This window comes from Cynocephalus volans, chromosome 9, assembly GCF_027409185.1.
Source record: "Cynocephalus volans isolate mCynVol1 chromosome 9, mCynVol1.pri, whole genome shotgun sequence".
Lineage (NCBI taxonomy): Eukaryota > Metazoa > Chordata > Mammalia > Dermoptera > Cynocephalidae > Cynocephalus > Cynocephalus volans.
This window is the reverse complement of record NC_084468.1, coordinates 115,558,828-115,630,916: the sequence shown is the minus strand read 5'-3', so window position 1 is coordinate 115,630,916 and position 72,089 is coordinate 115,558,828.

The following is a 72,089-nucleotide window of genomic DNA, read 5'->3' as shown; positions in this document are numbered from 1 at the left end:
AAAAATAAAGTTGCATGTGACTTCTGAGAAAATGGAGTAGATAAACTTTAATCTATTCTTTTATTCTAGTACAACTGAAAACCCTGGGCATTATACATAAAACAAACATAAAGAAAAAAACATAAAAGGTGAAGTGAAGAAAGCAAACTGGCTAGGCTCTTTGGGAAACAATGAATAAAACATTGGGGAGCTATGTGCATGTGCTTTTGCCTTATATATTACAGACTTTGAGCTAAAAACACCAACAAACCATAAAAGCCAATGAATCCTATCAAACAACAACAACAAGCCACCCAAAATGTGTGTTTTCTCTGTCCAAAGCATCAGGAAAGTATCATTCCAGCAAGGCAAAAACTTTTAAACAACTGCACTACTACAGGCAAACATCACATAAAAAATTATGTTGTAATGAGTAACACACCTGCTGGGGTAGTGTCCTACAATGCAGAGGAGAGAGCTGGGCACTAACAAGGTCCCATCTCTGTATGCTGTCATGGTGACAACATGGTGAAGAGCTCATACTTCCAATCCTACCTCAAAATAATGAAGCAACCCTCTCCCTGACTGCTGGAGTAGTGTCAAAAAGGCCCAGTGAGAGAATCAGGACTTTCACTACCATCACCCTCAACTCTACTGGTGTTAGTAGAGGCCACATGAAGTGTAGTTAAGAGGCATTCTAACCCTCCCAACCAAGAGGTAACAATATAGGCCCAAACAGGAGTGCTAAACCGACCCTTGATGAGCAGTGATCATAAACTGCCCCCTCAGATGTCAACACAGGCTGAGAGTGGAATCAGGACCTCTTCCCCGACCTAGCAATAAGGAATCTGCCAGAGCTGTGTCAGAGAAAGACAGCTAAAACAGTAGGTTTAAAACTAAGATTCAGAGCTTCATACCATAATACCCATAATACCCAGAATGTCAGGTGTCAGTTGAAAATCACTTGCTATACAAAGCCAGAAAAATACAAAGTTTTTGTGTTTTAGGTAGTATTTTGTGTTTTAGGTAGTCTCAGCAAAGAAATAAAAGATATAGAAGTCCAAATAGAAATTTTAGTTCTAAAAAATGCAGTGACCAAAATAGATAAAAATTCAATGGATGGGTTTAATAACAGAATGGAAGAGAGAAAGGAAAGTAACCTGGAACATAGAATAGTACAAATTACCCAATAAGAAAAACAGAGAAAAAATAGACTGAAAAAAGAAAAAGTAAAACAGAGACTCAAGGACCTGTAAGACTATTTATATAATATTTGTGTCATTAGGGTTAAAGAAGGAAAGGAAAAAGAAAGGGGAAGCTGAAAAATAGACTCCAAGAGAGAGTGGCTGAAAACTCCCCAAATTTGGTAAAAGATATATAACACAGTCAAGAAGCCGAGTGAAACATAAACATAATAAATCCAAAGAACACCATGTCAAGACATAGTCAAAGTTCTGAAAAATAAAGAAAAAGAAAAAAATCTCAAAAGCAGTGAGATAAAAATGACAAATTACCCATAAAGGAAAAATGATTTAGATGATGGATTTCTCATCAGAAACTAGGAGGCTAGAAGGAAGTCATGTGACATTTTTCAAGCACTGAAAGGAAAGAACAGTCAACCACTTAAAAGAACGGCTGAAGGAAGTTCTCTAAGCAGAAAGAAGATGATAGAAGAAGGAATCTTGGAACATACAAGGAAAAAAACAAAAAGAAAGAGTGAAAATATAAGTAAAGACAATACATTTTCCTTCTGCTCTTCTCAGCTTTCTAAGTTATGTTTGACATTTGAAGCAAACTGTTATTACACTATCTGATGTGCTTCTAAATGTATGTAGGTATTTAAAACAATTACATTATAAAATAGGAAAGGTAATGAATGGGACATAGAGTATAAATCTAAGGTCTCTACTCTTCATTCAAACTGGTAAAATGCCAACATCAGTAGACTGTGACAAGTTATACATATATAATTTAATACCTAGACAAAACACTAATACTGCTATATAAAGGTATATACTGTGCATGTATTAATTTGATTCATGTAAAACATTAATCCAAAGAAAGCTGAAGTGGCTATATTAATATGAGATAAAGTAGGCTTCAAAGCAAAATAAATGACCAGTCAGAGAGGGACATTGTATAAAGTCATAAAGGGATCATTCTGCTCACAAGACAGTAGTCCTAACGTTTATGCATCAAACAATAGCACAGGAAAGTACGTAAAGCCAAAACTAATAGAACCGATAAAAAGGAATTGACAAATCCACGATTATGGTTGGAAACTACAACACTCTGCTCACAGCATTTGATAGAATAATTAGAAAAAATCAAGAACACCATCGACCAACAAGATTTAATTCACATGTATAGGATACTCCATCCCATAATGGCATATTGAACGTTTTTTAATGCACCTGCAAAATATACCAAGAGATACCATATCATACAGAATATACAGTCGATCCTCCATATCTGTGGGTTCCACATTCATGGATTCAACCAACTATGGTTGGAAAATATTCAGAAAAAAAAAAAAATCCACAAAGTTCTGAAAAGCAAAATTTGAATTTTCTACAAAGGGTACTCCATTGATTTATGTGAATGAAGTGATGTGTAACTGTTGTATTAGTTATTATAAGTAATCTAGAGATAATTTAAAATATGTTTAGGATATGTGTAGGTTATATGCAAATACTATACTATTTTATATAATGGACTTGAACATCCAAGGATTTTGGAATCCTTAAAGAGATCCTGAAACCAGTCTCCCATGGATACTGAGGAATGACTGTATTATATGACCACATTGGAATCAAAGTAAAAATCAATAATGGAAAGATGAGAGGAAGTCTCCAAGCTCTTAAAAACTATTGTTCATGAATAATCCATTTGTCAAAGATGAAGCTTCTAGGGAATTTTTTTAAAAAGTAGTGTGAATTAAATGAAAATGAAAATACATGTATCAAAATATGTGGGAGAGTGCTAAATCAGTGCTGAGAGAAAAATTTATAGCATTAACATTAGAAAAGAAGGATGTGTCTGAGCTTAATAATCTAAACTCCCCTTTCAAGAACCTAGAAGAATAAGAGCAAAATAAGCCCAAAGCAAGCAGAGGAAAGAAAACAATAAGAGTAGAACACAATAAAATTAAAAACAGAAAAATAATTTTAAAAAATCAATCAGACAAGTAGCTAGTTCTTGGAAAAGATTACTACAATAGACAAACATCTAGCAAGACTTACAAACAAAAAGAGTCAAAGCAAATTATCAGTATCAGGAACTGGCCATCGCTAGAGTTGTTGGAAGAATAATAAGGGAGTTCTGCAAACAATTTGACACGCATAAATTTGACATTTCAGATGAACTGGACTAATTCAAAAAAGAAACACTATCACAGTTTATCTAATATGAAATAGATAATTAAATAGCACTGTGACTACTAAAGATATCAACTTTGTAATTTTAAAATTCTGAAAAAAAATCCCCAGGCCCGGATGGTTTCAGAGAAGAGTTGAACTAAATGTTTCAGGAAGAAATAACAAATTCTATACAATCTCTTCCAGAAACAAAAGTGAAGGAGATACCTCACAACTGAAGCTAATATTACCCTAATTCCAAAAGCAAGCATAGAGAGTACAAATGACAACAACAATCTACAGACCAAAGTTTCTCATCGATATAGATGCAAAAATTTGTATAAAGAAAGAGTTATAAACCATCACCAAGTGGGATTTATTCCTTGGATGCAAGGCTGAATCAAAATTTGAACATCAATAAATGTAATCTACCATATCAGCAGTCTAAGAAAGAAAAATCACATTATATCAACTGGTACCAAAAAACATTTAACAAAATTCAACATTCATTCATGATAAAATAAATCTCAAAAAAATAAAAGTAAAATTTTCTCAACTTTATAAAGAGGATATACAAAAAAACTACCAGTAACATACTTACCCATGAAAAACTGAATGCTTTCACCCAATAAGAAATGTGCACAGGATGCCCATAATTATCACTCTTAATATAGTACTTAGAATTCTAGTCAGCAAAATAAGGCAAGAAAGCCCAAAAAGCAGCATGCAGATCAGAAAGAAAAACAAAGGGCCGAGCCCGTGGCGCACTCGGGAGAGTGCGGAGCTGGGAGCGCTGCGACAATCCCGCCAGCCGCGGGTTCAGATCCTATACGGGAATGGCTGGTGCACTCACTGGCTGAGTGCCGGTCACGAAAAAGATAAAAAAAGAAAGAAAGAAAAACACAAAACAGTCTCTATTTGCAGAAGACATGATTACCTACAAAGAAACGCCAAGAATCCTATTTTAAAAAAAGCTCCTAGAACTAACAGGTAAGTTCAGGAAGTTGACAGAATACAAGACAAATATACGAAAATCAACTGCATTTCCATGTACTAGCAATGAACAGACAGACATGACAATTCAAAATTTAGTGCCATTTACAATTTCTAAAAAAAAAAAAAAAAAAAAAGGATTCTTAAACAAAATATTTGGGTGTAAAACTAACAATACATTTATAGGACTTTTATGTTGAAACTATACAAACTATACATCATTAATAAAAGAAATCAAGCAAGATTTACATGAATAGAGAGGCATACCTGTTTCATGGGTTGGAAGACTCAACATAGCAAAGGTTTCAATTCTTCCCATATTGATATACAGGTTTAACAAAATTTCTTATTCAGGAATTAGGATGGCCTCTAAATTTTGTTTTAATTAAGCTGTTATCACATCTTGACATCAAGGCTTCACTACCTTGATAAAGAAGAATAGGGGTTTCCCTTCTATGTTAATTAAACATTGTAGGAATCATCATTTATTTGAATTAAAACCTACCTCCCTATAAAAATGTTTGAGCCCAATTATTTGAGAAAGAAAGAACAACTTTTTTCTATTCCTTTGTTGGTTACTAGTCTAATCTATGTTTCTTTTTGCTTTTATCTTTATTTTCCTTTTCCTCCCACTTTTGTTTTTTGGATTAAATTCTTAGATCATTTATTTTTATTCTTTATAATTTAATAATGAAGTAATTTAAATGGTACATTTTCTTCTGATTATAGCTTTCACTACGTAAGTTTCTGAATACAGTATTTTGTGATTTCTAAAAAGTTTTTGCCATTTAAATTTCCTCACAATCCAATAATTGCTTAGGAAAATTCTTTTTAAAAAATTCTAAGTGGTAGTTTTTGTTGTAGTTGAACCTTTTTAACAAATACATTTTCATTTTCATTTCACTGTACTAAAAAATGTGGACTATACTTTTTCTGCTTTGGAATTTAATACAATTTTCTTTCTAGGCTAAGAGTTTTAAAACTTTCTAAAGACACTGAAAAATAAGATGCATTCTTTGTGGTAAAAGTCCAGTGTAGATCTTTTAAATCTACTCTATTAATTGCACTGTTCTGATTCTATAGCTCTTAAATTCTTTTTTTGTTATGTTAATTAGCCAAAGATAAAGGGAAATGTTAAAAGCTCTCCAGTTTTACATTTTGTGAATGTTTCCTTTTAATTAGTAGTTTTTTTTTTTTCTTTGTGTATCTCAATGTTATACATTTAGGTCATTAATGTTTATTAAAATTATATCTACATAGAAAAAATAAACACTATGCTATTCCAAGAAACAAATTTCCATCAAAATCCAGAAATAAGTTTTAGATATTGACAGCATTATTCTAAAATATATATGGAAAAACAAAGAAGTAGAATAGCTAAAACAATTTTGAAAAAAAATAATAAAGTGGGAGGAATTGATTTGCTCAATTTGAAGACATTATTTAACTACGGGATTCAAGAATGCATGGTATTGGCAGAGATATAGTGTTTTGATGTTATCCTCTTCATCCCCTTGATGGAGAAGGGATTGGCACCCTAGAGGTATGCGGATAGCCAAACATCCAACATCTATCTCTGGACAGGCAAGATCTGCAGTAGTTTATCAGTTACCTATACTCACAGCCTAAGGGAAGGGGACATCACATGCCAGGCAAGGCCACAGTAAGTTGTACTCTAGAAAAGAGGGCCTCAATGTACACATATATTAAACCTTAATTTTAGGTCTTACACAACAGATAGTTGTACAGGTAACAGAATAGAAATCCCAGAAACAGACCCACACAGATATGTCAAACTAACTTTGACAGAGATGCAAATGCAATTCAGTGCAATGGAGAAAGATTAGCCTTTTCAGGAAATCATGCAGAAACCATTTGATACCCATAGGCCAAAAAAGAACCTTAATCTAAACTTCACACCTTGCATTATCATTAACCAAAATGGATCACAGACTTCAATGTAAATTATAAAACATAAAATTTTAGAAGGGAAAAAAACCCACAAAATTTTCAGGAAGCAGCACTAGGTAAAGAGTTTTTCCTCTTGACACTGAAAGTATGATTTCTAAAAAGAAAAACTAATGAATTGGACTTCATCAAAATTAAAAATTTCTGCTCTGTAAGTGATGCTGCTAAAATAATGAGAAGACAAGCTACAGAATTGATTAAGAACTCTGCACAGAGTTTACATGAAAAATAATGCAAGGTAAAAATTCATCTGTTTTGCAATAAAAACTGCAATAAAGTCCAGCTTTTAATTTATTAATGTGCATATACATTTTGCTATAAGTAAGAATTTATCTTTTGAAGCAATTTTTAAAATTATTGATAAATGACTATGAAAGAACTAAAAAGAACTCAAATTAGATGCAAGGAATTGAAAGTAAATGATGCAAAATAATTCATTTTACAATTTTATTTTAAACAGAAAAATGGCAGAAAATGTTATTATAAAAGAGCTCTTATAGTTTCTGATTAATTTAGAACCTTAACTTACATGGTAATTTTTTTCTCTACATTATCATTATTTGGATGCATTTCCCCCATAACTGAAGAAATATTCAGGGTGGCCTCCTTATAAAAATATAAAAATAGCATGATATCTTCAACTTTCTAGACAGGACCTAAAAAACTAATGCATTTTTGATATATTGCATCCTGATATATAAGCACAAATACTGTATCTTCAGTGATGAGTCTAGAAATATGATTTAATTTTTGGATACACTTTGACCTACGTTGACCAAATTAATATTACAAAATTATCCTTTAATGTATTCATGATTAGATAATATTCATATTGTTTTGTAGAATTAAACAAAAGGAAAAATGACTTAGCAACAAAAAAGATAAAAAGGAAATTTATTTAAAAGCTTTTTAATCTGGCTGTCTCTCTAAGAAATACTACCAAGAAACATTACATGAACTTATAAATTAAGCTAAATTATGCTTCCAAGTTAAAAATACATTAATACAGAGCCATTTAAAATTTAATATGTATTTATTGACATATTAAGTACATAGGTTTTATTTAGAAATAATTGGCTAATGATAATAGTCACAATGTTTTGTGCCAATAATTTGGGGTTCATTCATTCATTTTTTGCATATCTACATTTGTTTTATTTCATTCATCATCACACATGTAAGATATTTTCTGTCTTGTAAGCCATTTATTTAAAAATGATATATTTTAATTATATTCTAATTATAAAAGGTTTTATAATTATTTTTAGAAAAATTCAGAGAAAGTTCATAAGGATAAAGAAAGATTAAATATTCACTTGTAGTCTTCTTAGAAAAATAACAATTGTTAACACGTAAAATAATTTTCCAGACATTTGATGCCTCCATTTATTTCTCTAGTTTTGCATATTTATAGAAATACATCTATATTCACTTATGAGTATACATATATTATTACTTGAATACTTGAAGAAGATCTTCTCAGTTCCTTGGACCTCTACTTTTGTTTGTACTTCTCTTTTAAACATTGAATATTATATTGATTTGATTCTCTTAGTTACTCTTGTTACTGTAACATTATTTTAATCTGTTCTTCCTGTAGTCTTATTTCTCTGTGCTCATATCTTTTCAGACCTCACTAATCCACCTTCAGTTACTATGTCTGTGAGTGTATTCATTGTGACTTTATTTTTACCTATTTCACATGCGTAACCACTGCAGGTGATCTGAACTTCATCAGTAGCTGGCATTTGAGTTAAAAGTACTATTTTACATTCAGTCGTAAAAATGTATAAAATAAATGTCTTCAAACATTATCCCTGATTTACTAACTCATTTAAATTTTATATTTTTAGTGTCATTTAATTTTGACAGTGATTCACTGATTTCAGTTGAATTTTGAGATTCCCTCTTTCAGGCATTGTTTCACGTGATCTCCATAAAGAGACATGACACAGAATATCACTAAAGATATTGTTTCTTAGTTTAGAGAGTCAGCTTTAAGAGCTCATTTTATAACTTGTAACTTAAGATGAATAATATTTTAAATGAAACCAATAATGTAAAATGAGCAAAAATATGTTACACTAAATATAGTAATGAATATTTCAAATTTACTTTTAAGATACTTTCTTCACATGCATAGATTTGCATTTTCAAAAGATGTGTATGGAGCAAATAATAAAAAAATGTCTATGAGTTGTAGAGTTTTCTAAAATTAATTCATCACCATACTTTCACATGATGTCTTATGAGAACCTACCTTATCTGGAGGATACAATTGTGCCAGCATGTGATGGGTAATCTCTAACTCTTGTCTGAAATGTTTCCATATGAAATCGGATTGTCTAGCCATCTATTTGTCTGTTAATTCCTTCATTCATTCATCCACCTATTGATTGAACAAACACTTATTTAGTGTTGGTATTTTGTATAGATATTGATGCACATTATAAAAATTGAATAAGACATAACTGTCTTCACAGTGCTTCAAACCTACATTTTCTAAGTAATTCTGGGCTCACATTTGTCTCCAATGTACATTACAATTAAATATTCATTGGTATTCAATACAAAAATAATGTCATAACTTGAACTTTACATCCTGAAGTCTGCCCACCACACTGAGAAAGCATTGGAAAATTTAGGTACATAAAATGAATCTTTCCCCTTACATTTAATATAATATTTTGAACATACAAACAAATACCTACATACTCAACAGAGCTAAAGAAATAATACATAATAATGTTTGCAGATATTTTAGAGTGTAACTTTAATAACTATCCGACCATTCTCAAGTGTTAACAAAAATGTAATCATTATTTTACTCACATTTTTTGGACAATATCTCTGTGTTAATTATTGTTCCAATCTCTGAATAAATAGTAATGAATAAATGAAAAAATAGCTTTGCCCTCACTAAGTTTATAATTTATTGCAGTAGAAAGTCACTAAAATTGAACACATTGATAAATACCAAAATCAAACGGTGATAACTGTCATGACAGAAAAGAGATGGCTTCTGTGAAAGAGACTATGAAGTGAAGGTAGGAGGACAGAAGAGGGTGATTTTAAAAGGCTTATCAGAGGAATACTTTCTTAGAAGTAATCTTTCCGTCAAGTTAATCGGGTAGATATAAGGAAAAATTATAAAAGGCAAAGGAATAGCTGATGTAAGATTTGGTGAAACTGGATGGAAACAGAACAAAAAGGGCCTTTCATGAAAAGCACATGCTAAAGAGCAAAGCATCCCCTGGTCATTTTTTAAGCAGTGGCCTTATATTATCTGATTCATATTTTTAAAAGAACAGTTCATCTGACTACCAGAATATATTGGAAAAAGGCCATGCATGCAAGAATAGAGATCATTAAGGAAACAAATGCATAAGACCGAGTGAGGCATAATTATCATGGTTTAGACTGGTGTGTTGGGAATAAAAATAAGTTGTGAGATGTTATTTAGAACAGAAATAGTTAGCAGATTGGCTGTGGACTTAAAGAAGGAGTGTTCCAGGTGAATGGGTAGGAATTTGTATTTATGATAAGGAGGTCTCAGTGATTGTGAAGAGATGGTGAAATTGGTTATGAGGTAGAAGATCCAGTGATCAGGTATATTTGTCCAGATATGAAAACAAAAAAGGTTGATGTTAGGTCTCATTATAAAGCACAATCTGGTAGCTGGGAGATGTAAGAAGTAAACTGTGGGCAGGTACAAATTTTGTCCTTCAATTAAGGAAGAGAAATTCAGCAATTTCTATAGAACCTGAACAGTAAAGTTTCAAGGAGTGTGGAAGAAAAAGCTTTGGGGATGCTGCAGAATTAACTTACAGTAAGGTAGGCATAGATCGCCCAAGAGGCTGAATTTTCACTCTCTGTAAACACCAGGAATTATCTGTTTAAGTACTGCAAATACTTTGTACCTATAGACAAATTCTGCAAGCATTTATTGTGGAAAACCTTACTCAAGAATTCTCTCTCTAAGGAGAGAGCAATAGAAAGGACTGCCCAACAGGTACTGTCAATTCATTTAACTGTCAAGCCTTAATTTGCCTGCTGTGTCTCTCCCAGAATAGACAGTCGTCTTTGCACTTGATACACAGCTGAGACTGGTTTCTTACCTACCCATTTGTTCTGCATCAATTTCTAGCTTTAGTTCTAGGTCTGATTCTGGGTTCCTTCTTTCTGGCCGAAGTATGCTTCTGTTAATAATGATTAATCACTTATTATTCAGCAAATATGTACTGAGCATCTTCAGTGTTCTAAGCACTATATTAGGAATTGAGGTACCCCCACAAGTAAAGGTTATCAGTACCTCTTTATGTTGTGATTGCTCCAATTTCCTAGGCTTCAGGCATTTTCATTTTGTTTTGTTTCTCACCATGTGTAAATTTCTTGTAACATTTTAATACCAAATTTTGAGTGCATCAATTGACAGAACACTTATTCTCCTAAACATGCAAACATCACACGAAAAATAATATTATATCTAAGCACATTAATACAACAGCTAATATGATGCAAGGAACATAGATGCAAATTCTCAATAAATAAGTACTTATCCATTTATAAATTATTCATAATGGTGAAATTTAAGGGGAAAAATAGGCTTCGAAATAATTTTTTTAAGGGTAGCCTTTACAAAAAATGTGTAAATTTGAAGCTTCTCTGGAAAAACAACTTTGAAACTACGGTATAAAGTATAAATGCATTTCACTAAGTCTGGTCATATTTGCTAGTAAAATTAGAGGGAAAAAATGTGAATCTTGCCTGTTCTATGTTACTAACTTCACAAGATCTTACTTTTCTATTTTTGTATTCTAACTTGAAGCATATCACTTTTGGATGGCTTATCTTCCTCCTGAAGTCAAAGATTCAGAGTGTGAGAAAGATTATCCTGTTGGTCTCAATGAATCAAGCTGCCATGCTGTGAAAGGGTCAAGTGGGTAGCACCTGAGGGTGGGTAATAGGAGCTGATTTTGATCCCTAGCCAACAGCCTGCAGGGAAGTAAGGACCTTAGCCCTCCAACTGTAAGAAACTGACTTCTGCCAACAACCACATGATCTAGGGGGAGAGTCAAGCCTTTGAAGAGAACAAAGCCCTGGTAAAGACCTAGATTTCAGCCTTGTGAGATGCTGAGCACAAACCCCATTTATGTTTCACCCAGACTGCAGACCTACAGAACGGGGAGATAATACATGAATAAAGTTTTAAGCCACTAACTTTGCAGTATTGTATTATGAAGCTACTATAAGAAACTAATAGAGCAATTATAATTTGTATTGTGAGAACCACATTCTTTTACAGTATTATAATGTACCGTTTTTGTTTACTATAGTGGCAGAAGCAATGAAATTGGAATGACATTTATAACCATTCCTCCTTGCCAATCTCAGAATTTATCATCTTTTTCTAGGCTGGATTGTGTTTCAAAAAATTGATATGTTGAATTCTTAACTCTTAGTAGCTCAGAATGTGACTGTATTTGGAGACAGCATCTTTATAAAGGTCATTTAGTTAAAATTAGGTCAATAAGGTGGGCCCTAATGCAATATAATTTGTCTTTATAATAGAAGATTTCGACACAGACGTGCACAGAGGAGAGATAATGTGAAGCCACAGGGAGAGGACAGCCATCTAAAAGCTGAGAAGAGAGGTCTCAGAGGAAACCAGCTGTGCTGACAACATGGTCTTGAATTTCTAGCCTCAAGGACTAGGAAATAAATTAATTTCTGTAGTTGGAGCCACCCAGTATATGGTAACTTTGTTATAGCAGCCCTTGCAAACTTAAGTACATCCCATATAGTGCATAAATTTAACCACATCAAACTTGATATTTTCCTTTCCATCTCTGAAAGTTTTTACTCTTAAAAATCATGTCATGTTCTACCTTCATGGTAATTACAGTTATTTTAAATAAAGTGTTGAGAAATCAAACACAGAAGCAGAGAGCAGAATAGTGTTTAAGCAGAATGGGCTGAAGAGCTGGGGGAAAGGGAAGAGGTTAGTCAAAAGGTGCAATGTTTCAGATAGGAGACATAAAAGGTAAGTGTTTGGAAAAATAATAAAAAAAACTTGACAGATTCAATGAAAGTAATGAATAAATAAATACAATACAATAGAATAAGCCGTGTTATTGGTCTACAATTAGATTTCACTATATATTAGTTTTCATCAATACAAGAGTATTGAAAGGATTAAGTAGAAAGTTCTACTGCTTAATTTTCAACCATATTTACATAACAGAACACATCAAGTTGTTTCTCAAATCGTGAATTATATTCAGTAGGCATAATATATAATTACTGGATAATGTGCTGTACTGGAGACTACTAAAAAAAAATACACAAATTTTCTTTCTTGAGGGAACTTAGAATTAAGTATTGGGTCAGAATAAACATAAGAACCACCATTTTCTTTGTTTAGTACCTAAGTACTCTGACTTTATCCTTAACCTATTTCTTCAACTTGAGAAATAAAGAGAGAAAAGCAATTAAAAAAAATAAATATAAACAATTATCCTACTCAGTGGCCTAACAAACTTCTGTACAGAACTGTAGTCTTTCCAGAGGTAAGAAGTGAACTGTACCAGTTTTAGGTTGAACAGCCCACACAGAAAAATGAGCGTATTTCTGAATCGAAAGCTGAGAGCTACATATTTTATACTAACCCTATGTTCGTACAAATGAAGTTATTTCAATTAGAGTTTGTAAAAAATGATTCAAGATAACCTGTATAAAAATTTCATTTCAACACAGCACTGAACTAACATCCTAATTTGCATGTCCAAGGGAGGCAATTCTTATTTTATACAATTGATGATAAGTTTGGATCATTAAAAAGAAACTCCACAGATTTTTCAAACAGTGATTTGGTTCCTGTCTTAGTGTAGTTTTGCTGCTATAACAAAATACCTGAGAATGAGTAATTTATAAAGAACAGAAATTTATTGCTCACAGTTCTGGAGTCTGAGAAGTCCAATATCAAGGCACTGGCAGGTTTCATGTCTGGTGAGGGCTCCATTTCCTGCTTCCAGGATGGTTCCTTATTGCTGCACCCCCTGGAGGGGACAAACACTGTGCCCTCACAAAGAGGAAGGCAGAAGGACCAAAAAAGACCTAAGCTGGTTCTTTCTAGCCCTTTGAAATGGCACTAATCCCCTTCATGAGGACTGAGCCCTTATGACTTAACCACTTCCCAAAAGGCCACACTTCTTAATACCACTACAATGGAGACTAATTTTCAACATGAATTTTGGAGGGAGCAAATTTAAACCATACTAGTTTCATTTTTTTAGTATTCACCTGAAGTTTTATATTTCATATTCTTAAATAATGAACTTTAATTTTATGTTGAAATTTGTGCTCAAAAATATATACATATACATGTACCCTTAAAGTTTACAGATGTTAGAAAAAGATTGTAGTTAGATAACATTTGTTTGAAATTTGTTGACTTGTGTGTAATTAAGATCTCAATCGTTATGTATTATTAATGTTGTTTCTTGGATATAGTTGTACTTATGTTGAAATAACATTATTTAATTATTACTTCACACAAGACCTATACACCTGCTGTTTGTTTTTATACAATAAATCTGAGGTGAGTTGGTGTTAAGGTTGATATTATAAATCTGCATTTATAAATATAATGAAAGTCTGATACTTTCCCAAATACACAAGAATAATCCTCAAAACCAAAACCCTATCAGCTGAAAAAAAAGTGCTTTGCTATCAAAAATATTCTGAGAAACATGCCATAAAATGTGAATTATACCCAAATTACCTTAGGGAAATATGAATGTAAGTTTCTTTACTTGAAAATAAAAGAGAAGAAAAAAACAAACTCAATAAATTACAGCTTAAGGTCTTAAAATAATCCAAGCAGGTAAATAAAGAATATGCACACACACACACACACACACACACACATACATATATACAATATATATATGTGTGTCTATATATATACAATACATACATATGTATATATATATACACGAGTTCAAAAAGTTTATGAAAATATTTATATTACCTTTTTAACTTTTAATTCTATTTTTCCATGAACTATTTGAAGTATCTTGATATATCTTCATAGAATTTATAATGCCATTTGCACTTAATGTGTAAATATTCTATGATTATAAAGCAAATGCATGGCAAGAAAAGGCATTTCAAGGTTAAAATGTATTCACAGGTACAATAAGGATGTAACTCATTACATTTAATAGAATGGCAATTTGAGTTTATTTTATCATTCTCCAAAGTGTTACAATAATTTATTCCTTATTCCTCAAAGATTTATAATATATATCAAATGAAATTAAATAAACAGTAAGAAATTGCAACAGCATATTTTAGTAATTTGATAAATGTATATGGTCTTAGTAGCAAATTTAAAAAAACAGGTGACAAAAACATTCATTGTTTTTTGTAATATAAAATGGCATGCATCTTGTAGAGAGAATATTGCTCCTTTTGCCACTTGCCAAAATATTTCTTCTTCTTGATAAGTATAACTTAATATCTCATCATAAAGCAATTATAATCTGTTATATCATTATGCACTAAAATAATAGAACATACTTTCAAAGAAATTTTCTAAGGTGATAATTATACTGCTGTGAGAGGACTATAAAATTTCAAACTGTGAACTGTTAAGGTATACAAAGATGCCAATCCCTGTGCCTTTTCTTTTTAAATCAAGTGCTGCAGATTACTTTACCTTTTTAACATAATCCTTAATAGAAGCCAGTTAGCATTGATACTAAACAGGACACATTTTATCATCACTGAAGGCTTATCTGAGCTCCATACATCCTAGTGCTTCACCTGATGTCAAATCTCAAATGCTACATATTTTATTGACCACGGTATGGTTTAAAGAGCAGTTGTGAGATGACTATGTATTAGGTATGTGGGTAGCATAAAAAAAAATATAGAACACAATAGCTTGGTCATAAAATATTGCTGTTTATACTTATGGCATCCAGAGGCACGCAGATGAAATTGTGTTTTGAAGAAAGGTTAAGGTTTTAAATTGCATCTTTCTTCTGACATAACATTCTCTAGCCACTATTTCTCATAATCTCCTAAATTTAATTGTTTCATTGTAGAATTTAAGGTCATGTGAATGAATATATGGTTGAAGAATTAAATACCAATATAAACTTCATTTTCTTATATTAAGCTATATTTAAGGATTTTATTAAGTAGAGTGAATACAATTAAAATGGCAGGTCAATTCCTTTTTGGTTATTAAAAATAGCTGCCTGATTGAAATCAACTATGTAGCCTTCTGGAGGGATTTTCTTGTGTGGGTACAGCCTACATGAGGAAAGAATGTAAAGGATTTTAAAGACTCTTTTTAGAAATAAACTTTTGCCTTTGGGAAAATTCTGTAAACCTTGAGAGCAAAACATATTTTAGATATTAATTTCAAAAATTTAATACTAATTTATACAGTAAGATTATTTGCATTACATGTGTATATAATGAAATATTATAGCTCATCTCTCATAGCTCCTCTATTTCCTTTATCTTAAAACATATCACTTCTTAATAATTAGTTATATTTTTAATTATCTCTCTTTTAGGACAGACCACAAATTTTCTGAAAACTATAAATATGTTTGTCTTTCTCACTCTCTAATGTCTGAACTTCAGTACAGTGCCTAGTGTGGAGTATGCACTCAATACATACTCCTTGATTGACACACCACTGAGTCTTAGATGAATTTCCTAAAAAAATCAGTTAATTTTTGAAGAATATATAGAAGGATGTACCAATTACTTAAAAATACATAAAGATAAATAAAAGGGCTGTCATTACAATCATTTTATTTGAAACATATGATCAAAGTAAGGTAGGTATTTAAAAGTGATCAGATACTCAGGTCTAAATATAACTAAGGAAGTGAAAGATTTGTATACTGAAAACTACAAAATATTGATAAAATAAATAAATTAAACAAGACACAAACCAGTGGAGAGTCATCCCATGTTCATGGATTGGAAGTCTCAATATAGTAAGATGTCCATACTACCCTAAAAAGATCTATAGATTTAATGTAATCTCCATTAAAATCTCAATAGCATATCTTACAGAAACAGAAAAAAAAATTATAAAATTCATGTGGTACTATGAAAAATCTTGAATAGCAAAATCAATATTAAAAAAGAACAAAGCTGGAGGCATCACACTTCCTTGTTTCAAAATATATCACAAAGCTACAGTAATTAAAATTGTATGGTACTGGCATAAAGACAGACATATTGACCAGTGGAACAAAATACAGAGCAAAGAAATAAATACACACATAGATGGTCTATTGATTTGGGGCAAAGATCCCAGGAATTCACAATGGGGAAAGGATAATTTCTTCAACAAATAGTTCTGGATAAACTGGTTATCCACATACAACAGAATGAAACTGGACTCTTCCTTTACACCATACATAAAAATTAACTCAAAGTGGATTAAAAATTTAAATGTAAGATCTGAAACTGTAAAACTACTAGAAGAAAACACAAAGGAAAACCTTAATATCATTGGTCTTGGTAATGATTTCTTGAATATGACAATAAAAGCACAGGCAAAAAAAGCAAAATTAGACAAGTGGGACTACATCAAAATAAGAAGCATCTGCAAAGCAAAGGAAACAATCAATAGAGTGAAAAGGCAACCTGTGGAATGGGAGAAAATATTTGCAAAAGATATACCTGATAAGTTGTTAATATCCAAAATATGTAATTAATTCTGACAACTTAATGTGATATCAAAGACTAATAACTCAATTTTTAAAAATGAACAAATAACCTGAGCAAACATTTCTCAAAAGGAGACATACAAATGGCCAACAGGTATAAGGTAAAGCTGCTCAACATCACTAATCATCAAGGAAATGCAAATTAAAACTACAATTAGGCATCACTTTGCACTTGTTAGGATGACTATTATCAAAAAAGCAAAAGACAAGTATGGGTGAGGATGTGGAGAAATTGGAATTCTGGTACACTGTTGGTGAGAATGAAAAATAGTGCAGCCATCATGGAAAACAGTGTAAAGGATCTTCAAAACAAACAAACAAACAAACAAACAAATAAATAAAAAGAATTAGTATACGATGTAGTAATCCTACTTCTGAGTATTTATCTAAAATAACTGACATTGGGATCTCAAAGAGATATTGCCACTCTCATGTTCACTGCAATTCTATTCACAATAGCCAAGATGTGGAAACATCCTAAATACTAATTGACAGATGAATGGGTTAGAAAATGTGACATACACATACAAGGGAATATTCCACCTCAATAAAGATGGAAATCTTTCAGTCTACAACAACATGGATGAACCTGGAAGGCATTATAATAAGCGGAATAAGCCAGTCACAGAAGGACAAATATTGCCTAATTCCACTTATATGAAGTTTATCTAAAATATTTAAGCCCACAGAAACAATTGTCATAGAAGCTATTACCAGTGCAGAATAAAGAGATAGTCAAGAATGGCAAAAGCAGTTACTGTAGTAAGGTGGTCAGGGAAGGTATATAAGCAGAGTCCTAGAAATAGTTGATGAGAACATAAGTAGTAAGCCTGACTGTAAACTAAACAAAGATCTACCATACAGGGTAGGAAGCATAGCAAACACAAAGGCCATATTATTTAAAAACAACGACAACAACAACAACAACAAAAATATTTCAAAAACTATTTAAAAGTACCTATTACCAATATTAATATTAAATGGTGTACAATTATTAGGTGTTTTCCTTTTTATCTAAATTTTGTCAGAAATCAAGGTTCTTGATCCTCTTATGTGCAACTTTGCTTCTTAACAATTTTTGATAGACCCGCAAAAATCCTGTTTTCTCTGTGGCCTCTCTTCTGTAGAGTGTTCATGTGTATGCTTATGCATTATTCCTCTGGGATGTAGTCAGACCTCTGACTGCCAGCTGTGGTCCCCAAGTCAGAAACTTCTCTTACTAAATTGAAGCAAAAATTTTGCAGGATTTTATTTGTTTTGGGGAGAGGGGGACATTTAATTTGAGAATTTTACAAATAGGTAACAATGCAATTCATATAATCTAAGGGAAAATTGCCTTTTCATTTTACAAGTATCTTCAAATATTCTTGTATTTTATTAATACTACTACCATATTAATTCACTCAGGAACTATGTGCAGGCCTCTTTGTGATGTGCCGAGAAAATAAAGACAGAGGATAAAGGAGATTTCCTCACATTAGAAATTATTATATTTCAGTGTGTTTAGCCTCAAATTTTCTAGAAGGGTTTTTTTTTTTCCTCCCAAATGGAATCATCACCTAATGATATGAACTTATAAAATATCAATAGAGAAAAGTTCCTTGTGATCTATCATATCACAGATCTTTCTTTCACAAATCTGCAAATTTTACTGATTACTAGATTTATATCCTTCTGTTAGTTTGTAAATGAGTCCAGAGGGAAATACGTCAAAGCAATATCTTTTACAGTTTCTCATTATTCTTTTATCACACATAAGAACCTAAATTAATTAGATGCATGTTAGTGTGTAGTATATTTAATGCCTCACTATTTAAAAAAGATTCAAAAACCATTTAAAAGTATAAATTACCAATATTAAATAATATTAATTATTAATATTAAGCACCAATTATTAATATTAAGCACCTACCCAGACAACTACAAAATGTTGTTTGCAGACCATTGCTTTCGTCACACTATACCTACCTCCTAGACTGATGGACAGGTAACTCAATTGCCTGGAGAATTTTTCACATTTTTAGTCAAAATTTTAAACATATTACATGTACCCAGCTTTGTGCTAGATAATGGGAATATAAAGATAAAAATAAAATAAAATAAATAGTTCACTGCCCTTTGGAAACCACAGTATATCTGTGAAGGAAATATATGACAAGAACTTGAATATTACTATGCAAAGTATAATTGAAATAACAAGGATAGGTATCATAATTACACCTTTCACTGTACATTCAATCAAGAGTGCTTTATTTACTGAGACTGCACTTTGGAATTCTAAATAAAAGGTAATTTCTTGGCCAATCTTAACTCTCTGGCTCTCTCATTGGCCAGTGAGTCCTAAATCTCTCTCCTCTTCAAATCTTGTACGGAATCAGGTTTATATAATTTGGAATCAGGATTATAATCTAAATAGTTGAATATTAATTGCAACCCCTTTATGTAATGTCCAATGAAGCATAGCCAGTCTATATATATGGAGAAGCAGGCAGACACTAAATCCATTTTTAATGGTGGCATTCTCTAAACTCTTTCGAGGTGGCTGGCTGTTTTGGCTCACCTTTCTGAAAACTATTTTAGGAACTAATGAGGATCTTCTTGTCTTCACATTTTGGTAGAGAATATCACATGAATGAAAGCATGGAATCAAATGCAACATTCACATGAGGGAGTTTGAATTCTCATTTCTTTCTTTAGTAAAGACATTCCCTTTCATAGAAAAAGAAGCTGAGACTATCAGAAGGGGGATTTATCCACTTAATATTAGTTGTAACATGAACTGGGGATGCAATAAACAGGAAAACTGAAGATGTAAGTCAGGGGTGTTTTTTGACCACGGCTAGACAGTGCTCATTTAATTATCCTGCTTACTACCTCTAGGTTAGGGCAACTGTAGGAAGATCAATAAATAAGACTTTCCTTATTAAACCAAAATAACTCACAAGTATGAATACTGGAAAAATAATCTTAATGTGGTAAGGGGCAGCTGACGCTGATATTTTCCTCTTGAGTTCTGTATTCTCTACAAGTTTCCTCACTATCTGTGCTTCTGCCATTATCACTGTTGTCCCTTGGGATTTCACACTACGACAGCAGAGTTGTGTAATTGTGACAGAAACCATATGTATCTCCCACCAAGTAGAAAATATTTACCATCTCACTCCTTACAGAAAAAGTTGGCCGACCCCTGTACTAAGGGGTGCTACTGGTAAGACCCTGGAAATAAAATAATCACTGAATTTACCTTGAAGATAAGACATCACATTTACAAGTTCATAGTATGTTAGTATCTTAGAAATTCTACACCCATCACACTTACAGGAGAGGTCAGCAAGCATGCAGTAATAGACGTTAGCTCTTTTATGAAATTGTATTCAAAATGGATTTTTATATCTACTTTAAATTACACAGATTTCCACCAAAATCTAGATGACAGTATTTAGATATCAAATTACACATGTTCTCCAAAAGGAAAATCCTTCACCATTTTTTATTATTAAGCACAATTATAAACTGTATATTAAAATCAGTAATGAAATCCAAATAGATGTATAATATATATATACCTCTCTTATGGGATTAATGCCCAGTTAACCTGATTACCCTGTACATATGGAAAAGCAGAATGTGAAATTGATATAATGAATCATTAGGAAATTTATAAAGATAATTGAATATTTATTTTGAAAAACAGAAAACATCACATGTACTTGATCACCATGGTAAAACAAGAGATTTCACTAACACTTACAAGTTTTTATTTTTCTACAACTATTTGGGTGAGAAATTCTAATTACCCCCAATAATACATTAGCTTATAAAAAAAAAAGCTTTTTTTTCATTAAGAAGTTAATTTGAATGTATGTTTAGTCTTCTAAATTTGGTTCCTACCTGCCCCTTGGACTTACTACTACAATCTTAAAAAAACCACGAGTTTCAAACAAACCATGTTATAAGTGATCAACCTTAGTTCTGATTCTATGTCTTTTTCTCTAATAACCAACAACAATCACCTTCTTCCTAAGCTGGATTAATTTTCCTTGAAATTTTTTTCAATCACAAATCTCAGACCCACTCTCAAACACAATCTGATGATGATAACACTTTATCATTCAGGAACTTCTTTGGACATTACAATATTATCGTTTATATTTCCCATGCAAAGATAGTGAATAGAGAGAGGCGACAAAGAAATGTTCATGTTGACAAATGGCGATGAACAGGTGCATCAATGAATAAGTAGATCAGTAGACAACAGATGATAGACAAATAGAGCCACTAGACAACTTAATTGTAAGTTACTTGTGGACCAAGGATACAAATTAAACCCTAAACTAACATACAATTCTATTATATTTTAGGCCACTTTTTACAAGTAAAAAATTATCTCAAAGAACTCCAGGTAAAAAGGATGGTTGTTATAATCATATAACACAATACGTGTATCTCGTTCTTATTTAGTTTTCTACTCCCTGAAATGCCTGTCCCTCTTCATTATACCTTGAAAACCTAATGTTAAGTGCTCACATTAAAACTATGAATGCTTTCGAAATTCCCCAATTTGATTTTTTTTCTTCTGTTTTTATCTGTATTGTACCCTCAACCCCAATAGAATACTTGTCATGGGCCTACCCTGTAGCTCACTCAGGAGAGTGCGGCACTGGTAGCGCTGAGGCCGCGGGTTTGGATCCTGTATAGGGATGGCCGGTGCGCTCACTGGCTGAGCGTGGTGCGGACCACACCGTGGCGAGGGTTGCGATCCCTTTACCAGTCAAAATAAATAAATAAATAAATAAATAAACTTGTCATTTGTTGCCTTTTACTATATTTTGTATTATTATTTTCTTTATTAGAGCACATGTAGTCAATAAATGTCTGTTGAATTGAAGGCACATCAAAGTTTAAAGAAATAAATGCACCTTTCTTCATAAGGGGAATCAAACTATTTTCATATGTTTCTCTTGTGGTCTACAACAGGGGCACATGTTCTTCATTGGTCATCATAACCACTTGTCTTCACAATCTTGTGGTCTACTACAAATTGTCTATCTTTCTACATGGCATGCTTTAGGCAACCATGGCAACATTCAATTTGTATTTGTAGGGGCCAAGGGAAGACATCCCATTCAACTCCATGAAAGTTCCCTAAAAAATCACTGGATAAATACAGATTAATAAAAAGAATATGCATAACACATTTTACTATATCATAGTTTTACATGACACTGGAGCCTTCAGGATGTAGACCCAATGATATAGAGAAAAATGTCCATGTGTATGCTTAGATTCCGTGAAGAAGGCACAGCCATGCAGAAATGTGATTGGACAAGAAAGGTATGATCTAATGTCAACATACTGAGTGGGGAAACCCAGCAAGGCCTGTCTGTTCAGATTCTTCCTGGCCTGTCTGTGTAGCAGTTTTTCCTCCAGGGTATGGGGGCAGTCCGCTTCCTGGAATGGGGGTCTTATAACTTAGAATTGGACAAGGTAGATCAAAGAATTTCTTTATTGCCAGCTCCAATACAGGAAAGCGAAAGGAAATAGAGCGAGTATATCTATGACTCACCTTGGGGAAGATGAATTCTAGTTTCTGTGGCTTGCCTCAAGGGAGAATGCAGCTGAGAGATGGGAGGGCAAGAAAAGGTCAGAGGAAAGTTTTGTTTCTGAAGCTGCCTCTGAGGCCTTCATTTTGTGGTATCACTTTCTGGGCCTCAACAAATTGAGCATAGGTACTGTTAAATTAATCATAAGGAAAAATAAATTTATTTGGTACTCTAGGTATGCATAAAATTGTTGAGATATTTTGCAGAAGGTTTACTTGAGAGCTCTTAGGGATGCCAAACAATGGAACAAAAATACTGCTCACTAAATTCTGTTTTCCTATGTGTCATGTTTTTTTCTGTTTCTTGCTCGTTGAGTAAAACATACCTACAGTATTTCATCTCCACCAACTGACAGGAAGTTAGGAGACTTTTCTTTTCTTCTGGCAAAGGGTTGTTACATATTTTTGACAAAATGCAAACAAAACTGATAACATTTAGAAGGAATGGAAGTAACTATTTTATGACAGGAGAAAAGTGGAAAGAAAGAAATAAGAAGGCCAGTTGAAGGTAGGGAGAGAAAGAAGAATCTTTATTAATTGTTTTCATCTTGTGCTTCTGGGGAGAGAGTTTTTATTTTTATTTTTATTTTTCCTCCAAATAGAAGTTAAAGCAAAAAGAAAAAAAAAAAAGATATCCAAACACAAATATTAATCAAGGTTTTTTTTTTCTGCCAAAGACCCTGTAGTACCTGAAAAACTTATAAATAAAATAGGTAATAAATGCTCTTATAAGTTGTAGTAAACATTTATAGTTAAAAAAATAAAATTAGAAATCCCGTTATTATATAGAATAGTTCTTGTCTTTAAACTATCTGCTGATTACAATAACTATAAGTCCTTTGAGCCAAACAAATTTTGATATATACGCATGCGTATGTGTTATATAACAAAAATTAGGAAATGTTATATACTCATACATATATATGTGTAAACATACAAGGTTACTTCAAAATGTCTATGTAATGATCCCTATTATCTTTTAATTTCATTTGTCCACAAACTTTTTGAAGTACTCTTGTATATGTAGTTATATAATATAAATTAGGAAATATTATACATGCATGCATATACACTCAAATACAGGCATATATGCATATATATTTCCATTTTGATTACGTTTATAACTGAGTCAGCCTCACTTTCTAAGATTTCTCTTTACTGACCCTAAAATGATCTATATTATTTGAAATTAAATAAAATAAGTAATGTAGGGTTGTTAATATGTGTGCCAAGCCCTTCTATGATAATGGCAATAATAATTGCTGTCTCATTCGTGAATGAGGCATGAAGGAATCCTGACATCAGCACTATGGGCCACTGTTTTGATTCACTTCCATTTAACTCTACATATTTAAAGTATATAATAACGCTATATAAAATATATTGATTTCAAAAATGGATTATAAAGGTTTATAAAGAACTATATTAGGCATATAAAAAAGAAAACAGAATTGCACTGTAAGCTGGATTCTAGTTGAGTATCCTAAACCTGTCATTAATCAGGTTTTGACCTTTGTTATGTTATCTGTACTGTTTCCTCATATATTACTGAAGGGATGGAATTAAATAGTTTCTAAAGTACAGCAACTTTCTAAAACATTTAGCATCTTTCTATAAAAGGTTTAAAGTTAAATGCATTCCTATATCACAATAATTTGTACCTGCAATATTTTCTTATTTGTGCTGAAATAAGATTGTGTACAAAAATTTGAGTTTTATTAGACTAGAAAGGAAGAATAAAAATTGATTGATTGCAAAATCAATTTTTGATGCCATTGGGGAGAAACCCTCCATTTTTTTGCTATCAGAAATACAATTCAAGATTTTTGATGGACTACAAGGCAAAGTATTCTTGGATGTGGTATCATGTTTTTACTATATTTGAGGGCTTTTGCATGGAAGTCATTATGACTAGGATAGGAATAAACACATTACAGGCAATACCTGACATCAGTAAAAGTTATTTGGGCTACTTCACAGATCTCTTTCATTCCATGAAATCTCATATTATTATTACTTTTTAAAATTTTAAAATAAATTTTATTGCATATATTTAAATTATGCAATATGGTGTTATAATATATATATATATAGTAAAATGGTTGTTATAGTAGAACAAATTAACATATCCATCATTTCACACACTTACTCATTTCCCCCCCCATAGCAAGAGTAGCTATAATCTACTCATTTAGCAAAAACTGTGAATGCAATTCACTATTATTAACTATAGTGCTTATGTTGTACATTAGATGTTTCCACTTGTTCATCTTATTTGCTACTTTGTATCCTTTGACCTACATCTCCCCATTTCCCTCCCGGCCAACCCTGACCCTAGTAACCACTGTTTTATTCTCTATATCCATGTATTTGACTTTCCTTTTAGATTTCACATTTATTACGGTAAAATTATTTACTTTGTGATTCTCAGAAGGTAGCAGTTTTTAAGAGCCTGGGTAGTGGGGATGTTACATCACTTGTGTTTGCTAATTGGCTTTACTCAAAGAAAAAGTAAACTTTCTGGTATATTCATGTTGGGAGGTTGTTCTACAACTGGAGCAAGGCACCGTCCAAAGTTAGATTTCTCCCCTCCCACAGAAATTGGGAGATAAGGTCATTATCTTGCTTGATGATTACAGTTCAAAGAGATGACTCCCAGATCATTGAGAAAGATATTCCAGGGTTGTAAATCTTACAAGAGGCTATTAAAAATTTGATATCTTAAAGCTTCAGAGAAAGAATTTATAATTACAAATTTTCTAAAGCAAATTTTCTAAGAAAAGGGAGTTCAGAGGCCTCAAGTCAGGAAGAAGCCTGTCTAAAGTTTAGGCAAGCTGAGGGGAACTTTTACCACCCTCTTGGTCAATGTCCAAAAACTCAGTTACATAAGCTTAGTTTTCTCTAAATCTTTCTCTAAATTTGCCATGTTAATATGGCAGCTTAATAATATATTTGTTGATAAACTTATTTCTAACTTACAGCATCAAGATAAATATGAATGGCCAGGCTGTTTGATGACACTCATTGACTTGTTTTTCTCCCACTATAATAATGAATAGCCTTCTAATGGCTATTTTTATTACTAAATGATCCCTTGTCATTGCAAAAACATATCCTAGGATAGTAGTAACTGAAAAATAATCAAAGTGGCATAATTCTTCACATACCTCTTGGAACTATCAGGTTCGTAGGGAGTAATTATATTCAGAAATGTAACAAATACAAAATGAGTTTAAAAACACTGATCCATTGTGACTAAAAATAATTCAGAATTTACGCAGTGAGTTAGAACAAATTCTCTTATTTAGCAATATTCACAGTTATTCAAAATTAACAGATAGGTGGCTTTCAATTACAACTCCTCAAAGCAAACATTATTCATGGTCATTCACTATTTTGCTATTTTGAGAATATGTTTGGAAATTTTAGAAGCTATATTTTATTTCTAGACCAAACATTTTTTTCTCAAAATGTAGAATATAATGAACTAAGGCCAGAGACATCTAACATAATATGTTGCTGAATATAATCTTGATATACATGTTATAATCCTTAAACATTATTTCATATGCCATAATATGAATAAAGCCAGTAACTTCATGAATTATCTTGTAATTACAAAAAAAAAAAAAATCACAGAATCACATATGCTATTCTTTCCTCCCTTAGAGTTCAGTCCTTAGAATCTCTAAATTTCACCTCACTAACATCTCAGAATGTGCAGATGCTAAAAGGTCAAATCTCAGTACTCCTTTTGATTCATTAATAAATCATGATCATTTCAAGTAAGAAAGACAAGATATCCTACTGATTTATTACCTCAATAGAATATACATATTCAGATAGTTGGGGGAAGGACAGGGAAATATTTTTTAAGAGAAATTAATTTTTAAGCTTCACACTGATTTTGAAAATACTGTGTAATTTAATCACATATGTGATTAATATATATTAATTCTATACATATGTGATTAATTTATCACATAATATATAATATATAATCCTATACACAGTATAAAAATATATTCCACTTCTGAAGCTTTAGTCTTCATATATCTGTTCTGTAAAAACTACTACATGGACTTACTATTTGATACCTTATGTTAGAAAAGCCTATATATTTGCCTGTTGTGGAGGCTTTTGGGACACTACATAGCAAAGAAAAGGAATGAACTACTGATAGATGGAACACTATGGATGCATCTCCACAGAATCATGCTAAGTGAAAGAATCAAGACAAATATTTCAGCAAACTACAGTGATGGAAAGTAGATTAGTGGTTGCCAGTGTCCAGGGCATATGGGAAAGGATTGAGTGCAAAGTGTCCAAAGGAGCATTTTGGGTGATAGAAGATTTTATATTTTCATTGTTGTGTTAGGAAGAATATGGATTTTTAAATACTGATTTTTTTTCCCTGGTTTCAGTTCCTTGGCCAATGCCTTTGTCCTTTGGCTCACAGGATGTCTAAATTACTATCATGAGAGTTTGTGTTACAATTCTTTGGACCAAGACACCCACACTACTTTAAAGATGTTAGTCAGTGTGGACTGGTCCAGACATACACTACTCACCCAGAAGCTGATAAAATGTTGAAACAGTCTATATAACTAAAGAAACACATTAGCAACAGCAATACCCTGCATAGTTTGGGCATTGCCTTTCCAGATGAGATACATATTTTGAAATAATGGCCATTACATAGCTATGACCCTGAGTAAAAACCAAGTGTCCAAGTTTCTGCCTCGTAAAATTAAATAATTTAGTACAAACCAACATGGAATTGGGAATAATAATAATGGTAAATAAATACTAACAGTGTGCTATAGAAGTACAAAATAATAATATATATTATATTATTATTTTATGTATATATATATAATGCTTACACACTAAAGAGGCAGATAATAGGTGCTTAAGATTAAAACTGAGCATGTACTTCAATGAAAATAATTCTTTAACCATGTTTAACCATATTTCTTTCACCACCACTGCCATTTTAATGGTTATTTTGTGTTGCTCCAGACCTTCTTTCCTTTGTATTTACCAGTCATAAAGCACTTGTTCCTATAGGTTGTGAAAACTTTTCTTTCTTTGAGTTCTTCTTTAAAATCCCCAAATCAGAACAATACATTTTGTGATCCACTCCTCTTTTCCACAACACAAGCCCATAGTACATAAGCCATTCATTTTATTAATTAGATTATTGAACTAGAGAGTATTGAGAAGACTTAGGAGTGTCCCATATATTGGTGCTATTTTCACTTTCAGTTTCTTTTCAGAGCATGCCATAAACCTAGAAATTGGTATTTTTCCCCAGGTTAAAAGAGATCAAAATATGTAGGCAAACTAACACACACACACACACACACACACACACACACACACACACACACACACAATGACTGTATCTACCAGTCAGATTTTGATTTCTAATATTAGTCTTCAATAAAAGTAGCCAAGGCTCCTTGGAGAAATGTCTGGTTGTAGCACTGAGGCAGAAAATATGCATGATTCTATAGCATCTTGTGGTGCCAGAAGTAGGGCAGAGCTAAACACACACACACACACACACACACACACACGTACATGCACACACACATTGATGGATGTAGGTCAAAGGAGCACAGAAGCCAGCCCACTGAAAGAGCTCCCAATGTCCAAAGCTGGAATAATTTGAGCAACAATATTAGCATAGTTGTATGTGATCATATCCCATAATGTAAAATAAAATAAATGTCTATGATTCCATACTCATGTAAATAAATTATTAAATAAATTCACAAATGGGGGAGAAGAGATAAATTACCCCTGCAAAATATTTCTAAATAATCTATGAAGATATTTACCCTAAAGGAGAGGGAGCTACACATTAAGTATGGGAGTACAGAGTAAAATAGGGAGAGGCAGGAAAAAAGAGCAAATATAGAGAAACTTGTACAGAAGCTTTTTAGTTTGATATCATCCCATTTGTTTATTTATTAATTAATCTATTTTTCTTTTGTTGCTTGTGCTGTTAGGGCCTTAGTCAAAAAGTTTTTGCCCAGTCCTACATCCTGAAGTGTTCCTCCTATGTTTTCTTCCAGGAGTTTTATGGTTTCAGGTTTTATACTTAAGTTTTTAATCAATTTTGAGTTGATTTGGGTACATGGCAGGAGGTATCAGTCTAGTTTCTTTCTTCTACACATGGATATCCAGTTTTCCTAGGACAATTTACTGAAGAGGCAATCTTTTCCCCAATGTATGTTCTTGGTGCTTTTGTTGAAGATCAGTTGTCTGGAAGTATATTGTTTGATTTCTGGGTTCTTTATTCTGTTCCATTGGTCCATGTGTCTGTTTTTATTCCAGTACCATACTGTTTTGTTATTATAGCTTTGGAGTGTAGTTTGAAATCAGATAGTATAATGTCTCCAGTTTTATTTTATTTATTTTTTTGCTCAGGATTGCTTTGGCTATTCAGGGTCTTTGTTATTCCATATGAATATTATGATTATTTTTTCTAGTTCTGTGAAGATTGTCATTGGTATTTTGATTGGGATTGCATTGAATCTGTAGATTGCTTTGGACATTATTGACATTTTCACCAAGTTAATTCCTCCAATCCATGAACGAGAAATGCCTTTCCTTTCCTTTTTTTTTTTTTTTTTTTTGGTGTCCTCTTTAATTTCTTTCAGCACTTTTGTAGTTCTCAGTGTAGAGATCTTTCACCTCTTTTATTAAATTTATTCCTAGGTATTTTATTCTTTTAGTAGTTATTATAAATAGGTTTGCTATCTTGATTTCTTTTTCTGCTTGTTTGTTGTTGGTATATAACAATGATACTGATTTTTCTGCACAACAAAGGAAATAATCAACAGAGTGAAAAGACAACCTACAGAATGGAAGAAAATATTTGCAAACTATACATTCAACAAGGGATTAATATTCAGAATATACAAGGAACCCAAGCAACTTAACAGTAAAAAAAAAAAAAAAATCCACTCAAAAAATGGACAAAGGAGCTGAATAAACATTTCTCAAAGGAAAATATGGGTAAAAGACACATGAAAAAATTCTCCACATCACTAATTATCAGGAAAACTCAAACCAAGACCACATTGATATTTCATCTCACCCCAGTTAGACTGTCTATTACAAAAAAAAAAAAAAAAACAGAGGATAACAGATGCTGGTGAGAAAAAGAGAAATGCTGGTGAGAGAAAGAGGAACTCTTCTGTACTCTTGATGGGACTATAAATTAGTACAGCCATTAGAGAAAACAGTATGGAGGTTTCTTGAACAACTACAGATAGAACTACCATACAAACCAGCAACCCTACTTCTGGGTATATACCAAAGGAATGGAAATCATCATGTTGAAGGGATACATGCACTCCCATGTTTATGGCAGCTCTATTTGCAATAGCCAAGATATGGAACCAAACTAAATGTCCATCAATGGGTGACTAGATAAGAAAAATGTGGTTTATACACACAGTGGAATACTACTCCACCCTAAAAAAGAGTGAAATTCTCCTACTTGCAGCAACATAGATGAGCTTGAAGAAAATTATTTTAAGAGAAATAAGCCAGACACAGAAATAGAGATACTGCATATCTTCACTCATAAGTGGGAGCTAAGAAAGAAAGAGAGAAAGAAAGACCACAATATGTAGAACCTTCAGAAGGAGAAAACAAACCCATGGTTACTAGAAGTGGGAAAGGCGGGAGGGGGAGGGGGGTTAGGGATTAATTGGGTAAGGGACACGGTGAATGATTATGATTCATAATGATGAATGTGCTAATAGCACTGATTTGATAGTCACATATTATACAGAAATACTGGTAATCAACTTTGTATCTCATAAATATCTGTAATCAATTATGTTTCAATTAAAAAATAAATTTAAAAATATTGGAGAAAACTTACAAACACTACCTTAGGCAGTTGTCAGGATCAATAATCTTAAATTGTGTTTATGGTATGTATCCTTAATATTATGTAATAAAAATGGTGTATTTCTTCTGTGATCTTTCTTTCAAAAATATATAATCTCAGTCTAATTGTAAGAAAAACCATCAGATACATTCCAATATAATTGGAATTAGGAATTTGGGGATCATAGTTTAAGACAGAGGCACTGGATGAACTAAATATATAAATCTTGAAATTCCATAAGACATGGAAAGAACATTCATCTTTTGAGTATGGTATATGACATTTTCTCATGTAAGAATAAAAGTGATTTTGTTGTTGTTGTTGTATTGTTTTGTTTTGCTGTTTCCAGTTAGAATTCTCCCTGATTTTTGAAACCTACACCATTTACATTTACAAAACTGTTTGTCAGAGATAGAAAATACTTGTTATCATTCCATAAATCCTCTTACTGTGACAGAATTTTCCAATTTTATGTAAATAAAGAGAAAGTTAAAAGTAAAGAGAAAGTTAAAAAAAAGTCAACTGAAGTAGAATTTGATCCAAGTCATGACTGTGATGAGTTTCCGTAATGCGAGAGTTTGCAAATGAGAGTTTCCACATTTTATAAAGCTGTTATTTTACTATGTCATAACAATCTTTTGTTTTACATTTGTTTTGAAGGTATATAGCTTTTAAAACTTACTGTAAATTTATGGTCCTTGCATTCCGAACTATCATTATATAAATCTCAGATGTCACACAAAGAAAATGTCTTCAGAATATCTATGCCCTACATATTTACACAAAATGCTTTCTGTGTCCTCAATACTGTATGTCAGACTTAGTTAAAGCACCATAATTCCCTAGCCACTCCCATTTCTATTTGGCTTTGGATCTCTTCTTTATGAATCTCCTATACCTGGTATGTTACCAGTTACATAGTGCATGCTCAGTATAGGTTTTATAATGGCTAAATCATTATTTTAAGTTTTATTTACTCTAAAATATCATCCATGCCCCAACATTCTTTTCTAAGAAGTGGACATTTAACTCACACAGATATAATTACTCATCTGCAAGTAATTATATTAAGAATGGCCAAGAGATATCAGATTACATATCAGAAATATAATTTCTAAGACAGATTTACACAATATCTATGCAATTACGGAAAACCATTTTCTTTTAAACTTCCTCAGGATAGTTTTATACATCTTTGGTATTAAAGCATTTTTAAAAATTTGTGTAAAACAAACAAAATAGTATGCTTGGTTTAAATCGTGATCTAAAATGTGAGTTTGGTAGTTGTGTAATGCATTAATGGAAATTGTGCAAAAAATTTTAAGAAGTAATATTTTTATTGATCAACACTGTTGAAATACACTGGATTGAATTAATATAAACAGATTTTTTTTGCTACCATGGTCTAGCATATGGAAGGATAAGTGGCTAAACAGAGGTCTGACATGACTCAGCGTTAGCCAGTGCCAACTGCCAGAATTATGGATGAGTCCATATTGGACCTTGCAACCCACCCAATCAGCTGTATGTGGAGAAACCATAAGAGAAAACAAAGCACCAACCCAGAGATAATAAAAATTAATAACTGTTGTTTTAAGAGATTAAGTTTTTGACATGCTTTGTCATGCTATAATAGATAACTGAAATCATGGTTTTTATTAAATGTTAAGGAATGTTCTAAGTGCTTGTCTTAGTCTGTTCAGGCTGCTATAACAAAGTACCATAGACAGGGTGGCTCATTAACAACAGAAATCTTTTTCTCAAAGTGCTGAAAGCTGGGAAGTCCAAGACCAAGGTCTCAGCATATTTGGTGTCAGGTGAAGGCCTGCTTCCTCAGAGATGGCAGTCTTCTCATTGTAACCTCAAACAGCTGAAGAGGTTAGGGATCTTTCTCAGGTCTCTTCTGTAAGGGTGCTAATCCTATTTATGATGGCTTGTACCTCACACCCTAATCACCTCCCCAAAACTGCCCTTCTCAGTACGACTACATTGGGGGTAGGATTTCAACATATGAAATTTTGTGTGGCAAACATTCAGTCTATAGCAGTGCTTTAGTATATTAACTTACATATTCCTCATAATAACCCTTGAGGGAGGTATATTATTATCCTTGCTCTAGACACAAGAAAGTAAGGCACCATAAGGTTCTATCTAACTTGCCAAAGATCTTCATATTCTTAAGAGGCAGAACTTGTATTCAAACTCAGTGAGTCTATCTCCAGAGCTCTCTCTTAACCCCTCCCATTCTACTTTTATTAAAATTGAAAACAATTTTCTTTTAAATTCTCATTTGGAATTCATATTGATTACAATCAGTATCACTGACAAAAATCAACAGCATTCTTAATGAATATTCAAAAATTTGTTGCTATTGCTTTAAACTCATCAAATTTAAACTCAGTTGCATTCTTAAATATAAATGTATAAAAATTACAGATAGATTTTTTAAAAAATAAAATGTATTTTTGGTTATCTAACAATATAACATTTCAATTGCACTTATCAGAATTTGCTGAAATTTAATTACCAATTCAGTAATCAAGAGATTCCTGTACTAAAAACTTTCGGTCTTTGCTTAGTTACATACTCTGTTGTATTTAGCTCAGTATTACAAGTCAAAATATAACGATGATGACCAGCAATTGAGTGTTTACTTATATAAGCCAAGCCTTTACTAAACATGTTACAAATATAATGTTTCATTATAAGCACTTAGAACAACCCAGAAAGGTGGACAAAAATAATTATTTCCTTTAACCAATAAAGAAACTAGGGTTGAAAGAAGTAATATAAGTTGCCCAAGGGTAAAACAACTACTAATCTAACTCCAGAAGTTGCAGATTTACACATTATCTTATATTGCAATATGTAATTCTTGTCTCACTTCTCTTTTTCTTATCTTATTACAGTAAGAATTCTTATTTATGGAACGTTTTCTGTTCCAATTTCTTATGTAGGACAATTTATCTACATCATTACTTATTGTAACCACAAGAAAGATAGGTGTTAAAACGAAGAAAGTAAAATTTTGAAAAATTGCATATTTTGCCTAAGACTAAACAGCTAACATAACTGATATATATCTAAATCTATATCTATCTGTCCTGTTCTATTTAAGTGTGATCCACCATTCTTTTAATAATTAATGCAACATTAAGATTTCCCCTATTCATAGCCAAATAGTCAAATTCATGATTTTATTTTTTTCACATTTTTCTCTTTGAAAAAAATGTTTTAAGCTTGATAATTTCTTTCAATTTTGTTTCGTTCAATGCCAATTATTCTATACTTATCAAATAAGCATTCCATAACAGAAATCTCATCTTTCATTTTATCAGTCCTTAAATAGAGGCACACAAAGTAAACATCAATTTTTAATGTTTTGGCAACTCAAGTTGTAAAAATCTCTGTGGCAGAGGTTGTGTCTTAATGTGTCTATTACGCATTATACTTAACTCAAATTTTACATACATTAAACATCAAATGCATGCGTGTTCAACTAAAGTGAAGTGAAACTGTTGGAAGATCATTAAAAAAGGGAAAACTTTTCTGACTAGAAAGGGTTAAATTTGACCAACAACCTGAACTTGCCAACAGATTAGTCTCATTCAGAGCTGTAAAAGCAATGACATATTGTACTATACTCAATTGTCACATATATTGTTTATTTAAATCTGAGTCTTAAAAACAGTTTAGCTTAAGTAAGAGAAATCTTTCTGACAAGACCTTGAACATTTTGAGGTTTAATGATGCCTAGCACAGCAGTGTAATTAACAGTAGCCATGATATATATCAATGCTATGTTTTCTAGTGCTATAAACAGAAGGCTTGTGCCAGATTGTTTGTCAAGGTACACACGGTATCAAAGTACACCAGATGAAACAATCCCCTAGTAACCATTTAATGAAGTGAAGACATCTGTAACATAATGCGAGAAATTTGAGTGTGAAGATTTAAAGTCTTTGTAATGGTGCAGATGGAATCATCACCGTCCCCATGGACACTGAGACCGGAAATAGATCAGCCTCCAGCCATGCTACATCATTAAAAGATAAATCGTGCTTGTCTTCAACAATAATAAAAAATAACATTCCCAAGGTTAATGGTAAATTTTAACACAAATGAATATCACAATCTCAAAAGGAAATACAAAGATTTCTTACAGCAAGAGTAAAGTACACATTGTGAGAAACTATAATGATTATAAAATACTAATTTGATGGATAATTTGAGAAAGATCAGTCACATGATCACACATTCTAGAGAGACTTAAATGTGTGGCAGGTATATAGATTTACCAATACATATCTAACTTAAGAAAATGAAAGCCATGTTAGCTCATATCATACAATGAATTTCTTTTTTTTTTCGTGACCGGCACTCAGCCAGTGAGTGCACTGGCCATTCCCATATAGGTTCCGAACCCGCGACGGGAGCGTCGCCGCGCTCCCAGCACCGCACTCTCCTGAGTGCTCCACGGGCTCGGCCCTACAATGAATTTCTAATACTAAGAATTCTAAGATCATTTACCTGTTGATATGTTTTGCAGGAAAAATAAAGGGGTATATATTATTATGCTTTTTATTGCATTACACCTGTTCTTGAATAATGCATATATGTTGGAAGACAAAGTATTCTGAAAAATAATGCTACCATATTCATTTTTTCAGCAAGTATTATCTAAGTGCTAATAAATTAAGAATATTGTTGTAAGACTTTCATTTCAAATTTAATACCCATGATATGAGAATAATATTCTACATTTATTATTTAATATTTCTACATTTATCTTTTTTCAAAACCTGCACATATTAATAAAAATTAGGATTTTCAAAAATAAAGTAATCAATAATCTAAACTTCTAAAATCTAAAAGATCTAGAAAAAGAAGAGCAAATAAATCCAAACTAAGAGGTAGGAAAAAAAAATAATAAAACTTAGAGCAAAAATCAATGGAATTGAAAATAGGAAATCAATAGAAAACATTAACAAAACCAAAAACTGTTTTTTGGAAAAGATCAATAAACCTGATAAACCTCTCGCTGGGCTAACTAAGAATAAAATTGAGAAGACACAATTACTAATTTCAAAAATGAAATAAGGGCCATCACTACTGATCTCATGGACATTCAAAAAAATAAAAATAAAATAATATTTTGAACAATTGTATGCTCCCAAATTTGATAACTTAGATAAAACACACCAATTCCTTAAAGACACATGCTATCATACTCACAGAAGAAAAAGTAGATAATTTGAACAAAAATAACAATAACGATTAATAACCTTTCAAAGCAGAAATCACCAGGCCCAAATGCATTCACTGATGAATTCTATAAAATATTTAAGCAAGAAATTATACTTATTTTCTAGAATCTCCTCCAGAAGATAGAAACAAAGAGAATCAACACTATGCAAGTCCCACCATCACGGTGCCAGCATAGTTGGTTTCTGGCCCTTTTCCAGGTTGCAGAAGAAGGTTGTATCCTCACATGATGGAAAGAGGGTAGGAGAGCTCTCTGGAGTGCCTTTTTATAAGTGCACTAAACCCATTCATGAGGGCTCCACACTCATGACCTAATTAAACCCTGAAGACCTCCACCCTCATGGCCTACTTAAACTTTAAAGTGCACTAAACCCATTCATGAGGGCTCCACCTTCATGACCTAATTAAACCCACCTCTTAGTACTATTACATTGGGGGTTAGGATTTCAACACATGAATTTTGGAGGAATACAAACATTCAGACCATTGCAGAATAGAAAGGAAAATTGTCTGCTGAGAACAGGAAGGTAGGATATGTTTTGATGTTTAAAGAGAGACAAGAGCATGTAAAACAGTGTTTTGTGAGAATAAGAAAGTATGAAACACTTAAACATTGTAGCTACAAATTTAAGTCAGATAAGTCATCCTTTATGTGTACAGATAGATTGTCCTTCATACTATGTGCACATTCAGCTAGTCAGGAAAAGGTGCAGGACAGATAGTAAATTTAGGTTCTACCAGTGTTACAGTTTTACCAAATGTGGTTAATAGAAAAATTTGGAGGACAGTGCATAAATGGACAAGAACAATGAAGAGTAGCAAACTGATCAAGCATGAACTCTATCTAGGAAACGATGGTACAAAATGGCTGATGAGATTTTTAAAAAATGGTAAAGTCAATTAATTAGAGATTCTTAGGAAGTAAAAATATTTTTAGACTGTGGGTATTATAAAGAGATAAAGTGTAAAGTAATTGGAAAAGATTAGTGTTGAATAAGCTGGGATGATTTAAACTGAGATTTTTATGGTGTTACAGGTATTGATAATCACAAAGCCTACAACAATGGGATTTACTGAAAGAGTGACTTGGAGAAATGGTCTGTGTTAAGTAAAGAAGTCAATGAAAAGTTGATCATAGTTGCCAATCAATGTTCTCCAGCCAAAGACCACTGGGAAAACACTCATAGTTGACCAGGTTATATATCATACATTGTGAGGAGGTAAGACACACACCAAGAGAAAACATGGGGCATTTCAACAAGAGGATGTTAAAAAAGACTTATTCAATGTTGGGACTTTAGTTGCATGATTTTAGGGAGAGCCTTGGGTAGCTCTGGAAGCTAAAATTGTAATTGGTAAAGAAAGCAGAAGTCACACATGCTTGTCAAGATGGGGGGTATTTGGTCATTTTTGTGGTTTAAAAATATTCATATTTCATATTAGGGTCAAATATGTTTATGATGTGGACTTATTTTTGTTTTTGTTTTGTTTTCTTGATCTATTAGAGTCACAGATTTTCCTTGTCTGATGTTGATATTCAAAAAAAGTGCTGATGCATGTTCTCACTTATTGGTAGGAGCTAAAAATTAATATATAAATTCACACACACACACACACACACACACACACACACACACACACACACGCACAAAGAAAACCGGGGGGGGGGGAGAAGATATAACAACCACAATTACTTGAAGTTGATACGACAAGCAAACAGAAAGGACATTGTTGGGGGGGAGGGAGGAGAGGGAGGAGGGAGGGAGGTTTTGGTAAGGGGCAACAATAATCAACCACAATGTATATTGACACAATAAAATTAAAAAAAAAAAAAAAAAAAACACAAAAAAAGTGCTGATGTTCAGTGAAGAGCATCTTGCCAGGTTCTGTCAACACCAAGGCATAGCTGACAGTGACAGGCTAACTCTTACATGACACAGGCTGCCTTTCTCTTTCACAGGGAGTGTTTAAATGGATATCACTTAAAATAATTATTGCAGTCATGGTGAAGAAAAATAGTGAGCTAGATGAAATCTTCAGAAGATGAGAATGACAAGGAGGTTGGTTAATTGGTGCAAAAAAAAAAATAAATGATGCTTTGGGTAGTGTGGTCTGATAGCACAAACTTCAAAGAAGCTGGGCTTTTAGAGCAAGGAGCCAGGGGAAATAAATGGGAGTAGCAATTCCTTCCAGCAAAGAGGGCAATTTCCTCACTTCTAGGACTTATATAGGGTGTGAGAGAGACAGAAAATAAAATAGACTTATTACTTGAGAAAGATAAGAGAGGTCTCCAGGGAACTGTCAGGTTTTAATTTTATCAGGAAGTTTAAGGCAACCGTAGCAAATAATGTTTGGTGGCTAACCTTACAGCCATTCCCACTTCTCTTCTCAATTGCCCATTTTGTGCTAGAAACAGCATCCCTTACACATACAGGAGGCCATTTAACCTGGCTTTGACCAGTAAGAGGTAAGGATGAATCACTGAAGAAGTTTTGTTTTCCGGTTCAAACAGCCAGATACAGCTGGAAGTATTCCTTTTTATATTTTATAGCCTTCAAATAGAATCAGTTGCTTTGAGGTATGTCAGCCATTTTCCAACTGAGAGCCAAGGCAAAAGCATGAGGACAAAAAAAAAAAAAAAAAAATGTGGTGAGAATGGCAGAGTGGAAGTGTAGAAACCAAACCAAAGCCTGCGACTGTCTGTATTTGGACTTCAGTTTAATGAGAAAAATATGTTCATATTTTTTACGGCACTTAGCCAGGAATATGTTAACTCACAGCAAAAAGCAATCAACTGTAACTGAAAAAAAAAATATTCTAAAAAAATTTGAAAACTGTAGAATCTTGCTTAAGTCAGACTGGAAATTCCAGAGGGCACAATGCAAGTGCTAGTTTGGGAAGGGTGGTTATTGAGTCAGAGCAGACAACTGGAGAAGAATCCTGTTGATGTACAAGCTGGCAGGCTTCACCTACTGGTGATACCTAGATGATTGACTGGCTCATGGAAACTTGAAGTCTAATGTAATCTATTTTGGGGAATTGGTTGCTTAGGCAGTTTTTAGTAGTGATGGAAACAACTGGTGGGTGAATGGTGTGTGTATGGAACAGGAAAAGAAATTTATTCAAAATAACTGGAGCTCTGAGGATATAAATCAAGCCCTAAACTCAACTTTTGCCCAACTATCCTTTCTTTCTTCTTTTTTCCCTCAAGTGGAGAGCAAAAGGGTCCTCTAAATACCACAGAAGAACTTAATTTTAAGTGATTTTGTTCATCCTATTATCCAAGGTGATTTTCTGTCAGACACAATAAACTCGGTAATTAATTTTATACCCACTGAATACCAGATATTATGTTAATTCCTTTCCATTCTGGGTAATATACCTTAAAATCTATAAAGCAAATGCTTGAATTTGGAGAAAAAGAGACCATACTTTGCTTTGTACTATTGTTCCATATATTTATAACTTTGGATTTGTAAGGACCTGTTTTACTGAAACCAAAGTTCTTAAATTCACTTCATGCTCTGCTATATCATTAGATACATCATTAGCTCATTAGATCATTAGTTTTAGAGCCCTAAAACTTTCTCTGAGGGAAAAGATAACATCTGTGTAACGCTTTTATTATTTTTATACTGTATTTTATATTTTATTTTTACCCCAATAAAAGGAAATGATTTTTTTTAACAATCATGCTGTGCACTAAGCTTTTCTGATTTATCATCAGTATATATAACCATTTTCATTTTCCTATATAATTATTTTATTATTAATTATAATGAGACTTTAATAGAAACTCAATTTTCTAAGTAAGTTTTTTCTTTTTTCTAGCAATCTGACAATTAATTTTAAAGGTCTTATATTTATTGCATTGCTTCTCTTTGTTCTTTCCTTAGTTCATTTTATAAATTTTCCTTACTTGCTCTTTTAATACTTTTATTGCTTCTATTTTTTTAACCTTTCTTTTTTTCATTCCTCTACTTTCCCCCCTTTTCCTCTCCTTTCTTCTTTCTAGTCTTCCTTAATTCTCCTTCCCTTCCCTCTGTTCCAGTTTTTTATGTCCTTCTTTATTAATGTTTTGAAAGATAATTAATGATAGTTTAGAGCGTTTGTCTTATGTTTGTCCAAAGATATAAAATAACTAACTTCCAAATTTGATGTACGATATTATTATAAATTAATATTTCCTAGTGCACCAAATTTTAAATATATGCTGATAGAAGTAGATACAGTAAAAATAAAATATATTTTTTATGTTTGTTTTAGAACTCTTGGAATTAACTATACAACTTACACTACAACTTTTTTAGATAACTTCATATTTTGTATTTTATTTAGTGATCTCTTACGTTTCCAATTAAATAAAAATTATAGGAGGCCATTGTTTTGGACTAAGCGCCTGTAGTACGTCCCCAAAGACCAGACTAAAAATCAAAATGGATCCACCTCTGTTACCTTCCATGTCACTTAGGCTGTGGTTTGACCTTCTGAGAAGTCAGGAGAAAGATAACAGCCAATTTCTCAAACAGGTCAGTTTAATTCTTCAGTAGGTAATGAAGTTCCCTCTGCTTTAATCCTTACACAAAGAGATAGCCTGAAGTAACCTGATGTTATTTTTCTATCATTCTATCTTCCTGTCCCCACCTTAAGAAAAGTAACTTTGAGATGACCATTCCACTTTTTGTTCTTTGTCTCTGCTTTCTTTAGCCTTTTTCTGTCTATAAAATCAGCCTCTTCTGCTTGGCTCATTGGAACATTTATTCTATTCTTTTGAATATTGTGTTGCGCAGTTCTAGAATCACAATAAAGCCAATTGAAATCTTCAACTAAATTTGTTGTAATTTCATTCTTTGACAACAGCTTTATGATTTTAGGACAATAACATCCTAGCCTTAAAAATAACATATTTATTTTCATGGACATGGATTTTTTTTAAAAGGTCAAAAGATACTGACCTTTATAAATTTTGTTGAAAAATGCCCAATTCTTTTTGAAAAGTCTGATTTAATTTGCTGCTACATAAACAAAACATTAGTATGATCATTTCTTTATACCCTCAACATTACTGGATCTTAGAAAATATTGTGGTTTTTTTTTTAATGTGATAGTTATAAGATTTATCTTACTGTATTAATAATTACTTTCTTCACCTCCAGCAAGGTTAAGAATAAATTTATAAAGTTATTGCTCCTCTAAAATTCCTTTCTTGTGAAATGTTCGTTTATATTTTTCATTATTGATTTATTGTACGTTTTGACTGACTTGCTCTTATGAATTATAAGCATCACTGTGCATATTTTATATCATTTTTGATAATATTTTCTTCAATCCTGTCACATTTTGATTTTGTTGATTCTGTTTAGAGACTGTTGCCATACAGAATTTATTTTACAAATTTCTACACTGCAAAATGTGTTAATCCTTATTGCTGTGACTGGTCTCCCCAACAGTAATATATAAATATATATTACTATGGATATAAATATATATTTATATTATATATATTTTATATATATAAAAATTTATATATATTACATATATATATTTATAATATATATATTATAGGGCCGACCACGTGGCTCACTCGGGAGATTGCGGCACTGAGAGTGCAGCGGCTCTCCCGCCGCGGGTTCGGATCCTATATAGGGATGGCCGGTGTGCTCACTGGCTGAGTGCGGTGCGGACGACACCAAGCCAAGGGTTGCGATCCCCTTACTGCTCTCACACACACACACACACACACACACACACACACACACACACACACACGCACACACACACAAATAATAATATATATATTATATATAATATACATTACTATAATAATATGGATATAGATTAGATTTTACCTTTATCTTGATCTTTTTATTTTTAATATTTAGCAGCAGCATAATGGCTAATAATGTGGTTTTAGAATCTGAATGTGTAAGTTCAAATCTCAGCTCTATCACTTTGCAGCCGTGTAACACTGGGCAAGATACTAACTTCTTTGTGAAGATAATAATATGAAGATAATAATACTCCCCACATCATGAAGCAGTTGTGAAGATTAAAAATGTTATACAACTTTGTCAAACAAACATTTCTTTAAAAATAATTAAGTTTGCTTTTTAAGGGAGTATAGGACAATCGTTGGCATACAGTAAATTCTTTATATGCTTTGGCCAGCTTTTAATTTATTAATAAATTATTTTTCTAAGTGATGACATTTCATCTTTATTTTGCCAAAACCCAATAACATATTCCAATTTTTTAATTTATACATATTTATGGGGTACAGAGTTGACTATCAGTGCTTGTGTTCAGTATATGATAATCAAATCAATATTATTAGCATGTTCATCATTACACATCATAATTACTTTTTGTGTAATTACCCTACTACCCTTACCCAACTACTCGCTAGCTCCCCTCCCCCTCCCCCTTTCCTAACTCTAGTAACTGTACGTCTGTTCTCTCCTTCTGAAAGCTCAACGTTTTATTATGGTCTTTCTTTCTTACTTTGTTTCTTAAATTTGGATACTAACCTGATTGCTAGTAAAATCACAGATATGATAGAAATGTTAATTAAAAAATATGACATAATATTATTGGTAGTTTTGTCTACAAAACAAAAAAAAAGTGATAATAGCATTAAAACATTATTGGTAAAATTATCTTTATTCTAAATTGACAAATTTACCCTTTGTAAACCTGAGTGTTTACTATAAAATAAAAATGATAATTTATTACATGTAAGGCAAATATTTATAAAGGTTTATTAATATAAATTTTCTGTATATATACTCTTTTGTATGCTGCTGATGATTTTTTTTCATGTGAGAAGTCCAAATGTATGGCAACTTGACTAAAATTTTATTTTTCTTCATTAAATTATACATTTAATTGTTCTTTCTTTTCCTTTTCTTTTAAGATCTTAACAAATTTTTAGCAACAGTGTTATATCGACTATATAGAATACATTGGTGAGTTGTTTTTTTCATTGGTTTTCTCCTGATTCACAACAAATCACCAAAAAGTTAGTAATGGAAAATAACCTGCATTTATTACGTCACAGTTTCTGGGAACCAGGAATTCAGGTATGGATGAGATGGTTCACTCTCCAGCATAAAGTCATGATGTTGACCAGGACTTCAATCTAACCAAAGGCTGCGAGTCTTCTTACAAGCTCATTAAAACTGTTAGAATGTAATTTTTTTTTTAATAATTTAATTTCTTGAGGTTGTAAGATGGAGGTCACAATGTTTTGGCTAGCTGTCAATTGGGGACTACACTTAGCTCCTAGAAGCTGCCCATAGATCCTGTCCTATGCCCCTCTCCACAATAAAACAGTTTGTTTCTTCAAGGTCAGTAGGAGAATCTGCTGCAACTTTAAATTGCTGTGATTTTTTTTTGTTTTGCCTTTATCCCCTAAACAGTCTTTTAAAGACTTTGATTAGATCAAACTATACAGATTATATAGGGCTTCCACACCAAGGGGTTTGGAGGCAATCTTAAATATCTGTCTAGGGCATTTATCTATTTCTAACATCTGAGATATTATGAATAACTTAGGTATTCTCTATCTCATCTATGTTGTCAAAATTACAGGCATAAAATTCTTAGTTTTAATTACTATTAGTTTTACTTAATTTTTGTTTTTTGAATTTTATAAGTAACCTACAAATGTCTTCTTCTACATTCCTAGTATCTTCTTTTTATTTTTTTTTTTAAATTTTTGGTGGATGGCTGGTACAGGGATTGAATCCTGGATGATGCTGTTATCAGCACCTGCTCTAACCAACTGAGATAACTGGCCAGCCCATCCTAGCATCTTTTATTTCTACTCTGTTCTTTAAAATTCTCTCAGTCTTGGCAGTAATAGGTTCATTTGCCTTTCCAAAGGACCGGTATTTGTTGTTGCTCATAACTCTAGTCCCACCTATTGAGACTCATTAGATGCATTTCGGAGTTTTCATTTTATCCTTCACATCTCTTAATTGTGTGTGTGTGTGTGTGTGTGTGTGTGTGTGTATTTCTCATTTTAATACATCAGCATGCTGCACCTTGTCCTGTTGACTTTGTCGGGAGTTCAGCCCAGCTGGAGAAAGGGAGAGCTGAGCTGCCAGATGTACAAATAGAAGATTAAACCAAGGCAATAATGAAAGTAACAGTGAAGTCTTTAATTACTTACTTTGATAGTATAAGCAAGAAGATAAACCAGGAAAAAGTTCAGACTCAACCATCCATGAAACAGCCTACCAGCGGGGCCTCAGGTGGATCAGCACAGATGTGAGGGTCATCTAATTGCCAAGGGAGCCCTGAACAAAAGGCTCCTGCAGTTTTACAGACCAGGGGAGCGGGAGGGAGAATGAAGCCAAAGAAAATGGGGGTAGGGCTAGAAGTGGAAACAGGTGAGTGCTCAGTCATATTGCAAAATAGTGTTTTCATGTTTTCCACTCTCCCTCCATAAGAAGCTTCAGCAGAGGTAGCTGACCAAAGCCCTCAAATAGAGACCTAGATATTAAGGTGCCTGGGATAAGAATGCAAATGTGTATAAAAGCAGGGCTGGCTGGAAGGGCCTGAGTCCTTTAAGGTGGACATAACTACTGTGTTCAGATACTTGATCATAATCCTCTAGAGAGATAATGTTTGGGGCCATGTATTAATGGGTGTGCAGGAGCCAAAGGAAAAATTCACCCTTAAAAATTAATTAAGAAAAATCACTGACAAATTTAGATCAATGTGAAGAAAAGACATAACACATTTTAATTATTTAACATGCTGGGAGAAGGCAAAGCGCAAGGGAAACACAAGAGAGTAACATTCCAAATACTCCAATTTCAAATGGAGGTACAAAGCTTGCATACCAGTGTTCATGAGAAAGAAGGTGGGAGAAGGTACAAGCCTCAGAACAGTGGCCTGAGACTAGGTTGCTCTGAAGCTCTGCGGGGAGGTGTCACTGGTGAAAGAATTAAGTCAGAAGTTGAAGTTAAGTAGAGACATCTTGTATGCAAATGAAAATACTTCAGGTAGTCTCACAGCTGTCCTTAGAAAGAATAGATAGTAGCCAAAGGAGGAGCACCCAGAGGAAGCTTGGCTGTTTGCATTTAAAATGTAAACTTCTTTCCAGAAACAAATAGCAATCTAGTGAATCTTGTTTTTCCAATCTCTCTAAATTAGCTATCTTGATGTATGCCAAAGAAATATATTTTGGTGGGTTGGGCAAAGGGCGTAAAGAAACATCACAATTTGTGAAAATGAATATGCTAATAATAAATACAAATTTAAAATTTTTTTAAAAAGAAGTATATTTTGGGGCCAAAATATTTTGCTTTCTAACAGGTGGAAGAGCTTTAAGGGGGATAGAAAAATATAAATCACAAGTCAGCCTATTCTTACGAATTCAAAACACATTCAAAAATTTTTGTACTTGAACTTTAAAGGTAAACTAATAAAAAATTAAAATACAAATTTAATGTGCTTTAAAAACTCCAATTAAAGTTGACTTTTGTAGTGACATGTTCCTCCAAAATGTATAAAGGCGTTCAGTATAATATATGTCTATATAAGATTACATACAGAACATAAAACTGCTAGATACAACTAATTTATTTATTGGTTTTATGTTTTGATGTCTCCTCCTTCCTCCTCCTTCTAAAGAAGCTCTGAAGGAGATAAATTTGGTTTATAGCAGGTTATTGGAGTAAACAGAAATATCATTTACACATTTCAGCAGTCAAGCTTTAAAAGAACACAATAGCATAATAATAAATTGCTTGTATTAGCTTGTCTCTAAAAACCAGAAAACATATTATAAGAAAGTATCATTTAAGAATAGTAATAATTCCATGTTCTTTGGAATGTGTAATTGTCATTATTTATTACTATTTTGAAGTGCTTTCAATATTTTGGCTCCTTCTTCACTCCACTCCAAATAAAGTGAAAATTTGAAAGGCGTAGAAAATCCAAATGCTGTCATAAATCCCAAAATAAGAACTTTGAAAAAATATGACTGATAATAAATAAATAGTAGTCATTTTTCTTTTATTTACTAATATTTTATGGCAGTGATACTATTTCTGAGATTATTTACTCCTCAAAGAAATCAAATTTGACAAAAAAATTAATTACGTAGATATATTCTTGAAATTTAAACAATTGTTGCTTTTATATGACTGATGAACATTTATAATAGACAGAATAATGCTCCCCCTTTCTCCCAAAAATGTCCATGTCCTAATTATCAATACCATGCTAGGATTTCTGTTGTTATAGTTTAGTTTGTGTTTTTAGAATTTTACATAATTAAAATTTTAAGATATGTACTCTTTTCTTATATGGCTTATTTCACTCAATTTAATGACTTTAAGATTTATCCATACTGTTAGAGGTACCAATAGTACTGTCATTTTCATTACTGAGCGATATTATATTGTTTGAAGGTGCCATAATTTGTTCATACATTCACCAAATGGGAATGTTTGGTTTCTGTCCATATTTTGGCTTTTACGAAAAATCAGTTATAAACATTCATATGCAAGCCTTTGCCTGAACATATGTTTTCATTTCTCTTGTATAGATACCTATGAAAGGAATGGCTATGCCATATGCTAGATGTATTTCTTAACAATCTGTCAAAGTGATTTCCAAAGTGGTTGCACAATTTTACATTCCCACAAGCAATGCATAAGTCCAAGTTTCACAGTATCCTACTGACACTTGGTATGATCAGATTTTTTTTTTCACTTTTAGCTATACTAACAGTCATATAATTACATCTCACTGTTGTTGTAATTTACATTAATTAAAATAACATTAAACATGTTTTTATGCTCTTATTTACACATAACTATTATATGTATATGTATAAGGGTACTTCAGAAAATTTGTGGAAAAATAGAATTAAAAGATAATACAAATCTTTGCATAAACTTTTTGAAGTACCTGCATATATATGTGTACATATGCATATATTCATTGGTCATTGATCATGTATGTGAAGAAACTACTAGAAGTCATGGAAAGAATCACCAAAAATAGTTAGTTGAGACAATATCTGGAGATCACAATGGCCAGAAGCGTGACAGTTTCTACCAGACAGAAAGGAAAACCCCATGATTCACAGGGATTCATTACAGTGCTGAAAGGATTTTGCCTCAATAGATATGATAATTTGCCTTACACAAAATGCTGCTCTGGTCTCATCTTACAAATCTTCAAAGCAAGTATTTGAAGAGTAAAAATATTTCCTGATAACCTATCTGCATGTTAAAAGAAAGCTAAAAGATATTAACAGAAATACAAAAATATATGTAGCCTCCTATAATCACAATAACATCTAAGTGCAAATTGCAAGACATGCAAGAAAACAGGCAGATATAAACTATGTAAGGTAAAACACAGACCTGATTACCAACATCTAGTGTCATTGTTTTCCATAAACAATGGACACAGCACTATGTATTGTGAGTGGCTATCCAGGCCACCTCAGATAATGAGCTATACTATATTTTCTTTGACTGCTGAGTTTTGGCAAATGGCCAGTGCGTTTTGTCAGGCCACTGGCAAGCTTTACACTGGCATATAAAACAAAATTACCTGTGGAAACAAGACATTTGGAAAAAATCAGCTCTCCTACTTATAAGCTCTTTGTTATCCATATGGATGTTCACTACAAAGGGCCTATGCTGATGAAGGGGATCGAAAGACTGAATTTTTCCCCTCTGAGAACCAGCATATGCATGATTGATTGTCTCTGGATCCATGAAAGAATGGCCTGTGGAAATTCAGACACCATCCTATACTGAACCTTCTGGCACAAACAATCACTTTTTCGTAAGATACCAAAATAAAACTGCCCCACCTGCCAGATCCTGAGCAAGATTCAAAATACTTCCCTGGGACATAACTCAAATTAACAGACACAATGAGTTCTTTGCAGGTAGATCACATTGGGCCTCTCAGCCCATCCAGAGGGTTCCACTGGATCCTGAATGCAGTTGACACTTTCTCTGGGTTTGACTTAGCCACCCTGATGTGTTCCACTGACTCAGGACACACTATCCAGGCCCTGCAATACCACATTTGTTTCATATTTAGGTTTCCTGAGCAAATTGCATCTGATAAAGGCCCTAGATTTGCAGCCAAAGTGAGATATTAAGGGCTCAGTCATGGGGTATATGATAGACTCTCCATGTTTCATTACACTGCCAAGCTGCAGGAGTGATTTGCCCTCTCAGTGGACAATTAAAAGATAGGATTAAATTGCTACTGGGAGGGAACAAGGGGAGCAGTCTGGGGCCTCATTGTAGCAATTCCCCAAAAAAGTATTTCCCATTTGCCCTGTATATTTTGACAATGGTGTTGTCCCTTCCTTAGGTTTTATACCCTTCTCTTACCAGGGCCTTTCATCCCCTTCAGCATCTTGGTGAAGTCTCAAATTGATAGGAGACCTAGAATTGTCTCTTGGTCAGCCAGGCCTGGGCTCCGGATTTCCCTGGCCATGACCACCGAGTGATCCCCGGCAGACTCCCTGTCCCCCGCAGGCAGGACCAGATAAGTTGTCCTCTGTGGTGTAAGCCAAAGAAGGATCCCCGAAGGTGGGTGGGTGAGTGCACCGCCCACCCGATTCAGCCTGCAATGGAACACTCAGATGAGGCAGGGGTTCGCTCAAGCAGTTCCGTTTATTGTCTTTTAAGCACTTGTATTTATATCTAAGCAAGCCGGGATTTCCACACTGAGAGCCAATCACTGGAAAGGTCACATGTGCATGCGCCTTACTTTCCTATGCTTAGCCTACTGATCATGCACTGATCACGAGAGCACGGAAAAGTGCAACTAGCAATAAAAATTTTTGTGGAACTAAAAGTGACACTCCCCCTTTGCTTTCTCTAGGCGCCATCTTGTGTGGACCATGCAGGTGGGGAACTTAAACAGCCGCCATTTGGTGTGGCCTCCTTTCACCCTAGCAATTGCTATAGCAAGTGGAGCGGTTGCAGCCCAACATAGAATGGCTTTAAACAGCAAGGGGTGAAAGGTGGGAAGTTATGCAAGCCCATTTTAAACTTTTCAGAATTTTGTCCTGACCAATTCTTAAACATGTTATAGCCTTCTGGATAAATTGTATAAAGTTTTCCTGTACAAATGCTTTTATTTTTCCTCCTGCATACAACCCTTTTGAATGAAAGTTCTGGGTAAGAATAAAAAATGATTAAAAAAATAAAGTTTTTATTATTGAATGAGACACACATAATACAACAGAGAGGAGGGGGAAACAACCTAGAACCTGAGGCCAGTGTGTGATGAAATGGGGACTAGGGAGAGTATTAATAATCTTTATTAAACTGCTTTAAACTGCTTCTGAAAGCTTCTTCTTCTTCCTCTCCTTCTCCTTCTTCTTCTTCTTCTTCTTCTTCTTCTTCTTCTTCTTCTTCTTCTTCTTCTTCTTCTTCTTCTTCTTCTTCTTCTTCTTCTTCTTCCTTCTTTCTTCTTTCTTCCATTTTTCTTCTTTCTTTTTTCTTCTTTCTTCTTTCTTCCTTTTTTCTTCTTTCTTCTTTCTTCTTTCTTCTTCTTCCTGAAGAAAAACTCACCACCTGTTTTCCAAACTCTTTGGAACACATTGAGTTCAAAGTGACTTCTGAGACTAGGATCACACCTGACAATGCTGCATAAGAGACAGCAAGGTATGACCTCAGATCCTAAAGTTTCCAGAGAGAATACCTCCAGATGTCATCCACACTCCTGAGGCTGATGAACTAATGTCATGGACAAACAAAAATGTGTAAGATTGTCCTTTAGAAACCAAAGAATAAACTAAATTTTTTAGACTAGTCTGGAAACCTGCTGGTGCAAAGCGTTCATGAGGCCCTATTAACTTGACTGACTGATCAATGCTTATCCTGATTGGGATGCCCTAACATTGTAAATTCTTTGTTTCCAGTGGATCATATATACCTTCTGGGATTGTACTTTTATATATGTACTTGGACCATCATGACAACCTCAATCCTAGAAGGCATTCACATCAGCTTCAACTTACTGGGAAGAGCTGTTCTGTGATTGAATTAATGCCTTGGGTCAGATTTTTTTGAAAATGGTCATACGAAAAGATAAGTAAAAGTCCTCCTGGATCTCTAGAATAGACTCTAATGGGCTTTAGGATATCTTTTTCTGGCTCAATAATGGTTGGGATTTATGGCTATGTTCACTTCCAGGCAAGCCTAATTATCCTGCTTGAAATTACTTTAGTCATCATCCTGGTTAACTGTTGTCTCAGACATATCAACCAATGTGGTTAAAGCCTGTTAATTCTAACCGATTCCATGACAGGACAGCCTATGCTTCATGCTTGGGTCCTGAAATATCACATGGTAGAGTTGAGGATACTGGCTGTAGGCCAAAATCCTACATATGACATTCAGGCCTGACCAAAGGCAATTACAAAGGCTTTGCTGGTAGATTCATAGGAGAAAGCTGTACTCCCACATCAGACTTGGTGCACAGCTGTTTCATTATAATTTTCTGGGAAGAGTTACAGTTATGGACTTATCTAAGAGATAGAAACTACATCATTAATTGGAATAAGGAACACCTAAAATGAAGTATTACTTATTAGTTCAAGGTAATTAACTACTAAAAAAATGTATAAATAAAGCTAAAGACTACATAAATAACAGATATAAGAAACAACCTATAACCTCTAGGGCCAAGGAAAATCCTAAGGAAGAGACAGACTTAAAAGATGATCTGAGATTCATACCTTATTGAAAACGGTATGGTTGTGGCTCATTAGATGTCAAAGATGTTTGCTGAGATGCCATATATTGGAACGGAGAGGAAGAAAACTTCCTATTCAGGTGCTCATAAAACTTTAGAAATCACTTGCTATGAAGAAGTTGAGCCTCCCCGGAAAGGAACCTTCTGGGTGTTGGAGGATCGATTTCTCATGGACTCTGCCTGCTGTGCGCTGGTTAAACTCATTGGTAATCTTCTTCCAAGGACACTGCTAAAATCTTCCAGAGATTGGTTGCCACTGGGTCTCCTACACAGACTTGGCACAGAATCTAGTGGCTGGTAAGAATACTGTGCTGCCAACTTTGCCACAGGAGCAGAAAATAAATCATCATAGCCAGAAAGAGAAGCCCCTTCCTTTTTCAGGGTCCCTCTAGTACCCTCTATTTGCAAGGCATATCATTGCAGCAGTTGGCAAAGAAGAAATAGTTACAGGGTCCTTTTATGGGCATAGAAAGGTTGATCTGGATCTGGGAAACCACAAGTTAATTGTTGCAACACTTTTTTTAATATCATAATATAAGATTCTTTTGCTTTTTAACACTGCTCTTGGTATCTGTGTGATCAGGTCCAGACATGCTTCTCTTCCACTGAAGTCTTAGCAGAATGAAGGGCAAACTTCTTCAGCACAATGAATGCAGTAAACAATTTTTTTTCTCAATAAAGGAAGAATAATATTCCAGACAGAAGGGTGGTCACATTGACAGAAACACACACACACACACACACACACACACACACACACACTCTCTCTCTCTCTCTCTCTTTCTCTCTCTTTTTCTCTCTCTCTCTCTCTCTCAATGAAGAAAAACGTATTTCTTAAGCAAAACTATAAGTAGTTATGCTTTCATTCAAGGAAGAGGGAGGAGAAAAAATGGATTGGTGTGGTTTGAGAAAAAAGCTTAATCTGATCTTGCTTATGGGTAAAGGTTACATATGATCTACCCACTCCTTAGGTATCTTGGGGCTTCTTTGAAATGACAATAGATGTCCACGGACATAGATTTAGGAGCAAACACAACTGAAGTGAGATAATGACTCTCTCGGCAAAAACAACTAACATGCTGATTAAAACGTATTTCGAAATAAAAGCTGCAACCTTCCTTAAAGTAATAAATATGATGAACTTTGAAATAAAATGAGAAATGCTAAGAGGTTGTGAATAATGCCTTCAAGGAAATTTGCTGTGCAGCTCTCTGCTGAATCCACAAGAATTTGAGTTTTCATATCAATGAGCTTATGAAATACAAAGAAGGTAATAAAGACCAGAGATGTTTTAAGTTCAAGAATCTAAAAGAATAGTGCCACAGAGATGGTGCCACAAAGAGCTGGACTGCATAATATAACTTGTAATAAGAAATAAACATCAGTCTACAAGAAAACTGAGTAGAGGAAGAAAGAGCTTTCTCTAAAAACTGGTAACTATAATCTGTCTCACATACAAATTTTCAATCTAGTTTCTCAGTGTCTGAGTATTATTGAACCTCTCAAGTGTAAAATATAGTTAAAAGTTGACCTAATTTGAGACTACTCACAAGAAAGCCACAGATACTAAGCAAAACTATGGACAAAAACGACTTTAAATGAAACATCAAATAATTCCCATAGATAAGTTCAAACAAAATAAATAGCTGGAAAACAAAAATGGTAAAACACGTAGGGAAATAAGTCATCAGAAACAGCAGAATCAAGGAAAAACAAAAGCATAATACAGAGATTTCAGATATGAGACTTGTAAATAGAATATAATAAAATGAAACTTCTAAAAATTAAAAATAAATTATTTTAAGTTACAAAATAAAACAACAAAAAAGGACTTTTATAAAGGAACAGGTTAGAAATATTTCGAAGAAAAATAAGTGAGGTGGAAATTAGAACTGAAAAAATCATGCAGAATGTTGTATGCAGAAAATACTACATGAAATTTGGAAAGAGAATATGCGAGACATAGATAATAGAAGATTAGACATATGTATATAATTATACCTTATATATTATAAAGCTATTATAAAATTAGAGACAATATTTGAAGAGACAATAACTGACTATTCCCTACAACTCTTGGAATACCATAACCACCAGATCCAGAAAAATGAATAAGTTAAAAATCCAAAAATAGTTTCAAAATAGCAAAAATTCAGAAAATCAAAGAAAATACTGACAAAAAGGCATATTGTGAATTAAAGACATTTTTATATAAAATTTAAGTCTATCACGCATGTTAACACAAAAGCACATAAAACAAGAATATTTTCTGAAAAAGTTTCTCAGTACAGAGGGAAAAGATTCCAAATAGAAAAATCTGAAATTCAAGAAAAACAAATAATATTGGTAAGTCCCAGTAAACAGTAACCATCTAACATAATAACATGTCTCACAGGGAAATGTTTGAACTAAAATACCAACAACGACAACTTGCATGTTTGGTAGGTTATCTAAACTATTGTAATGTCTGTTATTGATCAGGAGCTGTGTCAGATGTTAGTTAATATCTAACTAACATAATAAAATCATTAATGCTTCAAAAAAGAAGAAAAAGGAAATAAAATAGAAAAAAAATTCTAAAAGAAAGCAAAAATAAAGGGAAATAAGAATTCAAAGATATGTTTAAAATATACAAACTGTAAAATAATATGTTGGAAATAATATGAAGACAACAGAGTATTAAAAATGGAAAAGTACTAACTATACAAATTAAAAGAAAAATTTGTGATATTAAGTTTCAAATAAATTTGGCTAAATTGAAGTACAGGTGCTCCTTGACTAAAGATAGTGTTACATCCTGATAAACTCATCCTAAGTTGAAAACACTGTAAGTCAAAAATGCATTTAATACACCTAGCATACTGATCACCATAGCTTAGCCAAGACTACCATCACTGTGCTCAGAACACTTACATCAGCCTACAGTTAGGCAAAATCATCTAACACAAAGACTATTTTTTAACAACATGTTGAATATTTCATATGATTTGTTGAATACAGTACATTGCAGAGTACAGTATTGGCTGTTTACTCTCATGATGGCTGCCCAGCATCACGAAAGTATCACAGCATGTATCACTAGTCCAGGAAAAGATCAAAGTTCAAAATTTTAAGTTCAATTTCTACTGAGTGTATATTGTTTTCACACAATTGTAAAGCTGAAAAATCCTAAATCGAACCATCATTAAGTCAGGGACTGTCAGTAGTTTTACATTTAAAATCTTAAATTTTGGCAAGATTGAAAGTCATATGATAGAATAATATAAAAGTTATAGTAGACAATCAATAATTATAAAAATTATAAAGTAGCTATATCAACATGCACCATTTTAAGGAAGAAGTTGTGCTTGAGTTAAAGAAGTTTACTACCTAGTATACAATTTTAATTTGCCAGATTCAAAGTTTGGATGTGAAACATACAAAGTTGGAAAAATGCATCAATTCTAAAACTCACAGTTTTGCAAAAGGAATCTGTCCTAATATTGGAAAATTTTAATATTCCTCTCTCAGTAATTAAAAGATAAAACCAACCAAAAAATCATACGTATCAGCTATTACAAAAAACATGACATAGAAAATGTACAATTGTGCACGTCATTAATTTAGTCACTAAATATTTATAGTTCTCTCTCCTGCTTCCTTAAAGTTAAGTACATTGGTGTTACTTGCTTTGGCCCGTAAAATGAGGAAAAAGTTCTGTGTGCCCCTTCTCAGAAAAAGCCTTTATGTCTCACTGCATGGTTCACTAGTTTCTATTTTTCCCACCTTATTGCTCCTGATGGTGAAGTCTTCCAAAGTTGGATCCTTGAGTAAGAATAACATGATGTGCAGTCTGCTAATCCCTACATAAGCAAGTCCTTTTTGTTTTAAAACATTGGTATTGGGGATGTTAACAACATTTAATTTGTCCAAGTACTATTTAAAGTGTGGTCTATAGTTAGTAGACCACACTCAATGCATTCTCCAAACTTTTAAAAATCTGCTAGGTAAGAAGCTTGTGTTAGAATGTGCATGGACTTTCTCACAGTTTTATTTCTAACATATATTTTTGCTGTTGTCAATTTTAAGACATACTCAATGAAAGAGGCAATGCTTTGATTCATATTCTGGCATAAACTTCTTACAGGCTATCATCTAGCCCACCAATTGACAAGTTAACAAGTTTAATAAACATATATGGGACACTGCACTATGAAATTGGGGAATAGATGCCATTTTCATAAACATTTGGTTCGCTTATAAAAAAATGATTATTATTTAGCTTCGAAAATTTTTTTAAAAAGATGTTCAGTGTTATATATGCTGCACTTTTGTCATAGTGCAATTAAATTAGAATTAATTACAAAAAGATAACCTGAAAGTATACAAACATAGATTTAAAAAAATATTTTTAAACAACTGATTACTTTAAAAATCTCGTGTCGAATAGAAATATTTTGAACTGAAAAAAGATACACACATATATGCACATGTCTCTATGTATGTGTGGGTATATATATTTGTGTACATATGTTTGTATGTACATGTGTGTATATATATTCATTTGCAGTTAAATCAGTACTTAGAAGGAGCATTTAGAATTGAAATTAAATAAAAGAAAACTAGAAGAGTTCTAACTAAATGAGCCAAACAGTCAATAGGAAGTTAGGAAAAAAAAAACACTATAATAAAATAAAAAATAATATAATAATAGAAATAATAACAATGAGCTGAAAATCATGCCAAAATAATTTTGTGATAGAGGAGCAAGCAAGTTAAAAAAGTGTTTCCTAAAAGGTTAAGACAACAAACATTTGTCATGATTAATATGAAAAAAAGATAGAAGGCTCAAATAAAAATATTAGAAATTGTGAATAACATAGCCATAGAAACTGCAAAGATTAAACAGTAATAAGGTGATAATAATTTTAAAAACCTTTCTTGTATTAAGCTTGAAAATTTTGAGTAAACCATATACATGTATTTAACTTGTTATGTCATATACATATGCACATTTATAACATATATTACCTACACATACTCTACAAGAAATAGAGAACGTGACAATTTATATAACATTTAATGGAAATTAAAATCTTCACACTAAGAAAAGAGAAACAGGCTGAGATGCTTATAAGATTGTTTCAAAGAAGCTCAAATACCAATTTTACATAAATTCCTGCAGAGGCTCTCAGATTAGCAACAAAAATGACTATAAACACATATCATGTTAATTTCACAATGATTGAAAAAAACTGCCAAGGACAGTAAGAGGAAAGAAAATGACAGGCTACTCTCATTCACAAATGTACATGCTAGAAATATAACGTGTGTGTGTGTGTGTGTGTGTGTGTGTGTGTGTGTGTGTGTGTGTGTGTGTGTGTAGGTAATATATTATTATCAGGTTGTGCTTACACAAGGAAAACAAAGTTGATTTAATATCAAAAAATGGGCATGGGATCTACAGAAGTAGCAATGTTCTACTCCTGCCAGCAAAGAAAGATAGTAAATATCTGAAAATACACCATCTCAATCTTGCTGAAAGGAAAATACGTTTCCATATTCTAGCCCAGAACTTATTGGGAGAAACACTATCAGGCAAATAAGTCACTCTCTTTTATTAAATTCATTACCCAACATCCTCAAAAAGATTCTTCAGCTTAAAGCACCCAAACTACTCTACTAATCAATCACCAAAATAATACCCTAGAAATCCGTCCATACTTGAGGGTTCCCCTAACTTGGATCATTGAAATATCTACTTCAAGATTAATAAAAATACAGCTTTCATCTTGTACTCTTATCTAATTAAATGTATATGTTTAGTCAATTTAATTAATTTTACTGTCATTGCTGTATGCAATAATTGCCTTGACATTATATATATTGAACTAATTATATGTTCCTTTTCTGCTACAATTTAAAACAAATATATTTAAATTATAATTTTAAACACAGTCTTCAGATAGCACTCATAATAATACTGCATGTAGCCAAAGGAATTCTGACTGTTTTCTATTATGGCTGTTTTGCACCTTTACCTCGTTTTCTTGGCTTTGACCGAGATTTCCTCTCTTTTCCACACACACACAATCAATATCATGTGTCACCCAAGATGCAAAACTGTATGCAGCATATTTCTCTATTGCGTCAAGATTCCCTTGGAATATATACATTTTACTCCCCAGCCTTAAAGAAAGTTATTTTATGATCACTCAGTTTTCTCGTACTCTACCATTCATAGGGTTACGTGATAAGGTTGGTATCTTTTTTAAATTTTTTCCTTTTTTTTTTCCTTCAAACTATTAAGTTCAGCCTTTTGGGGGAAAACAAACAGATATATAAACAAAACCTCTACCCCATTGATATTTACATTTTCATTTATACAATCACCTTTCCCTTTAAATTGTCTATTCATACTTTAAGAATTTTTGTGTATGACTTACTTCATTTGTTGCCAATCCATTTCCTCCCAGCTTCCCTGAGGAATTCAACACCAAGATAGGGGAAAAAAAAAAAAAATGGTTTTTTTTCTCTCAAATGACATTTTTTTTTCCCGTTAACTTCAGTCCCCATACCCTAACTTACACTCAAAATCTTGTCAAAACAAGATACTGATAAATTTTCTATTGGAAACAGATGTCAGTCTGATCATTCACAATATTAGATTTTTTCCCGTAGTTGTAAGAAGTATGTAAGGGTTATTAATCTACCTATTAACAGATGGTATTTTATAACAGAAGAAAGTCTCAATGAATTCTCCGTACTGGGAAGTGTTATAACCATTTAGGCACAAAAACAATCATAAAATGATTCTGGAGGCTCAATCAATTCCAAGTGCTGTGTCCTATACTGTCCAAGAAAACCTTGAAAAGTTCATTTGAGCCACAAGCAACAATATTCTAGCAGCAAAATTTAGTGAATCTTCTAATCAGTGTCAGGCAGCTCAGAATACACAGAAATTATAGGCCTAAGGACCTATTTATATGGGATCATTAGCTTCTTATACTTTGTTCGTGTGATCATGGAAGTGCCCCTACAATATTTTTACTGACCTACACGTTAATTATTCCTCATCTTGCATGTGAAAAATATTTACAAATATCCACAGTGCTATTTAATAAACCCTTGTTACAGATGGCAATAATTATAGCTAAATTGTTTTTGGTATTTATTTCTTCAGGGTGATTTTTTTTTTTATTTTAGTTTTGAAATATTAAATAATCACACAGGAAGAGTGTATATCAGACTATGTGAATTCAAATATTAATTAAAGAGGAAGCATGAGCCCCAAGGAATAACAAGGACTAAGTCTTCAAAAGATAGATTAAATTATAATGCTGGATACTAATGTTAGTGAAAACCTAACTGTGCTGGTAATTTTTTTTTTATCACTGCTGTTGTTTGTTAGGGCATAGGTTTTGAGTGGTTTGCTCAAATCCTATTGTTTTCTCATAAGTACAGTTGGCGTATAATTTATAATCTTAACCTGGGCACTTTTGAAAGTGAAAGGGGACAATAAATATGTCATCTCTAGGGATAATATGCTTAGTATTACTCCAAGCAACCTGGGATATGTAGTCATCCTATTACTGATAGTGAATGATTGTACAAAACATGAAGTTTTGCAGAATATGTTCTGTGCTATAGAAGAAACTTTTGTACAAGTTATCCTTAACGTATCAGCAAGTGGCCTCACACTATCACCTGTGACCGCTATGGCTGCCTAGAGAGGAGTGCTGCTAGTCCTCCCTGCAAAAAGAGAACAAAACAACAGACAATCAAATATAGTTTGACGGGAATAACTGAGGAAATTCACTTCAGAGCACCAGGAAAGTAATGAGGTCCTTGTGAAGCACAGAAGACGGGAACAGCATCGTAGAGAGCAGAGCAGGGCATACAGCCTCTGCCTCATCACAGGGATCAGCTCACAATCAGGTTAACAGAAGATAAGCTGGAAAAGAGCCCAGCTTTTTCCTCTGCCAACACAAATACTACTGAAACCTGCTACAAGAGAGTCCCACAGTCTTTTCAGGACCCAGGCCCGGTTGGAGAGTAGCTGGGAGTAGTGTAACTGCACAGCTTCATAGTGGAAGTCCATGGAGTGAAAACCCCCTCCAGCCCTGAGCGGCCAAAACACAGTGCCATCTTGGAGTCAAAACCACAGCTAAAGTACACACTGTCCTGAATCAAGTAAGACTGACTCCCTTTGTCTGGAGGCCCCACTGCATTCTGCCATGTTCACATGGGCACTGGTGGGACCATGGCCCCAGCTGCCTGGAGCCTAGGACAGACAGAAAGACCAAGACTTCAGGGTCTGAACCCAAGCTGCACTCCCACCCCCACACACACCAGGTGAGCAGGCAGACCAGCTGAGCAGAAAAGCCACCAAGGTGAAGCAGTTCTCCACATTCACACATGCCTGCCCGGCATGATCCATGGACCTGCTGAATCCACATGAGTCCACAGTGGACTACAGCCAGCCCAACAGTAGCCCTGCCTTCCACCACAGCCCTCCACAGAGCCATTGGGGTCTGCTGCTTTCTTGCAGTTTACTACAGAATCAATAGCCGAACTGCTGGCCCTCTATGGAGCTGGCCGGACTTGTTGTGCCAGGGTATATTTGCTCCCAGAACAACAATGGGCAGGGGCTTTGACTCTCCAAAGTAGGCCTCCACAGAGCTGTTGGGATCAGCTGCACCCTTGCAGGCTTGCACCGTGCTCAAAAACTGATCAAGTGGCTACCTGCAAACCAGCCAGGCCTTACAGCACCTGTATACACCCACTCCAGGACCAATGGCTGATTGTGTAGCAGCTTGCCCTCCCCACAGCATTCCTCTAGAAGATACTGGGTCATGCAGCATCCATTCAGGCTTGTTCCAGGCTTAAAAGCTAATCCAGCAGCCTTCTAAGGAGCTGTCAGGACCTGCTGCACCAGTGTACACTTATTCACTGACTGACAGTGAATTGGGCAGAGACTTTGACCCTTCAAAGCAGGTTTCTTCAGAATTGCCAGGCCACAGCCACCACTACCCTGCCAGGGGACACCCATCCCAACAAGAAACTAGTAAGGGCTCCACAACCTATGCCACAAAGGCACCCACAGACAACTCCAAGATTGAATACAGTTGAAGAAGACACACAAAGTCTGCAGTATCACACTTACCCAAATCTAAACTTAAAGCATGCAACTCTACTGTCAATATAGCACAATTGTACAGGAGAGAGTATCTCCCTTCAAAAGCACTCCTAAGATAAAAGGAGCAACTACAGCACAGACGCCTAGATATCAACACAGAGATACAAGAATCATGGAAAAACAGAGAAACATGACTACCCCCAAAGAAGGTTAAAATTCTCCAATAAAAGGCCCCAAACAATAGGAAACCAGTGAATTGCTGGAAGAGGAATCCCAAATTGCCATACTAGGGAAACTCAACATGACAGACAAAAAAAAAAAAGAAGTCACAATGAAGTAAAAAAAAAAGCAATTCAGGACATGTATGAGATATTCAACAAAGAGATAGGAACAATAAGGAAAAAAGTATCAAGCAGAAATCCTGGAACTAAAGAATTCATTCAACAAAATATAAAACACAAATGAGTATATATGCAGCAGGCTAGAACAAGTGGAAGAAAGAACATCTGAACTAGAAGACAGGCTTTTTGAATTAACACAGTTGAACCAAAAAGAGAAAAAAGAAAAAAATTGAATTAAAAAAAAAAGATGAAGAAAACCTACAAAATTTCTCTAATAGCCTTAAGCATACAAACATCCATATTATGGATGTACCAGAGGGGAAGAAAAAGGAAAAGGCATTGAAAGTCTATTTAATGAAACAATAGCTGAATACTTCTCCGAGTATTGGAAAAGGCATAGTCTTACAGATCCAAGAAGCTCAAATACCCCAAACAGATTCAACCCAAAAAGGACCTCCCCGAGACACATTATGGTCAAAGTGTAAAATGTCAAAGACAAACAATTCTAAAAACAGAAAGAGAAAAACATCAAATCACCTGTAAGGGAGTCCCCATCAGGCTAACAGCAGACTTCTCAACAAAAACTGTACAGGCCAGGAGACAGTGGGATGGTGCTAAAAGAAAAACAAAACAAACAAACAATAAAAATCTGTCAACCAAGAATGCTATGTCCAGCAAAGCTTTCCTTTATAAAAAAGGGAGTGATAGTATCTTTCCTAGACAAACAAAAACTGCAGGAATTCACCATCACAACACTGATCCTTCAACAAATCCTCAAGGGAACGATATGTCTGGAATCTAAGGAGTGATATATATATATATATATATATATATATATATATATATATATATATATATATATATCACTGTAAATACTCAAGAAAGAATGAAAACCACTAGTAGAACAGATATGCAAATAAGAAAGAGAAAGAAAGAAAATGTATCTCATGAATGCAAAAAAAAAAAAAAAACACCAACCAGCAATGATAATAAAAGGGAAAGAAAAGAACAAAAGAAATATAAAACAACCATAAAAAATTAATAAAATGACAAGAATAAGGAAATACCTTTCAATAACAACTATGAATGTAAATTGACTAAGTCCCTCACTTAAAAGATATAGACTTCCTGAACAGATTGAAAAACTAGACCAAATTATATACTGCCTGCAGGAAGTTCACTCCACTAATAAAGACACATTCAGGCTAATAGTGAAGGGAGGGAAAAAGACATTCTATGCAAAAGGAAACAAAAAATGAGCAGATCTTGCCATACTTAAATTAGATAAAAGAGACTTCAAATCAAGAACTATGAAAAGAGACAAAGAAGGACATTATATAATGATAAAAGAATAAACGCACAAAGAAGATATAACAATCATAAATATATGTGCAGCCAACACCAGAGCATACAGATATATAAAGCAACTGTTTTTGGATCTAAGAGGAGAGATAGTCTCCAACACAATAATAGTTGGGAACTTTAACATGCTGCTGTCAGCATTGGACAGAACATCTTGACAAAGAATTAGCAGATAAATATTGGATCTAAACAATACTGTAGACCAAATGGACTTGACAGATATATTCAGAACATTTCATCCAACAACTGCAGAATATGCATTCTTCTCATCAGCACATGTATCATTCTCCATGCTAGACTACATGTTAGGTCACAAATTGTCTTAACAAATTTAAAAATATTAAAATTTTATCAAGTACATTTTCAGACCACAATGGAATACGATTAGGTACTAAAAACAAACAAAATATTGAAACTATGCAAATACATGGAAATTAAACAACATGCTCCTCAACAACCAATAGCTAAAACAAGAAATAAAGCAGGAAATCAAAAATTTCTTGGAAAAAAAAAAAAGCACAGCTTATCAGAACATATGGGATACTGCAAAAGCAGTACTAAGAAGAAAGTTTACGATGACACAGTTATTGCAGTAAATGCTTACATCAAAAGAATAGAAAGACATCAAATAAACAACCTAACGTTACATCTCAAAGAACTAGAAAAAAAAGAATGATCCAGTTCCTAAATTAGTAGTCAGAAAGAATAAAGATCAGAGCAAAACTAATTGAAATAGAGACAAAAAAAAAAAAAAAAACAATCCGTGAAACAAAAAGTTTTTTGGGAAGATAAACAAAATAAACAAGCCATTGAACAGACTAACTAAAAGAAGACAGATGACACAAATAATGAAAATTAAAATGAAAAAGGAGACATTACTACTGATAACACAGAAATACAAGGAATCATCACAGACTATTATAAAACACTCTATGCCAACATATTGGAAAATCTGGAGAAAAAAGGTCAATTTCTGGACACATACAAAACACCAACACTGAACCAAGAAGAAATAGAAAACCTGAACAGACAAGCGAGAAGACTGAGGCAACAATTAGCAGTGTCCCAAAAAAGAAAAGCCCAGGACTGGATGGCTTTACTGCCAAATTCTACCAAATCCTTAAAAAAAGAATTAATGCCAATCCTTTCCAAACTATTCCAGAAAACTGAAACAGAGGTCATTCTCTCAAACTCATGTTATGAATATCAGGGTGATGCTGGCCTTATATCAGGCAAAGATACAACAAAACAGGAAAACTACAGGCCAATATCCTTATGAACAGAGACACACAAATCCTCAACAAAATGCTAGCAAACACAATACAACAATGCATCCAAAAGGTTATACACCCTGATCAACTGGGATTCCTCCCAGGGATGAAAATTTGGTTCAACATACACCAATCAATAAATTTGATACACCATCTTGATCCATTTTACATTCACTTTAAGAAAAGCCTGCTATTCTCCTTTCATTTTAGCTTGGGAATCTTTCTATATTAGCACATGTAGTTATGCCATATTATTTTCAAAAGCCACGTCTTTTTATATTGTTTGACTTCAACATTATTTATTTAATAAGGAAACTGAAACCTTGATTATGTTACCAAGCCTGATCAATTGTTGGAATCTATTTTCCAGTGGAGTCTATTCAAGTATAATACATGTTTCTATAATGAAAAATTAGTTCCCTTATCAATTACTTAATTGATAAGTAGAGTAATAATATCAGTGTAATGCAATTTTAAACTTCAGCAGAAGATAAATTCATTCATCCACTTTGTCACTGTACTGACATCAGGAAACATTTTAGTTCAATTTTAGAAAAATATGTGTACAGCAGTGGAGATTTAACACAGCTTTTGTATTACACACTGATTATTTTTTAAGTGTTCTGGTTAAAAAGTTACATAGATTTTGCATCTTTGTCTCTATTTTCCCATTACCAGATGGGACATTATAATGAAAGCAGGTTATTTGAATTCTGTGCAACACTTGCTTCCCTATGCAGCAAAGTGTAAGAATTGACAAATCCCACAAACATGTACATTTTTACCCCTAAGACTGCAAAATAGTGGAATGGCTAGTAAACAGTGTTAGCGAAATTGGGGATATTATTGATAGAGTAGTTAGAGAAAGTTTCTTTGATGGACTGATGTTTGGGCAGATAATTCAATGATATGAATTAAGCTATGCAAAGCTGACACGAAGAGTTTCACATGACTTTGTTAATACCACAAAATTCAATTCCTTGTAGGAAGCCAAGAACACTTGGTTGGAACAGATCCAACCCTTAAGATTTAGAGGTGTGAGCAAAACTCTATCAGCTATATTGTTTGAGGGGGGAGAAAGCAGCATTTTATAGGTATTTCATTTAAGCACTGTTATATACAAGTGATTCTATTAGTTCCTATCGTCTGCCGTAATACATCTTTATAAGTATAATTGAATAAAGTGCCACTATCCATATATTCCCTGCCTAGTTAATGACTCCAATACTAATTGAAAAGCTTCTACAGTGTCATAATTCTATCAATAAATCTATGTATTTATAGTGATACTATCAGCAGAATATCTCATTGTTCTGACCTGTTGCCATTTTAGCAACAGGCAATAAAAAGGGAGAAATAATATCTTCCTGAGCAAACCTTCCTGCTGTTTTTGCACACATATTTTTCAGGTCTAGGAAAACAGTACCATTTAAAATCTCTTCCTTTAACTTTTAGAGTACTGTTTTTTATTGTTTGTCAGTCATATAATATTTCTTGATAACCACATTGTAAAACTATCTGTAAATAGTACATGTGAACATTTTAATTTCCTTTGGGTCATTGACCTTCTGTAATACAATATGATTACAATTACATTCGGAAGGTTTAAAAAAAAAATCTTACTAGCAATCTTAGCAGCTGCTAGCCTAAAGCTCTTTCTTCTATTCACTTCCTCCAGCTATGCTAACATGATTTTCATAGTATGTAACCTGCTTTCAGCATTTAACTGCACATACAGGTAGGGCAGAGAGAGTTCATGTTTGAAAACTTGGTGGTTTTATTCTGATGTTTAAACTGTTTCCGCTTCTATGTTGCACACATAAGCTTTCTCACAGTGAGGAAATTGTTGCATAGAATTCATAGAATTCTGTTTTGAAGCTGGTTCTCCTATCATAGCCAAGTACAAGATAGGAGTAATAACCACATCTAGTTTACAGGACATGTATCTGTTTTCAAGAAGTGTGCTGTATGATGCTGATTAATAGTAACCAAAATTGGTACATGACCCCTGCCGTCATGAAGATTTGCCAAGAAAGGAAAGGAAAGTCAGGCAGTCATTAGATAATTAATTGTATAGTGATCGTTTAGTAACTATTGTGTTTAAACTTAGTAACTATTTTGTTAAAATGAAATAAAACAAAACAAAAACATATCTGTGAGAAGAAATAATAGGCAGTCTTAACCTAGCCTGGAATATTACACAATATGTCCCTGGGGAAGTAACTATATGTGGAGACCTGATAGATGAGAGTGTCAGTAAGAAAATGTGATGGGCAGGGACAGTTAGCATTTCACATAAAGACAGAGCATGGTCAATGATGATAAATCAGGAATATTTTTGATGTTTGAAAAATGGAAAAAAGGCTGATCTATCTGGTGCCTGATAAGTGGAAGTGAGATTGACAGAAAATTGGGCTGGAGTCAAAGTCAATAAACAGATTATACAGAGTTTCTAAGAGAGTGAAGGATACAGATTTTACTCAAAGCACAAAGGAAAGGAGCTTGCAGAGTCTAAGCATGATGTGACATGATCACCCTGCTACTTAAGGAGATGATTCTGACTGCTGATGGAGAGAGTTCAGCGTTGGCAATAATATCAGGCCTGTTGGCTGGAATAGAGGGTATTAAAAGTCGTGGCAGTAGATCAGATGAAAAGCTATCTAGAGTTTGGACACATGTAGACAAAGTGATGGTGGATTCGGTATATTTTGTATTTAAAATAAACAAGATTCTGATTGAAGGTGGAAGAGGTAGTGATATTAACTTTGAAGGTGTTGGCAAATGGACAGAGGGAAAAGGACAATAGGAATTACTCTTACTTCTCTATTTAAAATTCTTTTATGGGTTTTCATTGCTACGACAATGGAGAGATGCTGGTAGTTAAAAGAATAGGTATTCTAATATGGGCTCCCTGTATTTTCAATTTCTGGCTCCATTACTTAGAAGATGTACATCTTAAACCCCCTAAGCCCACTTGGTTTCCGTCTCTATAAATCATGGAAATAACTGCATGTCTCTCAGAGTGGTGAGGTTTAATGACACAATTTGAAAACAAATATTTACACAATAATTGAACCTTAACAAGTATATAATAAAGATTGGTTATCAAATTAAATTTCATTGATATGGCCTACAAGGTTGTGCTGATCCCTGCTCATTTCTCTTTGATCACCTGGTGGCACTCTCTCTCTGACACCTACACCCCAGGGACACCGGCCACCTTTCATTGTCTCTGGCATATCATAATCAGTTCTGCCTCAGTGCTCATTTCATAGGATGCCAGGAATTAATTCTCTTCTGCTCCTGTCCCTCACCTAGTTAATATTTACTCAACCTTCATGTCACAGCTCAAATGTAAGACTCTTCGGAGGAAATATCTTCTACCAGACTTCAAATTTATGAAGGCACCGGATACAATGCTTAACAAAAACTTCTCCACAGAACCTACTGCAATATTGGCAACATGACAAAAACTCAACAAGTCTTTATTGGATGAGTTAATTGCTGATGATCAAATACATAAATAGAAAAGAATCGTGATTGGGGATAAAGACTATGAAGTTCAGTTTCGTATATACTGATTTTGAGAGATCTGTGGACTATTTAAATAAGATTTTATCTTTTTCATTCTGAAATCATGTTTGCTGATGGGGAAAAAAATAAGATGGCAAAGGATCCTAGACTTTCTCTGAGCTACTGGATATAAATGTTCTCCCACAGTCAGAGTTTTTATTGAAGTGTTAAGAAATAAGGTAAAAAGCTTCAGAAACTAATCATGAGAGGAAAATGTTGGATGTAATCACAATTAACTGGATTAATTGTCTCAGTTAATAGATGAAAATCTTGGTTTATTGGGATGATTGGGATGTTCAAAGTAAGCAGACTTTATTTAATTCAGAATAGTTTAGAGTTGATTACCAAAGAGCCTAAGAGTTTCATGTTTGTAAAATTAATATTTTGTATGAGGGTACTTCAAAAAGTTTGTGGAAAAATAGAACTGAAAGATAATACTACATTTTTTCATGAACTTTTGAAGTAAACTTGTATTAAGAAAGAATCTGTGTCATTTGCTATTCAATGCACTTGCAATATTTCATAGACTATGGAATATGAGGTGTTTCCGTTTGAAAGTAATATTGTGCATTCTTGAAAAGGCACAAGTTCTCTAAAATTAGATACTGAAATTATGAGTTAAAATAATGGAAAATAATGAGTAAAGTTAATGGGAAAATAGAGATATAGATGTAAAATTGCAAAATCTATGTACTTTTTTTACCCAGAGCACTTAAAAAATAATCAGAGTGTAGACTAAAAGCTGTGTTAAATCTCTATCACTGTACACATTTTTTTCTAAAATTGAACTAAAATGTTTCCTGATGTCAGCACAGCAACAAAGTTGATGAATGAATTTATATTCTTCTGAATATTATATTGGCATTATATTGATGTTATTGCTCTACCTATCAATTACTTGTGAACTAATTTTTCATTATAGAAACACATATGATACCTGAACAGACTCCACTGAAAAATAGACTCCAACAATTGATCAGGCTTGGTAACATAATCAAGATTTCAGTTTCTTTATTAAATAAATAATGTTGAAGTCAAACAATATGAAAAGACGTGGCTATTTAAAATAATCTGGCATAGCTATGTGTACTAGTATAGAAAGATGCCCAAGCTAAAATGAAGGGAGAACTCCAGGCTTTTAGTCAAGTGAATGTACAATGGATGAAGATCAAGATGAAGTTTAAGCAATTCCTTACTGTAGGAGTGAAGGTGTGTGTGTGTGTGTGTGTGTGTATGTTTGGGTGTTTGGGGGAGATATTAAATTGTTTCCTTGGTCCAAAGCCTTTGTTTTTTTCTAATTATAATCATGGCTAGAAGGCTCACTGAGTATCTCTAGGAAGAGTATTCACTTGTGGACTTCAGGAAGCCATTAGATATAGACTTCCCAATTCTCTAATCTGTGCCCTTTTCCTCCCTCTTTCCCACAGTTCTTCCCAATTTTATCTCATCCTCACCAAGTATACTTTTATTTCCTATTTGCAGCAACTTACCTTCTCTCCCACTAGCAACGATTGACTCCCCAGCTTTGTATTGGCAATATATCTGTTTGATTTTTGGATCACAAAATAAGAAGCTTCAGTCTTGGATAGGAACCTCATTATTTCTTCTGCTTTTCCTCAGTTTCCTCTCTTATCATAGGACTGGGTTCTATTTTTATTTTACCCTAAAAAATATTATTTTTTTCTTTTTCTTTTTCTTGCTATTTAAATCTTTAATTTAGCAGCTACTCAAAAACAAACAAACAAACAAACAAACAAAAAAACGAAAAGTGGACTCTGTTTTGTGTAACTTTCCTAGAATTCTATGGTTCATCTCTCATTCGTTCATCTTAGAAAGTATCATTTCATCACACAGATGTATTCTTTCCCAGCTATATCCCTGAGAATTCTTTTTCTGTAAGCCTGAGAGTACGGAGTGGGCAGCAATTCGGGTAAGCGAAGGCTATGGTGCCTTGTCTCTTAGGACTAGTGGGTCAATGAATTTTCAAATTTCCGAAAGAATATTGCGATTATCTTGCCTTGTGAAAAGGCATTCATTCATTTATTTTATTAGTCAGTCAGTCAACAATTTGTATTTAGGACCTACTATACTGACAGGTATTACACAAAATGATAGGTTCAGTGGTAAACAAAGATGACAAAATCTTTGCCCTCAGAAAAATAACATATTATTGGAGGAGTATGATAGTGAATTTATTTCATCTTTAACAAGTATATCTTATGCCATGTTGTACACATTAAAGTAAAATAATTTTGTATACATAAAAGAATACTGTTCATGGGAATGTTTTATGTTTTCTTACTACATTTTTTAAACTTTTAGACTTAAAAGTTGCCCAAAGTGTACAGGAAGTAATCTTTGCTCAGCTCCTTTTAATGTTACCATTTTCCATACACATATAAAGGTATTGAAAGAAGGACGGTAACACTGATATAATGCTATAAATTAACCTATTGATTTTTCCTGAACTTTTATGACCTTTACAAATCATTGATCAGCTGTTTTGCCACTCAGTTTGGCTTGTCTTTTTCTTTTCTTTTCTTTCTTTCTTTTTTTTTTTTTTTGTCAAGAATACCATAGAAGTATTGTTGTACCTCTCAGTGAATCATTTCAGGAATTTCATGATGTCATTATATCTTATTACTGGTGATATTATCTTTGAATATTTAAGATGTTATTGCAAGTCAAGTTTCTCCACTATAAAGTTATTATTTTTCTCTTTGTAATTAGTAAGTACTTTATAATGAGATAATTTGAGAAAATATAAGTATCTTCATTCTCATGATACTTTTACCCACTGATTTTAGCACCTATTGTTCTTGTCTGAAACAATTACTTTGAAGTTTGTGTCTGATAATTCCATTTTAAGGAGGATTTTTTATCGGTTCTACTTATATTTTTTTCTCAGATTTTCTCTCATTTGTTACTATGTTTTGGTGCACCTGGAATTTTGAGACTGGTTTCCAGAGGATCTCTGAATGATATCCATTTTGGAAGTGAGCACAGTTGGTGTCCTTGTTAAGGAATAGTAGGCTGCAGCCCCCTCTTCCTGGAAGCAGGCCAGAGAACATGGCCAGTGTCATAGACAAGGACTCAAGGGCTGCATCCCCCTCTGCCCAGCTGTAAGCAAGAGAGCATGCCAAGAGCACCATTTCTGTGTAGGTGACCCACCATAGCCACCATCACAGCCATGGCTGCTCAAAAAGCATCTTGACACCACAGCAGCAGCCACAGCCACCATGCTGGCAACCTGCTTGGCATTCAACTGCATTGACACAAGGAGAGTCACCAGCAGAGACTGGAAAAAGAAGATGTGTCTTTCCTCAAAGACCACTCCAGAGTAATAAAAGAAGCAAGTGCTCTACCAGATGACCATATATCAATGTAGAGATACTAGAAATATGAAAATCCAAGAAAATATGACACCATCAAAAGAAAGAATACAGTAATTCTCAAATACCAGATCCTATAGAGCAGGAAACTCCTGAGATGACTGAAAAGAAATTCTAAGCAACAATCTTAAGGAAACTCACTGAGACAGGAGAAGACTCAGTTAGACAACATAATGATATGAGAAAAAAAAAATCCAGAATATGAAGGAGGAGATTTACAAAGAGATGAATACCTTAAAAAAGAATGTAGCAGAATTCATGGAACTGAGTCACTCAACAAAATTAAAAACTTAACCAATAGATTAAGCAGCAAGCTAGAACAAGTAAATGAAAGAATTTCTGACCTTGAAGCCAGTATTTTTGAAATAACTCAGGTGGGTCAAAAAAAGGTACAAAAATTTTAAAGAATAAAGAAAATCTAAGTGAGTTAGAAGACAACCTTAAGCACATGAACATTCAAATCACAGGTGTACCAGAAGGGGAGGAGAAAGCAAAAGTGAAGGGAAAGCTATTCAATGAAATAATAATGGAAAACTTCTCAGGTATAGGGAGAGACACAGACCTTCAGATCCGGTAGACTCAAAGATCCCCAAACAGATTTAACCAAAAAATATCCTCTCCAAGACACATTATAGTCAAATGGGCAAAGCTCAAAGACAATGAGAGGGTATTAAATGAAGCAAGAGAAAAGTGTCAAGTCACCTATAAGGGAGCCTGTATCAGATGAACAGCAGACTTCTCAACAGAAACTTTACAGGCCAGAAGAAAGTGGGATGTTACCTTAAAAACACTAAAACAAAAAACTGCCAGCAGAGAATACTGTACCCAACAAGGCTATCCTTCTAAAATGAAAGGAAAATAGTGTATTTTTCAGACAAACAAAAACTGAGAGGTCACCACCACACAACAAGCCCTACAAGAAATCCTAAAGGAAGTCCTGAATCTGGAATCCAAAAAATGATATTCACTACCACAAATATACAAGAAAGAACAAAAAACACTCTAGTAGAACAAAAATGCAAACAAGAAAGAGATCTTACCACCACAAAAAGCCATAGTGGCAATGTAATCATGCCCTCATTTTATTTTTGGTTTTAGAAATTTCAGTCTTCTTTCTTTTTTCTTGGTCAGTCTAGATAAAGGTTTGTAAATTTTGTTGATCTTTAAGAACCAACTTTTGGTTTTGTTGATTTTCTCAATTGTTTTTTAATTCTCTATTTCATATATTTTTGTTGTAATCTTTGTTATTTTCTACTTATATTAGCTTGTGGTCTAGTTAGTTGTACTTTTTCTATTTTCTTAAGATAGAAGTTTATGTTACTGATTTGAGATTTTTCTTATTTTTAATATAGGTGTTTACAAGTATAAATTTTTCTCTAAGCACTGAGTTAGACCTACATCCTATAAATTTTGATGTGTTGTGCTTTGATCTTTATTTCAAAGTATTCTCTAACTTCCTGTAATATTTCTTTTTACTCATTGTTTATTTAGAAAAATGTTTAATTTCCACACATTTATGAGTTTTCTAAATTTCCTTTTGTTATTGTGGTTAGAGAACATATCTTCTTTGATCTTAGTTTTTTTGTTTTGTTTAAAGAAAAAATTAAATGAAAAAAAAGTTCATGGAAAGATTTCCATTATCTTTCAATTCTATTTTTCCACATACTTTTTGAAGTGCCATAGTATTTATATTGTTTTATTGATTTTTATGCAATTTATGTTGCTATTAGATATTTAATTTCTGTTCTTGATTTCTTTTTATTAAGTGGACTTGTTGATTTTCTTAGAAATTAATTTGTCTTTGAGAAGTTTATTCATCTTTCTCTGTTAAAATTAAGTTGATATCTACTTGTTTTTGGAAGACTTTAGAGAGCTATCTCAAATAATTGTAGAGATTATAAAATGAAATATGTAAATTTTAAAAAGTCTTACATCTGCAGATTTTGTGAAAATTTCAAGCCCTACTTTCTACAGAGTATTTTATTATTCATCAGTTATTCAGTTTACGTATTTCTTATTTGAACAAATAAATGTGCATATCCTTTAAAAAAATTTACTCAGAGAAAATTTAATAATTTTTTGAAGCTGTAATACTACATGGAAATTTCTTTGACCCCACCAATCATGCAAATGATTCAATTTTCAGTCCTTGTGGGAGAATACTTTTTTACCCCCTTACTTCTAGAGGTTGACCTTCATGTGTCTCCACTAAATGCAGGAGTTATTTACTAGGTCCCTTCTCTTTGTTGAATGCTGATGTCCAATTTTTGCCTACACAACTGCCAAAGTCTCTGCTTAGAATTTTAATCTGCTAGGAAATGCTTTATAGTTCAAAATTTCCACCCTTCACCCTATACATTTAAATTTAGGAATCAGCAAATTCCTTCACAGAAAATTGCAAATAGGATATTGGACTTAGTTCTTTGCAGTT